General features: G+C 37.3%; 2 protein-coding genes and 1 pseudogene across 3 annotated transcripts; 2 read left to right on the forward strand and 1 right to left on the reverse strand.

The window, feature by feature from the left end:
* The first annotated feature begins 402 nt into the window (after positions 1-402).
* LOC143579703 (serine/threonine-protein kinase TIO-like) lies at positions 403-11,373 on the forward strand (annotated as a pseudogene). The gene is made up of 23 exons (XR_013143510.1): positions 403-414; positions 1,707-1,820; positions 1,898-1,990; positions 2,098-2,172; positions 2,398-2,490; positions 2,678-2,741; positions 2,826-2,910; positions 3,194-3,266; positions 3,342-3,410; positions 3,509-3,589; positions 3,687-3,783; positions 3,863-3,997; positions 4,612-4,732; positions 5,131-5,301; positions 5,432-5,530; positions 5,667-6,195; positions 6,885-8,012; positions 8,106-8,339; positions 8,417-8,560; positions 10,462-10,542; positions 10,629-10,817; positions 10,902-11,157; positions 11,236-11,373. The product of XR_013143510.1 is annotated as a serine/threonine-protein kinase TIO-like (transcript).
* Positions 11,374-17,168: 5,795 nt separating this feature from the next.
* LOC143579704 (magnesium dechelatase SGRL, chloroplastic-like) lies at positions 17,169-20,059 on the forward strand. The gene is made up of 5 exons (XM_077062935.1): positions 17,169-17,527; positions 18,313-18,492; positions 19,157-19,315; positions 19,409-19,555; positions 19,665-20,059. The coding sequence occupies exons 1-5, from the start codon at positions 17,375-17,377 to the stop codon at positions 19,782-19,784; spliced, it is 759 nt and encodes a 252-aa protein (XP_076919050.1). The 5' UTR covers positions 17,169-17,374; the 3' UTR covers positions 19,785-20,059.
* Positions 20,060-26,108: 6,049 nt separating this feature from the next.
* On the reverse strand, positions 26,109-27,998 carry LOC143579697 (uncharacterized). The gene is made up of 3 exons (XM_077062930.1): positions 27,995-27,998; positions 27,363-27,916; positions 26,109-27,284 (listed from the first exon to the last, which is right to left on the reverse strand). Exons 1-3 carry the CDS (start codon positions 27,996-27,998, stop codon positions 26,679-26,681), a joined length of 1,164 nt encoding a protein of 387 aa, XP_076919045.1. The 3' UTR covers positions 26,109-26,678.
* Positions 27,999-72,089: the final 44,091 nt, after the last annotated feature.

Below are 72,089 nucleotides of genomic sequence, written 5' to 3' on the forward strand. Positions count from 1 at the left end.
TCTTCCAACAACCAGCTACAGTAACACCGATAAAAAAAACCAAAACAATTATTATTATATTTTTAGCTACAGTAACACCGATAAAAAAAACCAAAACAATTATTATTATATTTTTAGCTACCGTAACACCGATAAAAAAACCAAAACAATTATTATTATATTTTTAACATTACTTATCTTCCGGCTAATTACGACTTTTCTCTCTTTCAAGCTCCGGTTAAGCTTTTCGAGACATTAGAGGCGAATAGAAGTAGTTTTTTTTGTTGGGGTGGGGGGGGGGGGTTGAGTATAGGAATAACATTTCGTTGGAAAAAAAAATTAAAAGCCAAAGTTGATGGTGTGTATTGGTTGTGTTCTCTTAGAGGCTTCCATTTTCTTTTTTTTCTTTTTTTTTTTGTCAAAATGGCGGTGGAGGTATAGTGTGGAAAATGATAGTTTATGGATAAAAATATTAGAGCTTTGCATGCTGCTTTGAGAACATGGCTGGTTCTTCCCCAAAACAAAAAAAAACTGAATGGATTTAAGGAAAAATAATTAATATTGATAAAAGTGTCGTTGAATCTTTGGTATTGTTAGCATCAAAGGAAATGTGGGAAACGGTAAAAAATCATATTCTGGTTAGATAGATGGCTTAAAGGATCCTTTAAAAGATATTTTCTCTAATCTTTTATTGTTAGAAAAGGTTAAGTCATGCTTCCAATGGATCATTGCCTGGTTTCGACTTTTGAACGAGATTATCTTGTTAAAGTGGCACCAGAAAACTCAACCACTTTATGGTGTAGTGGTGTGTGAGTTGATGGAATTACTCGAAAGACATTATTATCTCACATTCAGTGGGGACGAAGACATATGGATACGGGCCATAAATGTTTTGGGTTGTTTTTCAACAACAATGAAGAAGTTGTTATATAGGGCAATTCTCCCCAAAGTGAGTGTATTTTAGATATGAATAGTTGGGACCCCAAAAACGTTAATGTTGTGGCTTGACGACTTTACTTAATCGCCTTCCAACGAGTTCTAATTTGATCTTTTGGGCCCAAATGCTGCGCATTTGTTGTAATGCGTTGATAAGTCGACTGAATTTTTGTATACCGATTGTTATGTTGATTCAGTGGTGTGGAATAACATTTGTACGTGGTACAATATTCCCTTGATGGATGTTTCCTCATTTCAAGATATTTTCAACTTCTTCAAACAGGTTCTGAAAATGGAGTATAAGAGATAAATGATGCGATCGATAGTTATGGTGGCTTGCTGGTGTATTTGGAGTGCTCAAAACAAGTTGATATTTGAAAACGAGCCCATTAGGATAAATTAGATTCTGTGCGATATTCAGATGTTAAAGTTATTTGTGAATAATGGACAAGTCAAAGTGCATGAATTTAGATTGGTCTAGATAAGAATGTTTGAAGTTGTAATTGTGTTTGGTTATTTTATTACCATCACCTATTAGTTTCTCTTGAAAAAGTTGCAGTTAAAAAAATGGATTTAAAATAACAAAAACCGAACCTGTCACTTTCCTCGGTTTAAACCGCAATAATAATAATAATAATAAAAATGAACGTTATTATAACTTGACTTTGAATATCTCAATTATTTTCAACAAAATCTAAAAAGCCCAACGAGCGGGAAAACGTACCATTTCAAATCCACTCGATTACGATACCTTCTAGCCGTTTGATCGTCGTCATCTACACTGACTGTAGATTCATTCCAGTTGTCATTCACTTTCAACATCCTCGTCGTACGTTTCTTCTACATCTCCATTACCTTCTGCTAAAAGTGAAAAGGATATTCACAATCTGAGACAAGAAATTGAGGTATTAATGTTACGTTATATATATATTTATTAATTTATTTATTGAGATGTAACTCATTCGACGGCTACTTTTTGCAGATCTTGAGGAAGCTTAAACATGAAAATATCATTCAGATGTTAGATTCATTTGAGAGTCCACAGGAGTTCTGTGTTGTTACTGAGTTTGCTCAAGTAACTACCTTTGTCCTTTTTCTCACAACTCTTCTTTGGATCGTTTATTATGCAGTGTTGTAAGATTTAACTTTCTGTTGATATTGATTGAATGCATTATGATACAGGGTGAGTTGTTTGAAATTCTTGAAGATGATAAGTGCCTCCCTGAAGATGAGGTGCAAAAGATTGCTAAGCAGTTGGTACTTTACTAACCTACCTATTATTTTTTCACAATGTCACTCCCTTTGCACTGTAACTGTACACTCCCTTTACAGAATGGACTTTTAAGTGTTTGAATTAATTTTTTTTGCTAAACATACATCAATACATACAGTCATATGTTGCTATATTTCTTTATAAAATTATGTATGGTATTAACATCTTTTAATTTTAACATGTTTATGCTTTCTGAAAATAATACTCAGGTGAGAGCTTTGCACTACTTGCATTCCAACCGTATAATTCATCGGGACATGAAGCCACAAAACATTTTGATTTGTGCAGGGGGTATTGTTAAGGTTGGTTCTAAACTCGGAAATGACTTTGTTTAATAACGCACACTATATGTGCCATTTTAATTAGTTATATATGTACCCATATGTTTCTGTTTGCTTGTCAGTAGAAGTCAGCTTCTTTATCCAACGTTTACATATTTTTCTAAAGTAATTAAACATAACCATTTCTTTTTTTTTTCTTATGAAACAGCTATGCGATTTTGGGTTTGCACGTGCTATGTCAAATAATACAGTTGTTCTACGTTCTATAAAAGGTACAATTAGCTTTATTACTTTATTTTTATAATCATATTTAGTTTATTAATTAAATAATTATTCATGCATTCTTTTCCTTTCAGGTACACCATTGTACATGGCCCCAGAACTTGTACGTGAACAACCGTACAACCACACGGTTGATCTGTGGTCCCTTGGTGTGATCCTGTAAGTTATCTTTCTTTAAAACTACGTGAGTTTCTTCTGAAAGGAAATCTTAGCTTTATGCTGTTTTTCTTTGCTCATCTTTATTTTTCTTTTTGAAAACTATGCTGGGATATACCCACATCAAAGCTTTAACTTGTAACAATAACAAAGTTTGACTTGCGTTTTTTATTGGATAAAGCTTAAATGTGTGGTTAGTAGACTAAATGCATTGATTTTTGGTGTGTAAGACGTATTTTGATCTGGATAAAATTCTTTAGTTTGAATTCGTTTGATATATTTTCAGATATGAATTATTTGTTGGCCAACCTCCTTTTTACACTAATTCGGTATATGCACTTATCCGACATATCATCAAGGTATTACCCTTTAAACCTAATTTAACCTTTAAGCAAAGTTCTATGATATTCAAGTCATTCTTAAGCTACTTCCAGGATCCAGTGAAGTACCCAGAAACCATGAGTGCAAACTTCAAAAGCTTTCTTAGAGGGTTGCTTAATAAGGTACAAGTATAAGTCTCCGTGGTTACTTGAATTATGTAATTTGTATGCATGTTTGTTTAATTATGATCAACCTGCAACATTTATAATCATGAGAGCAGGATCCTCATAGCAGGCTGACATGGCCCAAGCTTCTTCATCATCCATTCGTTGCAGAAAATCTTGAAGATGTTGAGGCTAGGGTACTTAACTACTTATCTTATTTTATTCATTTTTAAGTTGGGTTTTTGGGTCTAATCACATAATAATGACATCTTGAGTATGTTAATTGATTACAAGGAGCTTCGTGCCAACATTGCTGCTTCTAGAGAAAGCGATGCTTCGAAAGGAGAACAACATGTACAGACAACTGGTCTGATCTCTGCAAGTCCTGAATGTTTACCTTAACTGAAAAATAAATAATTTACCTAACTGACCTTGGATAAGTGTAACTAAGTTAAGAGACATTACTGCAGGTAAAAGCCGCCCTCTTACTGCTATGGATGAAAATACTATTGATTTGGGCCGACACGGTCAACACTCAACTATTGACTGTTCGTCACCACAACCAGAGTCTCAGAGGGTAACAGAAAATGACAATGCACGATCAGGTAAACAACTCAACTCTAGATTGTTTTTATGAATTGTAAGTTCAAAACATAAACTTCACTTTTTCTATATGTTACTTTTATTTGCCTGTTTGGGCTTCACCATGATACGCCGAATACGGATAGAGACAGTAGAGAGAGAAACTAAAAATTCAAGTCAACAACTAAGCAATATCATTATTGATTGTTAATAACGTTTAAGTACAGACCGTACCTAACAATCAACTAACTCATTTACATCTTAGTACAAGCTGACCCTCAACTATTGGCACATATTACATCACTTCTTGATGATATTTGAAAGTTAAGTGAAGTTCATGCTCCAGGATTGCATAATTTCAAATATGATTTATTGCTCACAACTTTTACTTGTGATTGGTGTTTCTGTTGTTCTTTTAGAGCACACTTATTGTGATGTTTAACAAATAATTGGATTAATTTTTCGATTTGGTTTCAAGGAAACCACAGAAGGGACATGACACTGGACACATTTGCGTTTTACTTAGTTATTCTTATATTCTAGTAACAAAGAACATATTAGTTCAAAACAGTTATTTTCGATATGTTCATATAAATATTGAGGTAAAGATGCATGATTGGTTCTGTTTTTTTATCAGGCTGCCAGCTACTGGACAAATTGGAAAATAATTCTCGCAATGCTGAGGGTGCCAAGTTAATTGGCCAAGATAACGAAGCACTATCAGTTATCTTGTTGCCTCTTAAAAATAGGCAGTGCAGGTAAAAAAGATTTAACTTACCATGAAACCACAGAAGGGACATGACACTGGACACATTTGCGTTTTACTTAGTTATTCTTATATTCTAGTAACAAAGAACATATTAGTTCAAAACAGTTATTTTCGATATGTTCATATAAATATTGAGGTAAAGATGCATGATTGGTTCTGTTTTTTTATCAGGCTGCCAGCTACTGGACAAATTGGAAAATAATTCTCGCAATGCTGAGGGTGCCAAGTTAATTGGCCAAGATAACGAAGCACTATCAGTTATCTTGTTGCCTCTTAAAAATAGGCAGTGCAGGTAAAAAAGATTTAACTTACCATGATACCATTACACTTTTGTTTTCTTCACTCTAGCTGTTATCTTACGATGTTTTATGACCAAAAATTGTCCAGGGATCAAGATATTCTTTCTGCAAACCAGTCCCTGAAAATTCTTTTAAACCTAGTTGTGGCTGGTGCCATCAATTCTTCAGGGGTTCTTGATGAGATATTTTGGGAACTTATAGGTTTTACTGCTAATATACTTCGCCTAAAAAGTCAGATTATAATGACTTACTGGTAAAGGTATGCTTGCTATTTGTTAAGACTTACCAATTTGGTAATAATAAGCAACTATTCATGTCTTCATATGTTGAATTTTCAAAATGTCTTCACTTTGTTAATAAGATGTTTGTCATTTATATCTTATGTGCAGTGTTTCTCAGTTATAAAGAAGTTATTAGATAACTGTGGAGGTGGATTGGGAGATTCATACATCAAGCATTGGGTTGCTTTGGTGGAGCTTCATAAAGAGGTCATACTCTCAACTGGGGACTGTATATATATATGTGTGTATATGTATATTCTGTGTGTGTGTATTATATATATATATATATATATTCTTTGTATAATTTCTTAGATTTATTTAAATTTCTCAGCTGTATATGTAGGTTTCTAGTTCTACAGAAGATGCATCCGGAAGACTTCTAAGTGAATCCATTGCCTGCATTACTGTTATAGTATCTCGAGCAGCACAAGGCCTGAAAGCATCTTTGGGATCCAACCGCGTTGACATGGCAATCAATGGTCTTAAAGAGATATTAGATCATGCAAAATCATCAGGAGTATCAGACACTTTGCTTTCACACTTGGTGGCTTGTGGCACAAGCCTAATGTCTGGCTCATCAAATTTGTTACGCCTCGCTTGTGAAGCAAGTAGGGCTATTTGGTCATTGATAGATGCATTTGAGATTCTATCTACAAAGGAAAATGCACGTCTTTCCATTAAGCTCAATGCATTCCCCTTCGTTGGATCGGCTTAATATTAACGGAGATGATTCTGAACCGCTGATTGGTATAGAATCTGAAAAAATAGTTGACGGGGTTACTCGAGGATTTCTCAGATCCAAAGCTTTACAAGTTGCGTTTTATTACTGTCTCCGCCAACGCTTAGAGGCTGCATGGTCTTCTGCTATTCAGGTGATTACTTTCTTATTTTATTTACATAGTATACACACACACACCGAGGCATGCAAACAAACTGAATAAACATGAACGGGGCTTGTTTGTATTCGATTGTTTAACTTTAACCAAACAAACGGATGGAAAATTAAATGAACACATTTTCTTGTTCATGTTCGTTTTTTGTTCGTTCGTTAACATTCTAAATGAATGGTTCATGAACACAACTGAACATAATTAAATGAACAAAAAGTTGTTCATTTAATTTACATAGTATACACACACACACCGAGGCATGCAAACAAACTGAATAAACATGAACGGGGCTTGTTTGTATTCGATTGTTTAACTTTAACCAAACAAACGGATGGAAAATTAAATGAACACATTTTCTTGTTCATGTTCGTTTTTTGTTCGTTCGTTAACATTCTAAATGAATGGTTCATGAACACAACTGAACATAATTAAATGAACAAAAAGTTGTCTTCAATTCTTCATGTTCATCTGTTTATTAAATGAACGAACATAAACGAACTTCCTGCCAAACGGTTCATGAACAGTTCACTGAACGCCCGGTTCGTTTACAGGCCTACAAACAAGCACAAACCCTTTTGACCCATTAGAGACACAACTTTACTCAATCTCCCATTACCTGAAGAGTTTCGTAATTTTGTAATTGTTTTTATTATTTTATTTTTAAATTTCAGATCATCTTAAGGTGTTGTCTGCACAACAGCTCAGTTAGTGGTGTATTATGTGGTCTTCCTAGTTCTTTACCCGTTACAACAGTTGTTAGTGGAGGCGGAGATAATACAATCATTTCAGAGATATTTTCAATATTATCTCTTTGTGCTTCCATTGACAGACCTTCACAAACAGGCGAAACAAACAATCTAAAAACCAAAATATCCAATCCATTTGCTTTAGTTTGCCATTTGTGCCTTCTACTTACTGCAGTTGCACAATCTCTAAAGTCAACCGGAAGAAACTCTGCACTTTTCATGCTGACATCATCAACAAAAAAACAACACTCTCGCCTCTCTGACCTTGCACATCATTATTCTTTATGTGACAGAATACAAAACTCCCTTCAACCTCATTCCATGTCTGCCATGCTGGCGCTCGCTTCAATTTTGTCACTTGAAAGCAACTCTTCTGTTGAAACATCAATATCTGAAATTGCAGTGCCTTTGATACCACGAAGCGCCACACTTTGTGGTTATTTAAGGGTTTTAACAGATAGTAATAATGGAAACAAGCTTTCGTATTGGCATGGGTTTCGAGACGGCTGTGTCGGTTTGCTGGATTCCAGATTAATGTTTGGTGGGGCTTTAGCAATCCAACAGTTATGTGCTAGTGGTATTCCACAAACTCTTATTGATTTGCTGGGAAACAATCATTCAGATCAAAATCAAATTGGACTCTCACCTGTTGGGGTCGTATGGACTGTTTCTTCACTTTGCCAGTGTCTTCCAGGTGGCAGTTCTACTTTTCGTCAGGTGCTGCTTAAACAGGAGCATGTGAAACTTGTGTCTGATTTGATATCAGATGTGCATCTTAAGCTTATTAGATGTTGGGGTGGACCTGGTGGGGGTAAAAATGGAATTAGAGATACAGTTAATTCTGTTATTAATCTTCTTGCATTTCCGTTTGTGGCCGTACAAAATGCAACAAATTCTCCATCTGCTGCTCCTGGTATTGCGACTGCTGCTTCGGTTAACAGTGGTTTTCTATTAAACATGGGGTCTCCTGGTGCTAAAGCTTGTGCTGATGACAAAGAGCTGGTTAAATCAATAGAAGCAAGCATGAAGAAGTATATTCAAGTTCTTTTAGAGGTCAATATTATCTTAATATCTCTGGAACTTATTTCAATTAAATAGTGGTTTTCAAATTTCAACCTATTTTGCTTTTGTGTTTTGACTCTGCAGGTAGGGATTCCAGGTCATATAATTCAGTGCTTGAAACATGTGGAGTTAAAGGATACTGCAAGACCTGTTGCATTTGTAGCAAAAATGACGGGTCACGGGCCACTGGTTGTGCAACTTCTTCGCAATGGTTTGTTGAGTCCGAATATGATGAGGCGGTTACTTGATAATTCTTCACCGAGAGAAGTTAATCTGGATGTTTTAATGATAGTTTCGGATGTAGCTCGTATGCATAAGGTTAGAGTTGTTTACTAGTTATGTGAACATTTTGGTAAATGATTTTTAATACTTTTTATAAAAATGTTTTTGTGTAGGATTTCTATGAGCACATAAAGGGAGCAGACATCTTAGAACAATTGAAAGGGTTTCTTACTCATGAAGATCCCAATATACTGGCCAAGGCTTGCAGTGCCCTAGGAAACATGTGCCGGCATAACTCCTACTTTTATGGCTTGCTGGTATGTATCAACCACCATTTGCTTACATAAATATATCTACTACAATTACATGCCGGCTCTAAACAAGCCAAGCCGAGCCAGGGTGAGTTCGGGCCCGGCTCGTTTACAAGCCGAGCCGGCTCAGCTCTTTTGTTTTATCGAGCTGAAATGTTGAGCTCGGCTTGTTGAGCTGGGTCGTTTGTTTTTAAATTTTGTAAAAACTTTTTATATTTTACACACACTTATATATATATATATATATATATAGAGGAAGGTTAAAATAAAACGACAAACTTTTGTGAGAAGTGTAGGAAAAGATCTTGACCATTAGATTGAATATAACACATTAGGGTATTTTAGTTCATATTTGTTTTGTTATTGTTATTTTTGGAATGAGTTTTAAAATAAATTACACAATTAAGATTTATTTTCTCCACCATCATCCTTATATATTTCCTTTTCCAGCCATCGTCCCCCAAAACACCTCTTATCCATGTTCACAACTACACACCTTAAATCTTTCATCATCATTCATAAATAGTCACCATGGATTTGGTTAAAGGCAAGGGAAAAAAGAGAAAATAAAATGCGAAAACATCATATTGATCTGGATGTTAAAGTTGTGCCGTATCAGATGGTAAACCAGATTTTACGATTAGAAAATAAGAATAATATTGAAGGGGTTAGATCTAATAGTAATAAGAGGAAAAGGTAGATGCGATTGAATAAATTGAGTTTTATGTGTTTTAGTTCTTCATATTCAACCAACTCTGTTTTGGTGGATGATTTTGTACATGAAAGTTTTTGGTGTTGTGAATTTTGGTTATCTGTAAGTGTGTTTTTGTTCATTAATATTGGTTAATTGCAACTTATTTGAATTAAATACAGAGTGTTTTTGTTCAATAAAGTTGGTTATGATGTTCAAACTAGTGTGTTTTAGTTCTTGGTGTTCTAAATTTGGATATAGATTGATAATGTTTCCATATATAACACATCGGACGATTATATGCCCCTAGAGTGTTATAAAACAATGAATCTTAACCATTAGATCACTCAATCCAACGCACCATATCACTTCCTACACTTCTTAGACACACTTCACTTCTTATTTTAACCTCACCCTATATATATATATATATATATATATATATATATATATATATATATATATATATATATATATATATATATATGATTTTTAAAAGATTTCCCTAGATTCCTTATATAAGAGGGTTCAAAAGAAAACCATTATGAGAAAACCCATAAAACTACCATCAACAACCATTCATTTTTTTTCCCAATAGTTTTAATTATAATATCGGTATTGTAAAAAATATGTAGCTCATGAAATTTCATATATGTGTCTCATACGAGTGCCGGGGCACGGCACTGTGACAAATGTATATCCCGAACTATATATAGCCTTTTGGTTTTTTTTTTGGTAAAGATTAATGAGATCTAAAATAATTTTTTTTTTGTATGTGGTTTCTCGAAGTTTTCTGGTATTTTTTATGTTTTCTCATGACTCCCCGCCCCCACTCTCCATTTATAAGCTAAAAATAATTTGTAACATACACATAGTGCAGTATTTTTACATAATTCATAATTTATATGTATTAAAATTTGTGCTTGACTTTTAAATGAGCCAGATGAGAATTTTCAATTTAAAAAAAGTTTTCAATATAGTTTATATTTTCATTAAATTTGTCATGTCTTTATATATATATATGTGTGCGTGCGTGCATGCACGTTGATTTGGTGTTTATTTTAAACAAGCCAACTACTGAGCGAGCCAAGCCAACCTAGGCTTGGGCTTGTTTACAAACGAGTCGATTTTGAGTTATATGGCTCTAATTACAAGACGGGTCTAGAATTAGCGACCGCCGACCAGAATCGTCACTTTTCTTCCTTGTCTTCTATAGGCAAAGCATAATATTGTCAGTCTGTTGGTTGATCGCTGCTCTGATGGGGACAAGTGCACCCGTAAATTTGCTTGTTTTGCGGTGAGACACCATCTTATCTTTTTAACTACAATATGCATATTTATGCTGAATCATCATCACCTGCCTGACTTCTGTTCATTAAACAGATCGGTAACGCTGCATATCACAACGACTTCTTTTATGAAGAGCTGAGAGGATGCATCCCGCAACTAGCAAACTTGCTACTTTCCGAAGAAGAAGACAAAACAAAAGCAAATGCATCGGGTGCTCTTAGCAATCTTGTTAGAAATTCCAACAAACTTTGTCAAGATATGGTTTCTAAAGGGGCAATGCAGGTATGTACTTACGAGTTTTAAAAAGTTTAATATTAGTATTACAAATTTACAATTTGGTCATTGACTATTTTCATGGGTTTGCAGGCTTTGTTGAAGTTAGTGGAAGATTGTTCTCTTATTATCCCCAACCCAAGCCGGAAAGATGCTATTACCGAGTCACCTTTGAAAATAGCTCTTTTTGCGTTGTATAAGATGTGCACGCACTCACCTTGTAGACAGTTTCTGCGCTCATCTGATCGGTACCCGGTGCTTGGAAAACTTCGGGAATCGGGAGACGAAACTATTGCTGAATATGCTTCTGCCATTCTAAAAGAAACCGCTCAACCGTGAATCCATGATGGTATTTTGTTTGTTTTTTTACATCTTTGCTTGTTTGTTTGTTTTAATGCTTTTGTTGATTAACCTTTTTGTGGCACAGGGAGCATGGCATACTCAATTGAACCAGTCACTGTATGTTAAATGTTACTAGTTTTTTGAATTATATTTCAACACTGTTGAATGGGATCAAGAAGATTAAGGAGGGGAAGGGTGTTAGGATGTAAATAAGCATTTTTGTACAATATGCATACAATGTACCATTGTGTATTTCCTTGTTTGAATTTTATTGGTTAAAAGCCGTTTTTTGTGTTTTATAAAAGCACACCCTCGTGTAGAGATGTTCAACGAAACCGGTTCTTGGAACCGAACCGGTGGACCCGAACCGGTTCCTACCCGTTTTTTGTAGGAACCGGACCCTATCTGATTCAACCCGATGATCCGTGACCGGTTCTTTCATTTCTGAGTGGGGGCGGGTAGGAACCGGAACCGAACCGGAACCTAACCATCCGGAACCGGTTTCTAACCGGTTCTAGCCGTTGGATATAGCCGTTGGAAATCGTTTTTTTGGCCGTTTTTTGACCGTTGGGGTCAAAAATAGCCGTTTTTTGGCTCCCCCAAGCACCCCACTGTATTTGGTGTCATGGGTTCATCACAACACTTAAAACGCAAACCCGAACGCAAAAAAATACAAAAAAACGCTATTACAACGTTTTGAGTTCTCTAATCTCTTGTTTTCTCTTCTTCTATATTCATATTTGTTGTTATGGCTGCCTCACAATCATCGGTTGGTCAAGGTTCCAACGCCGAACCAAGTTTCGTTCGTATTGTACCTCATAATCGTAATCAAGAGATTTGGTGCAATTGAGATTTGGTTGAATTGAGTGACCATTCATTGAAGGCTCGGTGCAAGTTTTGTGGGATTTATTTAAACCCACTTTCGAATTCAAATTTGAAGAAACACATCGAAAAACCGTATTGCAAGGCGTTGAAAAAGAACGTTGATTCGCAACAAACGCAAATGGATAGTGAAGGCGGAATATTTACATACCAAATTGATCGAGTTCAAGATCGTATGGCGAAGTTTGTGATTCAAGAAGCTTTGCCGTTTAGCCACTTCGACAGCCCTCGCTTAACCGCCATGATTCGAGATACGCTTCAACCACAATACACTCACGTAAGTCGTCATACTCTTAAACGTTATTGTTTAAAATTGTGGAAGAAGGCCAAAGAGGTACTAATTGCATATTTTGAAAATATAAATACGGGAATAAACTTAACTAGTGATGTTTGGTCGGCTCCACATGGTCTACCCGAATCTTATCTTTGTGTCACCGCTCATTGGGTAGACCCGTCATCGAGGGAAATGATGAAACGCACCATTGCTTTCGAACTCTTTGAGTATCCACATACGGGAGATAATTTGTTTGAAATTTTAAATTATGTTATAAAAACTTATAAACTAGAAAATAAAATATTTTCAATGGCATTTGATAACGTGTCGAATAATACATCGGCGGTTGATAAATTAAAATTAAAATATACGCCGATTTGCAATGGTGTATTTTTTCACTCAAGGTGTGTTGCACATATCATTAATTTAATCGTGCAAGACGGACTTGCTTCGGATGAGGTTACATCGGTTATAAACGATTTTAGACTAATGATACATGAAGTTTTTAAGAAAAGTAAAAAAGACAAATGGAATATAGAAAATTTTGTAAAGATACGGGAAGAAAAGCTTTGGGAGCTAATTGGGATGTACCTCATCGATGGAATTCCACTTGCATAATGTTTCAAAGTGCTTTGAAACAAAGAGAAACTTTACAAATGTTTCATTCTAGTCTTGCCGAGAATGATTTGGCAATCCACTTTTCAAATGAGAAATGGGAAATTATCAATGACTTATCGACTTTTCTTGAAGTTTTTAAAACATCAACTACGAAACTATCGGGAACGTATTACCCGACAAGTCCCTTGGTTCTTTCGGAGTTATTTTTAATCGTTAACAATCTTAAAGAATTTGAAAATAAAAGTCCAATGTTTTCAAACATCATATTATCAATGAAGTTTAAATTAAAAAAATAATTTCTTGAATTGCCACCGGTTTTTACTTGCGCCGCCGCTTTAAACCCAATGTTAAATGTTACGGGGGTTGAATGTGTGATAGACGAATTTTTTCAGCCTTAGATATGCATGAAGTTGACCCAAACTTTTCAACAGAGGCAAAAAATGATTTTAACTTGAATTTTAAATTTATGTATGACTTTTATTTAAATAAATATGGGTCAAACATACACATGCCTATGCCGGGGGGGTCTTCATCAAGTTCAACTGCTACTAGAGTACGAGATCCCATGATTAGCCTTATGAACACCGTTCGCAACGTAACGGCTAAAAAACAGAGGGGTAACACCCCTTCAAGCGAACTAGGAAGGTATAGAGCAAATGATTACTCTACCGGTTTATCTGAAGAGGAATATGGCACTTTTGATGTTTTGGCTTGGTGGAAGGTAAAGGAAACCGAGTTTCCGATTCTTGCCACCATGGCCCGTGATTTAATAACCGTCCAAGCTTCTACGGTAGCTTCGGAATCCGCTTTTTCTCTTAGTGGCAGGGTAATATCGGTGAGAAGAACAAGACTAAATTCGGAGTCGGTGGAGATGTGCATTTGCTTAAAGGATCTTTTGGACTCAATCGATCGTATTCAACACGTAACCACTCTCGAAGATAAAACACCACTTGATGTTCGAGTGCACGACGAACAAGAAGGCATTTCTACAAGTAATTCCGAGGAAGAAGTCGCCGCTCAATAATTACGACGAACAAGAAGGCTTTTCTAGAAATAATATGTCACAACTTTATATTTATAAGTTTAATGTTTTGTTAGTTTGTTTTTAAAGATTTTAAAACATGTAACCTTTTTTTTTTTAAATTCTTAAAGTAAATAAAATAAATTTTATGTTAATTGTTTTGTTTATTTTTCATGCTATACAAATACGAATCGTAGTTTAGAATCCAAATCGCAAACGAAAAAAGAAAAAAACAAATGCACTTGTATTGCAAATCCAATGAACAAGTTTACATTGTACAATGGTTACATATTTAACTGATGATGTTCCAACTGATGAAACTCTGCAACTGATGTGTCACTGATTCATATTTTGCATCAGTGACAACAAACTCTGCAACTGATGAATTTTCCCACTGATGAGTATTCCTCATCAGTGGCAACCTTCAGTAGTTGTCATCAGTGGCAACCTTCAGTAGTTGTCTTCAGTGGCAACCTTCAGTAGTTGTCTTCAGTGGAAAACATCTTCAGTAGTTGTCTTTGCTTCATCAGTTAATTGTTTATTTTTATGTTAATTGTTTTTTTTATTTTTCATGATATACAAATACGAATCGTAGTTTAGAATCCAAATCGCAAACGAAAAACGAAAAAAAAAATACACTGTAACCGGTTGGAACCGGTTACGGTACAGGAACCGGGTTAGGAACCGGTAAGAACCAGTTAGATAGGTTAGGGGTCCGAGGGTGGGAGAACCGGTTCGGTTCCCTAACCGGTTCGAGTCTGGAACCGGTTTAAAAGGGGGTTTTGAATATAGGAACCGGTTAGGAACCGGTTCCGGTTCCTAGTCCCAAACCGTTTTGAACATGCCTACCCTCGTGCATCTGGGCGGTCAAGTTATTACGTTTACAGTAACTGAGGTGAGGGGTGTACATCAGTACATGGGGTGGTAAATAAGATTAGTAACATGTTTCTAAGTTAGTGTAGTGGATTTGCAAAAGATTAACATTTACAATAGTTGACGTAAAAAAGTTTGATAAAACATGATATACAGAATCTTTGATACACAACTGCATGTTTTGTTACATTGTTCATAAGCAAATTATTTTATTCTCAACTTTATTCCTTGCAAAATTTAAGTTTTAAGCTACTAGTTATCTAGCTCGTGCTTAGTGGGTAAATAAATTTTAATAAGTTAGTTCAGAAAGTTCTACAAAAACAAGAATGTAATTCATGTGAAAAACGAAGTTCATTTCATCGTGTTAAAACACACCAAGATTTTCTTTTAAAATTAGCAAATCATCACAATGTTAAAAGTTGAAACGAATCAACTATTCAAGAAAGAGTGTGCTAATTTACATTCAGAACAATTAATAGTTATTAGTTACATCAGCTATAAGTTTTTGGTGAAAAAAATCCTCGGCATAAACACGTTCAACATTGACTCAGTTACTACTGAAGATTGACGTGCTAGAAGTAACTCGGTTATCGCTAATGCACACACACTATGACAATCTAGCTTATCAGCCAATTGATGATCCAAGAATTAAAATTGAAGAGATGAGGGCATTGCTTGAAAGTTGAAACTAAAGACCTAGGCAGACCATATTAAGACTAAGGGGATAATGTATGATGTAATATATATGTTGAATTGATTTCTTTTGAGAACCACTTTGAGTTTTAAGAACTCGAAAGAACTCAACATAATAATTTTTTTTCCGATTTTTTTACACATGTGTAATACGTAAGTGTAAGTGATGTACAAAAAATTACGGTATTTTTTTACGCACCGATTCGACTTTTTATACATGTGTAACTAACGTTTAAACTTGTGTAATTATCAAAAATACTTATTCTCTCTCCTGCTTCATATTTTAATTAAATTTAATTTCAGCCACATATTTCATATCATTTAATTAAATGTGTAGTTCAAAATTGAGTTCTTAAAGTTCTTAAAACTAACCATGGTTCTCAAATTAACCCTCCCCTATATATGTTTACATGTGAAAGTAGGGCTGTGCAACGGTTCAGAACCGCGAGAACCGAACCTGAACCAAAATTGAGTGAAAGAGAGAACCGGAACCGGAACCTAATATAGTAAAACGGTTCGGTTATAGAACCGCTAAAGCCGGTTCTCGCTAATCAGTTCTAGCTAGAACCGGTTCGATCGTTTATTTATCAAATGAGTTATGCAAACTTTACAAATTGCAAAACAAGTTTATACAATTGTATGTCTTATTTTATGGTAAAACTAATTTAAATTACAACATGAACATTCTTTATAATTTTTATTAAAACGTAAGTGTTGAAGTTAAATAAATCATTGGCAACGATAGATTAATAGAAGACCATATCATTTTATATTAAATTACCTTGATAACTTAAATCAAAGTTGATCATGGTTGCTAGGTCTTGAACGTAAAGAAATAAGATTTTAATTAAAAAATGATTGAATGGATGCCGGTTAATAAGTTAATTTATAAATAATGGGGATTGGTAAATTTATATAAAACGTTTTGAATATTCCGGTTCTTCGGTTCCAAGTCTAAAACCGCCGGTTTTACCCGGAACCGAACCGGGAACCGTTTAATGCAAATTCTAAGAACCGAGAACCAAACCGGTACACACATTAGCGGTTCTGAGGCACCGGTTCGGTTCCGGTTCCTCGGTTCTGGCGGTTCCGAACCGTATTCTGCTCACCCCTATATGAAAGGGTTAATTACATATGTGACAAGAAGTCAAGGGGTGAAATGGGTCAGATGAGAAAGTTGGTGTCCAATATATAACCAAAATAAAATAAAGATTGTTTATGATTTGTTTTCTTATTAGGAGTATAATTAGCTTAGTAAACGAAAACAAGTTATTGCTTTAGTATAAATAGAGGATTAAGGTTTATCTATTATCTGTGATATTTGTTCAAAATAGTAGTTGAAACGTCACTAGTGACTGCTTACAAATTTACTCGATTCAATGTTTTCAACAGTGTTCGTAATTTAAAACTTCAAACGTTAATTAGTTAACAGTTAAACAAAATATTAATCAACCCATAAACTGTTTACCCAAATGAGCGAGCCCCTTTGGATTGGGGGATGATTACAAAGTGTAACATCGTCTAAATGCTTAATTCCGATACCACATATTATTAAAACATAAAAAGGTATGTGTGTCCACGTCATGATATTATCTATCAAATAGGAGAATGAGTGGTTACTCGAACACTAGCATGGATTCTCAGTAGACCCCACCATCTGCATACCAACCTCCATGGAATTCAATTCAGAAACCCAAAATCAGAGTCTTTTTTTCAAACACAATTTTCATCACCACATAATATTATTATTGATTGAAACTAGCTCTCAGATTACCTACCAACCAACCAAGTGAAGTGGTGATGAGTTTGTTGAACAACAAAAGATTAAACAAGCATTGTTAACAAAGCAATGTTTTTGGAAGAATGGCCATCACAAATATCTCGTTGACATCATCATCATCAACTTACAGACATCCCTCAACATCTCTCACTTGCAGTCTAAATCCTTCTTCAAGAAGGTCTTCAGTTTTTCTTCCTGACACCACTGGACCTTCTTATAATCCCCTCGTCTATCAGGTGAATTATTATTATTATTATTATAATGTGACATGATTTTAGATAAAGATGAATAATGTGGTAAATGTTGCCACTTTTGTGTTGGCTCAATTGGTTTTTTTTTCCATCTCGGGAGTTAGGGGTTGTTAATTAGTTTCTTAATGACTAAGTTAGCGTTATTAGGATTTAGCAAGAGAAATACCACATATGTGTAATTAAGGTTTTTGAGTTATTAGGTCCTAAAGTTTCGTTTTTAGCAGGATTGGCTTTGCTATTCAAAAGGGGGTTGCGGCGCAGCTTGTTGCCCGTTTGGCTGCCACTTTATTGTAATCATTTTATAGTAAATTATAAATATTAATATTTTATTACTTGATAATTAGAGAAGTACAAGTGCAATACAGGTAATCACGTAAGATGTTACTTTTTTGGAATAAAAAAACTATAACAATACTATACACAAATTATAGAGAATAAAATGCTCATTATATGGTGTATTTATTTATTTTTAATAAATATTAATGTATGAAAAAGTTACGACCATTTAAAAATCGTGAGCTAAGTTGGTTTAAGAATGGAGTTAAAAGGAATGTATGGGTAAAATTGAGAGGGCAAAAGTGTAAGTACTTTTTATGTAACTAAAAGTTGGGTTAAGATAAATTGTTCCATTAAACTATTAACCACATGATTAACATTAAAAAACATGTCTCTTTAAGTATATGGGTTCCAATTTTCGGGTTTTGTGTGTTTTCGTTTCTTGTTTATCAATTCGTTCTTAAATTTGGACCTAACTTTGCTGCAATCAATAGGCTGTGAAGCTTCTAGGGCCTCCTGCAACATTTGATGCATCAAAACTTGAAGTAATATTTAAAGGAGATGATGAAAAGGATCAGTATAAAAGAATTGTTCCAAGGACTTACAATCTTTCTCATTGTGACTTCACTGCTAACCTCACATTAACCATCTCAAATGTTATTGATCATGACCAGGTGACTGTTGCTTCCACACGCATATATGGCTGTAAACGAACTGAACAAGGCCTTGTTCATGCTTGTTCGTTAAGCTTTTATCCGACAAGTGAATGGTTCACACGAGCAACTAAACGAAAACAATTGTTGTTCGTGTTCGTTCATGAAGGATATGAACGTGAACGGGTTAACGAACACAAACAATGCTTTATTTGATTTGGCTAACCGAGAATGGTCAGTCACCATTTGGTCCGCCTACCTAGTTTGTGTTGGTATTTTTTTAAACATTCATATTCATCTATTAATATACATATAAATTAATCACATAATACTTGTATACATTTTTGTTTTATAGTTGATAACTTTGCTTAAATCTATATGATAAGATTAGAAAAGTCGTTAACAAATATTTAAAACGTTTAGTGGACAAACTTTAACGAACGCAAACGAATGTTCACGAACACAATTGAACAAATATAGCATTTGTTTGCGCTCGTTCATTTAGTTAATCGAACCTAATTCCTTGTTAATTCAATCATTCGTTTATTAAACTAACCAACATAACCGAAATTCAACTTCCCGCCGAACACGGTTCGTTTACAGCCCTACACACACACACACACACAATAATACTCTTATAAAGCTGTATACTGAACAATCATACGTATGTGGTTTGATTGAAAAGCTGAAAGGGTGGTATAATAAGGATGATGTAGTGGCTCAATGGGCTGAAGTGAAGGGTCACATGTGTCTTGATGTTCATTGTTATGTTAGTGGACCCAATTCATTGCTAGATATTGCTGCAGAGTTCAGATACTATATCTTCTCAAAGGAGCTGCCTTTGGTAAATTAGCTAATTCATTTCAATAATTATGCAAACATTAGTATGTTAGGTTACTGAAGAAAAACAATAAGATTTTGGCCAAAAATGGTGCAGGTGCTTGAAGCTGTCCTGTATGGAGATCGAATTCTGTTTAGTGAACGGAAAGAGTTGATGGATGCGTTTGTTCGGGTGTTTTTTCACTCTAGTTCAAGAAAGTATAACCGTGTAGAGTGTTGGGGTCCGCTTAAAGATGCTGCTAAGGTATGATACACAATCTTGAACTTATGTATGAAAACAAGTTTCTTTTGTATGCAATTTGATGTTGAAATGCAAGCAAATGGTTTTAATATTTGTGAAATGAAATGTTTAGGGACGGTTCGGTGATCAGATACAAGGTTTATTGGGTGAAAATAGAGAACGGTCTGCGCCTCCAAAGAGCTGGGGAATACTGAAATCTGTATTTCAAGTTCTTTGTACATTCCTTCTGTAATTAACCACACAAAGGTCCAGGGGCAATGATATAGTAAAGTCAACCTGTGGGAGTGTTGAAAGTCAACCGTTGACTTGCTGTGCTCGTTGAGGTTATGATTGAATTCATTTTGCTGTCTCATTGATTCTTTTTTGTACCATGTACTGCAACTCATGAATCAGAAACCATGAGATCAATATTCTTGATAACTGATAAAGATTTGCCTTTTGTTAATGAAAATTTCATTTCAAAAACAAAGAATGAACTTGGTTTTCAGAGAGCAGGATAAGGTTTGGTGAAAATTTGCTATAAGGTACATTTTGTCAGATGAAGCTTGTTTTATATTCAATGAAGCATGCTTAAAGTTTAATAAAGATAATACAAAGAGAAGATCAACAATGCACAAGCAATACCTTTGTACAATATACTTCCCCAAGCAATGAATAACACATATGCAATTGGTAGTAATACAATGCTTGCGGGTAATCAGGTTGGGTCTCACCAAATAGTCTAATACCATACTCGTGCCTGCGACATATATACATGTTTAATCAAATTTATACCAAGTCTCATACCCAAATAACCATCTTAGATGTTTCCCATCAGGTTTGGGTGATTAAGATTTAAGAGGCTTTGTTTTTGTCACTGTGCCACCATACCCGTGACTGTTAACAACTGTTTTGTGGAATATATGCGTAAAGGGGGTGAATACCTTGTTCCATGTATAAATCTGAAGGATTAATCTTGAGTTATTAGTAAAGTTAAGGGTTTATTTTGTTAAGTTATAATTTAGTTATTTGAATTGTAGTAGGTTTAGGAAATGTCTTGGCTTGGAGAAAAAGTTAAGTGATTGTCTTGGAGAGCAATTTAAGTAGGTCTATATATAGGGTCTAGATTATTAGTTTTAAGAGAGAGTTAAGAGAGAGTCAAGGAGTCTTATCTCCATATACGTTTGATAAGTTCGTGAAGTTCGTTTGATTATATGAAAAGAGTCGAGGGTTATCACCTCAATATCTCTCGTTCGTTTGTTTGATAAGTTCGTTTAATTCGATTGTTTGATCCGTCTGGGCCAACAATTGGTATCAGAGCTACGGCTCGGATTCACGTAAAGTTCGTGTTATTAAACTTTGAAGGATTTGATTGGTTGAGAGGTTTTGCCAATAAGTTTGTTCGTAACATGGTAGCAAAAATTGTTCGATCGGGGAAACAAGTTACACCATCAATTATATTACAGATTGAAGGGGTAGGTTTCTTTTTTATTTTTCGTTGACCAAAAATTAAAGGAGTGATAATATATTTTTTGAGATATCGAAATTCACAAAGTGTCAGAAAGTATTATTTTTGGTTTTAGCCGCCAAAGATACACCACAATTGTTCTTTTGCAATTGTTGTTGTGTGGATTAATTAACACCATTGTTTGTCTTATATGATGCACAAAGTCAAATCATAGCCACAACATTTTTTTAGTGTTTATCGTTCACGAGGAAGACCGAAAGCAATTTTATTGTTTTGTTTTATTATATCATCGAATCATGGTTGGTGATAAAGAAGTAGAGAGCTCGGGAACAATGAAAGAACCGGTAGGTGGTTTTGTGCTACAAGCACCAAAGTTAACGTCGACCAACTATGCATCATGGTCGGTTACGGTGAAAATTATTTTGGGTGCAAATGGTTTGCATGATGCGATTGATAAAGAAAAGGCTGTAGGAATTGAAGAAAGAAAGAAGTTTATGGCCTTGGGTGTTATCTTTCAAACCCTACCTGAAGATGTGATGCTTCAGATGGCCAAGTATTCAAACTGAAAGATGTTTGGGAAGCGTTAAGAGTTCATTATCTTGGAGCAGAAAGAACTCAGAAAGCTCGTGTTCAAATGCTAAGAACCGAGTTAGATGGATTGAAGATGGGGGAGACAGAAAGTATTGATGATTATGCGGCGAAGTTGGGTGGAGTACAATCAAAGTACAAGAGCTTGGGAGCGGTACTTGAAGAAGATGTTTTGGTAAGAAAGTTCTTGAATTCTATGCCAGATAAATGTTTACCTGTTGTTTCTTTGATGGAGCTACTCGCAGACATTGAAACAATGGCGTTTGAAGATGTGGTTGGACGTTTGAAGGCATATGAAGAAAGAAACAAGTTCAAGAATGTGAATGGAAGTTCATCCCAAAGTCAGCTCTTGTTCACCCAAAACGAAAAGAAAGTTGAAAACTACCGAGGACGTGGTAGAGGCCGTGAAAGATACAACGGACGAGGAAGAGGGAATCCAAGATGGAATAGTGAACGTAAGAATGACAAACGGGGTGAATACTGGAAAAAGAACCCTGAAGAATGGGAAGATAGAAGAAAGTATGTAACGTGCTACAACTGTGATAAGATTGGGCACTACTCGAACGAATGTAAAGAACCAAGCAAAGGGAATGATGAACTGAATTTGACAAAGAAAGAAGATGATGTTGATCCTTCTTTGTTCATGGCGGTTTGTTCAATAAAGAAGGTAAGTTTGAATGAAGAAAGGGTTATTCTAGGTGTGTTTTAAAGTGATGAAAAGAATGAAGGTACGTGGTACTTAGACAATTGTGCAAGTCATCATATGTCAGGAAAGAAAGAGTTTTTTACTACCTTGGATGAAGGAGTTTCGGGTCAAGTGAAGTTTGGTGATGGATCCGAGATCAAAATCAAAGGTAAAGGTAATGTGACTGTCGTAAGTAAGACTGGTGAAAAGAAAACGTTTTGTGATGTTTTCTATATCCCTAAGTTGAAGACCAATCTTCTTAGCTTGGGAAAGTTGGATGAAGAAGGATGTAAGATTGAAATAGCCAATGGTACATTGAGGCTATATGATCAGAAAGAGAAATTGTTGATGAAGGTTCAGAGAAATCTTAATAAGACGTACAACATCAAGCTTCAGGTATGTTGTCATTTTAATAACTTTGAAGTTGAAAAGAAAGAAAGTTATGATGTGAAACCGATTATGAAGGCTAAACAAAAGGCTAAACACATATTTGAGTTATTATGAAATAATAATATTAGTTATTATGAGATGGGCTTGTGTTGGGTTAAATAAATGTGGGTAATTGATGTGATAAAAGTAGTCTAATACTTATTAACTAAATAACGCTAATCTAGACACTAAGTAATAATCTAGACTCTCTAAAACTCGACTAAACTACTAACCGGCAAGTGAACCGATCGACTCTAGTAAAGTTAAGTAAGTCCAGATATCGAACCCACGAGACTCTTTAAATTACGTTCATTAACTAATTAGACTCGACAAACTGACACGGCTATTTATTTATATATTAAGGGGGTTTATTATAATACTATTAATTAAAATAATATTAAAATCTAATTAATAAAAGACAAGACCCTTGACCCTTCTCAAGAAGACACGACCCTTAATAAAAGACAAGACCCTTAACTTCTCAAGTAAAGTTAAGTAAGTCCAGATATCAAACCCACGAGACTCTTTAAATTACGTTCATTAACTAATTAGACTCGACAAACTGACACGGCTATTTATATATATATTAAGGGGGTTTATTATAATACTATCAATTAAACTAATATTAAAATCTAATTAATAAAAGACAAGTAAAAACGAAAAGAATATTTTTATGAGTTTAAATCAGATTACAATGAAAAACCACCTAGGCTAGAATCCCCAAAGTTTCAGTTATCAATTAATCAGAAAATGCTTGTTATGGAACCGGGATCATAAAATAATCACTTAAAAGAAAACACGAACAGGACCCTTGACCCTTCTCAAGAAGACACCTATGGATTTCTATTAAGCTCTTAAAAACACCAATTTTAATATTAGACTTCCTTACAGTTATCTAATTTATTATGATAGAGTACCTTTATAGTGAAATCCTACCTTACAGCGCGGAAATCAAAGGTAATTTGACAAACATAATTGACTCGTTAGACAATATTAGTTAATCAAACCTAGACGGACTCCTTACGAAGAACTAAATCTAGCAATCTCAATCAACAAAGATCTAGCAGTAACCTATCACCTTACAGCTTTCTAGGTTAGCAACACACTTTTATTCGTTTGACTAATAATATTATTCCTATGATCTTATTCGAATTCAATTATAAACTAGTCAAAAACACACAGTAGATGACCTAACAAACTCCTATCATATGAAACAATCACCAAGGATTTTGTGGAATAATAAAACTAGAACAACCAAAACCAAATACACATACGCATCAATCAAATAAACCAAACAATTTACTGAATCATAAAACATAACGAAAAGCAAATTCCAAATAAAATAAAACTTCAAACAATGGTTCATAACAAGCCTAGACAGTCTAATAAGTTTAGCCTAGCATCTTAAAATCAAAGAAACAAAAATAATTAAGTTCAACAACCAAGCTCATAATTAAAATAATAAATGCAAACCGAATGATGATAATGCTTGTTTGAGTAGGTGTTACACCCAAACGATCTTGGCTTGAACCAACAACTTTCTTTTCTTGCAAAAACGGCAGACTCCTTTCGAATTCTTTTTCTTTCCTCCGTAGGGTTCCTCTCACATCCAACTCCCATAAAAATTATCCTCCCTTTATGCCCTTAATTTTCATGTGTTTTACTTCTTTGTTTGTGGGCCCCCACGAGATCCATACTTGGCCCATCACAATTTATTGTTATATCCGTAGCCGAATTCAATGCGCGATGTTCATGAGTTTTTGACTTGTTTAGTTGGCCACTAAATAATTCAAAAAATCTCACGTACTTGTTAGCTAAAGCAAACAAACATAGTTTGTTAGTATTAAATATTTAAATGAAGCAATTGTGTTTCTTTTTGAAATTATTGTTAACATAATTTATATACTGTTATCTAATTACGAAATGGATGATAACAATATTAGTAATATATAAATTCCATTCGAATATGCACTCGTTGCTCAAAATCAGAGTGAACATATTCCATTTTAGTTCGTTGTCTCGCGAAACATTTATAATTCAAATTTGAGCTAATAGGAGCAAGATTATATAAAAACCAACTCAAAAGTGTAGGGAATATTTATATAACCTATATATAATTAAGACCACATCAAATATCCCACACTTAAACATCGTCCCTGAAAAAGTCTAATGCAATGGAATCAGAATCGGAAAATATAGTCTTAAAAACATATAGATTAATTTAAAATTTTAGAAGAACGCAAAAACGTAGATCATCGATATTTTTGTCCACTTAAATCCATGCTTTGATCTTTACCGGGACAAATAAGATCCAACAATTATATTACTCAGTGGTTTACACAATTAAGACCCACTTACTTTCAGCTTTTACCGGACTAGACCACCCCAACTTGACTTAAACCTCAAAATTAGCAGATTTAAAACTTTTGTTGCTCTTTTTTTTTATGAATAGTTAAGACGATCAAGGGTATTGTTTATCCATCTAAGTTTAAGCATCGAAGTCTACCAAGCAGCCATTAGATATGATTTAGGTATAATTAATTAATAGCTAGTGTTCCCCACAACATGACATACCCTCGTTATCAAGCAATACACCGGACCATCACCATAGGTGAGTATGCAAAATTTCATCTGTAGGGCTTACATATGGTGTGTCACTTGTGGTCCGTTTCTTAATGGTAATGAGACGCGAGCAAAGGGACCCCACATGGCTAACAGCGTGGATGATCAAGTCTGTAATGCATTTGTACTTTTGTGATCATGTTTAAAGACTTATGTGGCAGAAATCTACAGGTTTGCTCTTTTTAAGCTTTATTTTAAATATTCACAACCCCACTTAGGAATTGTGAATACCCAGATGAATAGACTGCATACAGACCCATAGTATCCGGACCCGGGGCATCCCATCAATACAAGATTTAAGGTTATAAAACCATACGCCAATGATGTGTAAAACACTAAAACTAGCAGTTTAAGATTTATATCACAGGCTACACGGCATACTCTAACGTTAAACCTACCCAAGCATCATATGATAACGTATTCAAAATTTTAAACTTTTCAAACTTTATAATATTTTCACTTTTCATACCAAGAATTGAGGCTTGAGTATGGCCCGACCTTTCATTACTTATTTTACACGGACAAAACACTTTACCCACAAGAGATTTCCGACCCATTTTATCAAATTGCCCTTTCATTTTCAAGGCTGAGCCTACCGACACATCCCAAGTTAAGTGCGTTTTCTTTTATTTATCTCATATTATTAGTAGTTTGAAAAACCAATTTCCGATAAATATCATCATCTCCTACTTTTAACGCAAAAACTATATTCAAGGGACATTTAAAGCAGTTAAAATTAAACTACGACTCAAATATCCTATCACAAAACTTAAATTTTGCATTGTCCTCAATGCAAGGATAAAGACGAATTAAAATAAAAATAAAATTAAAATAAAGTCGGACTACAAAAAAAACTAAAAATCTAAAAATTAAAAACAAAAGCAAAATAAAAAGTTAACAAGCTAGATAATGGAAAAGACTTAGCTGGTAATATGCGCAAGAAATATGATGCCAAAGTCTTATTCCATGGATGCCCTCCAACTACGAACGTGCTCAGAAAATGGTAACTCCTTCTCTCACACATTAACGTAAGCGTCAAAACAAAACAAACATATCTAAAAATGTATGTTATCAAACTGATAGATATTATGCAATAAAAGTGTTTTACCAACCCACAAATATATAAAACATGAATAATCAGGAGCAAATAAATAAATATAAAGTATACGGCTCCACTGCAATTCCATCCCCACACTTGTCTTTTTCATTAAATTCTTCATTGGGGATCGTCTCTCTAGCTCACTCAATCTTCAAACTAGCAAAACTTAAAAACACAAAAACAAAGATGAACTACAAAAACTATGTTAGTGACTCGATTAACTATACAAACTCGTGAAACCTCCCCACCCTTGAACTTAATCAGGAGGTTTATCCTTAATCTGGACCCTATCTAACCCGTTTAGTTCCACCCGGAATTTATCATACAGTAATATATCAATGATGGAACCACAAAATATTAAATTAGAATTAAAAATCAGTAACGGGTCAGACCAACTATATTTAAACTTACCCGGCAAGAGCCGAATGCGTTGTAAGTATCGAGAAGACTGGTCTTGTTTGACATGCAAAGGTTTTTTCATTCCCTTAGACCATCTTCTAAAGTATACGCAACTTCGGTTTTCAGGTAACTTATCATCCTCGACCTTCTCCCGTGGTTTTAATTCCCGATAAGCATTCAAAACACAGTCCACGGGCCGGCAATAGTGTTCTTCCTCTAACACCACACTCTCATCTACACTGTCCTCTACAAGTAGGGCCTCGAAAAATGCAACATCCTCATTAACGTCCAATGTGTCTCCCCCGTCATAATCCGACAATCCATCCAACTCCAGATTCAGGAATTCATCTTCCTCGGTAAGCTCATTATCAACCTTAACCATATCCTTAACACCAAACATTAACTCAAGTGAATCCCCCAAGTCCACGTCATCCTCTATCTCTTCTTTCTTCACTAACGACCTCTGATAAGCAGCCCACCCTTCTTTATTTATTTCATCACCAGAGTCACTGTAACAACCTGCAAAATCAACAACGCATACATGTGTGGCCTGAGGTGGGACTTCATCAGCTACTCGTGTCTCTGTATCTAGAATGTTCTCCTCTGAATCATCTATATACTCCATGATTGGCTCTTTCCCTTCTTCTAGAAACATCGGGAACAACTCGCCCAACCGATTCGTGTATCCCAAATAGTTGCCTTCCGCATCATACTTATAACCAGGTGTCGGTTGCTGCTCTATTTGCATGTTCTCATCTCCAGTTTCTCGAATAAATTCGGTATCTGACTCGTACACGCATTGGGAGATCTGCTCTGACCGTTCTTCCACCTTTGTTAGTATTCCGGAGATTTCTTTAACTTCATCCTGGAGACCTGCAAAAATAGACTGTTGATTTCTTAGTATAGCATCATGTTCAGCTAATGATTGTTGGTATTGGGCATCCTTCTCTAATAGTCGAGTCAACAATTCCTCTATCTTATTCAAATACGCCTCAGCACCCCTGTTGGGGTTGCTCTCGGAATGTTGACCATAATCTTTCCCTTGCTTGTATTGATACCCCCGATCCGGTTCTTTAAAAAAATATGGCGGGGACCCTGTGAAAGATAAGACGGTTGCTGCACATAGGGGTTAGTACGATTATATGGACATGCACGAGTCATATGAAAACTAACGCATCTGTAACAAATAAAGCTAGAACCCTTGTATGGACAATCACATGGTAAAAGAGGATCACCACACGTATCACAATTAAGGTTACTATAGTATGGACATTTAATGGTAAAGTGAGGTCCATCACAAATTTCACACATAATCACAAAAATCTAAACAAGCAAAAGACACGGAAAATTAGACACCTACGACTCAAAGCAAAAAATAAACACGTAAAAATCTAATTAACTAAAACCCTAAAAACATTAAAAGTAAAAACACAATAGCACGTATATAGCAAGTAAGTCCAATCAGAGTTAATAACACAAACGCCAAGAGTCCCCGACAACGGCGCCAAAAACTTGATGTGCTAAAAGTACGCTAATATTTATTAACTAAATTACGCTAATCTAGACACTAAGTAATAATCTAGACTCTCTAAAACTCGACTAAACTACTAATCGGCAAGTGAACCGATCGACTCTAGTAAAGTTAAGTAAGTCCAGATATCGAACCCACAAGACTCTTTAAATTACGTTCATTAACTAATTAGACTCGACAAACTGACACGACTATTTATTTATATTAAGGGGGTTTATTATAATACTATTAATTAAACTAATATTAAAATCTAATTAATAAAAGACAACTAAAAACGAAAAGAATATTTTTATGTGTTTAAATTAGATGACAATGAAAAACCACCTAGTCTAGAATCCCCAAAGTTTCAGTTATCAATTAATCAGAAAATGCTTGTTATGGAACCGGGATCATAAAATAATCACTTAAAAGAAAACACGAACAGGACTCCTGACCCTTCTCAAGAAGACACCTATGGATTTTTATTAAGCTCTTAAAAACACCAATTTTAATATTAGACTTCCTTACGGTTATCTAATTTATTATGATAGAGTACCTTTATAGTGAAATCCTACCTTACAGCGCGGAAATCAAAGGTAATTTGACGAACATAATTGACTCGCTAGACAATATTAGTTAATCAAACCTAGACGGACTTCTTACAAAGAACTAAATCTAGCAATCTCAATCAACAAAGATCTAGTAGTAACCTATCACCTTACAGCTTTCTAGGTTAGCAACACACTTTTATTCGTTTGACTAATAATATTATTCGAATTCAATCATAAACTAGTCAAAAACACATAGTAGATGACCTAACAAAATCCTATCATATGAAACAATCACCAAGAATTTTGTGGAATAATAAAACTAGAACAACCAAAACCAAGTACACATACGCATCAATCAAATAAACTAAACAGTTTACTGAATCATAAAACCATAACGAAAAGCAAATTCCAAATAAAATAAAACTTCAAACAATGGTTCATCACAAGCCTAGACAGTCTATAAGTTTAGCCTAGCATCTTAAAATCAAAGAAACAAAAATAATTAAGTTCAACAACCAAGCTCATAATTAAAATAATAAATGCAAACCGAATGATGATAATGCTTGTTTGAGTAGGTGTTACACCCAAACGATCTCGGCTTGAACCAACAACTTTCTTCTCTTGCAAAAACGCCAGACTCCTTCTTTCAAATTCTGTTTCTTTCCTCCGTAGGGTTCCTCTCACAGCCAACTCCCATAAAAATTATCCTCTTTTTATGCCCTTAATTTTCATGTGTTTTACTTCTTTTGTTTGTGGGCCCCCACGAGATCCATACTTGGCCCATCACAATTTATTGTTATATCCGTAGCCGACTTCAATGCGTGATGTTCATGAGTTTTTGACTTGTTTAGTTGACCACTAAATAATTCAAAAAATCTCACGTACTTGTTAGCTAAAGCAAACAAACATAGTTTGTTAGTATTAAATATTTAAATGAAGCAATTGTGTTTCTTTTTGAAATTATTGTTAACATAATTTATATACTGTTATCTAATTATGAAATGGATGATAACAATATTAGTAATATATAAAATCCATTCGAATATGCACTCGTTGCTCAAAATCAGAGTGAACACATTCCATTTTAGTTCGTTGTCTCACGAAACATTTATAATTCAAATTTGAGCTAATAGGAGCAAGATTATATAAAAACCAACTCAAAAGTGTAGGGAATATTTATATAACTTATATATAATTTAGAACCATTAGAAATGGACTTGGATTAATAAAGAAGGAAGAAAGACCATGTACGTAAGCCCATGACCCATCATAGATAAACAATAATTATTACCTAATCCATTCATTCCACGCATTCCATACACCATCCAAAACACACACTTGAGCTCTCTCTCTCTTTTTCTCTATTTCTCTAGCCGAAAAACAAGAAGAAACCAAGATATGTACGTATAAATATACCTCTTTTCGGCATCAAATAATCTCTAAAAACTGCAATTGCTATCTAATAACATAGCATAAAAGACTACTTATCATAATAAAACATAATTTCAGGTGAAACCAAGCCCCAAACAAAGAAACAAGCGAAAAGAAGAAGAAAACACAAGAAAACACAAGAAAACGAAGAAACACGCCCCCATGCCTCAAGAAACACGTCCCATGCTTCTAACATAATAAAAGATAAAATCTGGAAGAAAAAGCATGGGGCCGTGGACGAGGATACAGAAAAGACAAAAAGAATTGAGCACATGTCACTAAAAAAGCACGGGGCCGTGGACGAGGATTCAGAAAAGACAAAAAGAATTGAGCACATGTCACTAAAAAAGCACGGGGCCGTGCTTATCACGCACGGGGCCGTGGACGAGAATATAGAAAAGACAAAAAGAATTAAGCACATGTCACTAAAAAACACGGGGTCGTGCCTACCAACCACGGGGCCGTTGCCACCTCACACAAAAGACAAAACAAATCTGGCACATGTCATAAAGATAAACGGGGCCGTGATCATCATGTACGGGGCCGTGCCTCACCATCCAGATTGCCTATAAATAGTGGCTCATGTTGCATTAATCAAGTGTGCATTGAAAAGAATTCTCTCCGGTTTTCACTTATAAAAACACACACTAACACTCACTTTGAAGATCTAGTGAAGAGTTTGAAGGTTTGGAGGTTATCACCACTAATCATCATCATCAACCATCATTACCATCATTAAGAAGAAAGATTCATCTACATTTGTTTAGATTGTTCCAAGTTTAATCATGTATTTGTTATTATCAATCATCTTAATGTCATTAACTAAAGAAACTATATGTTAACGGAATGTGTAATTATAATCTACTTAAATCAACCAAGGGGAGGTTGTGTGATGAACTACAACCACTCGGAGTTGTTAGAATTGGTATTCGAGAAATTGAAGTCAATCCTAATCTTTCTACTTTACGAAACTACTTGTCAACTTAAATTGACATCATTGAGATGGTATGACATTAGGAAAGGGTGGACTTTAAAATGCGCATATCATCTCCTTAGTGCCAAATATGCTCACTTAAGGTTTAAGGAGCTATCTATTATATATTGCTACGGCAAGTTTATCACATGTCTACATATTACTTATCAATGTTAAAATGGAGTGGATTCTTGATCTTAGATGGTAACCTTCGCATAATTGAACAACTCGTTTAGAATTTCTTATCTTGGTCACCTATATATTATATATAAATATTTACATTTTATAAAAAGTTCAAAAATTAACCCCAAAATGACTAAAACCTCCGATTGAAGTAAAACAACGATTTATTATTAAAAACCTTTGTGTCCACGGATCGATACTTGGTTCTTACCAATACTATTCTACCTATACGATAGGTACATTTGCCTATTTTGTGTGTGTTTAGTCTTTGTAGAAATCACTTTTATAAATTTAAAACATGATCTTGTGCAAAAGCAATTCATTCCATCCATCATATTTTATACAAGCCGCGCACACGCACACCACCAAGCATCGATCCAAGGTAATGATAGTATGATATTGTATGGATCCAAACCCGCTAGATCTAGTCGCGAAACGACGAGCCGATACCCTCAACCGTTAACGTCACGAGATCCGGATGGAATCGAGTATAAGCAGATCGAATGACGAGCTTAGAGGTCACCCTAGCTCGGATCTGGAACGATCGGGACGAAAAACGGTGTAAAATACGCTTTTCCGGCCACCGCAAGTTTTTCTGGCACGACGGCGCCGGAAAGCCGGCGTATGAGGTTGAAGGAATGTCAGAGAACGTTCTGACATTCTCTGACCTAACCCTAGGAAGAATAACGAATTCGCTATGCCAATTCGCTAAGAAAGAATGACGAATTAACCCCATTCGTTATGCCATTCGTTATGAAGAGTTGACAAATGAGCTCTCACTCGTTAGGTTGGTTCGCTATGCAAATTCGTTAAGGAGAAAGTAGCGAATGAGCTACATTCCGTAGCCCATTCGTTACGGGGAAATGACGAATGGACCCTCATTCGTTAGAAGGTCCATTCGCTATGAAGGTTCATTCGTTATAATAGTCCATTCGTTAAGACATAACGAAGGAGCCTCCTTCGTTAACGAACTGGATAACGAATTAGACTTTGAAAGAATGACAGAAAGGTCCCTGGACTTAGAATAAAAAGGTTTAATTGCAAAGAAGCCCTAGAACTTTATGAGTTAGCAAATAAAATAATAAATTAAGAATTCTAATGAAAATTGTGTTAAGACAGTTAATGGAAATAAAATTTTTCCTGATTCCTAAACCTTTCCATGTTCTTGAGTCCCCCAAGTTTGGTCAAGATTTTGTTTTCTACAAGAAAAAGTATGTTGAATTCTTGGAGAAAGGCATGGCAAGGGAAGTGGTAGATGATGTGAAGAATGAAAATATAATAGAAATGAAACTTGTGAAGAATTGTTCATTCATATCACATGAATCTGAAAGTTCATTTGATTCTAAGAAGTGGGTCTCATCATATGTTAGTGGTGTAAAAGGAAAAAACTAATGCAAGCACCGTCATAAGGAAACAAGGAAGAAAACTGAATGGTAATGAAAAGTAGCTAATGAAGAACGGGTATGACCCAAGGCCAAGGGGTTTTCTATAGAAGCCAAAATATGAAACAACAAGAAATACCCTGAAAAGGGAAACCAGATTAGAAGATTCCACCAACGTTGTGCCTTATTGTGGAAAGCCTGATGAGAGTGGTTATGAAACTGATGAGTCTTGTGCTGTAGTGTATGAAGATCCACAAATGAAACTGACATATGGTACATGGACAGCGGATTAATTATGAAGAAAAGTATGAAGGACCTATTGCATTTGGCAGTGATAAGTATGGAGGAAAAATTTTTGGTAGAGGAATCTTGTTAAATGGAACCTATTGAGCATTGTTTTATACTGAAGCCTGAGTTTGTGATTCATTCTTATATGATTATGATGATGGCTCTTAGAAATGGGAACCTATATGAGCTGAGCATGAAAGATGCAATATCAAGAGGAGGAACATGTTTTGTTTCAAAAGCTTCTTAAAATGAATCAAGGTTGTGGCATAGGAAATTATGTCATGTTAATCTAAAGAACATGAAAAATCTTGTTAAAGGTGAGAATGTAATTGCTTTGAATGTAAGGGAGTTCAAACTAGAAGACCAATATTCCTCATGTCAAAAGGGTAAATAGTCAAAAGGGTAAACAACATAAATCATCACATAAATCAAAACTGATAAACTCAATAGATCAAGTGCTTTATATTTTTGGAAACACATTGATATTTTTGGTCCTATGAGTGTTCCAAGTATTGGAAACAAGAGGTTTTGTTTGGTTATAACCGGTGATTATTTCAAAGGTTGCATTACAAGAGTGGAAAATCATTTTGACAAAAGGGTTAAGGTACTCAGGACATTTGCAACCAGTTTAATGCAAAGATTTCAAGAATGGGGTAATGACCAATTTTGTCTTGCAAAGGGAATATTTCAACAGTTAAGTGGTAGAACTCCTGAACAAAATGGGGTTGCAGAAAGAAGAAACGAGGTTGCAAAAAGAAGAAACAGAACAGTAATAGAAAGCACGATCAAAATTTTGTTTAACAGAAAGCCTGATGTTACTTGTTGATCACCAAGGATTACTTGAACAAGTTCAGGCGATTGTTTCTTTGTTGAATATTCATCGCAAAACAAATTCAAATCAAAACATTGATGAACCTGATTTGAATGTTTCAAACTTAAACCCTGATCTGACTACAAGTTCAATCATCCAAACCTCTTCAGTTCAAAGAAATCATCCTCAGGGAATATCATTGGTGACTTGCATGAAAGGGTTACCAGAAGTGCATCTGAAACTACAAACTGTTGGTGTTAAGAGATATGACAAGATTATTCAGTTTCAGCTTTAAAGAAGCTTAAAAGGTTTTCAAATGAAAATTTGACCCAACCTGGTGGGAAATGATATGCATATTGGCTAGTTACACTAAAACATGTGGATATAAAATGTAGTTTCTTGTAAACCTTGTATATAAGTAGTTCGATATAAAATAATTTTTAATTAAAATGTTGAATGTGTGTATAATAAATAGTCAAAAAGCTTTAGTATCTTGTGTGTAATTAAGCAAATAGTTTAGTTGTAAATCTGTACGAGAATAAATAGGACAATTTATAGTGATCCTTATTAAGTTTGCAAGATAGAAAATGTGATTAACCAAACCAATACATTGTTGGCTTCCCTTATTGTGGCGCGGATATCATGTGTTAAGTTAAGACATCTTGTGGCGGAAATTTTGGTTTTCCTTATCGTATGGTCTTGCAATCGTATAAAACAAGTTTCAGTTTGTTTCTGCCCCGAAGTTAAAAAAGCAGAAAAAAGGAGTAAAAAGGGGCCTTCCAACCATTGTGAACTCACCTAAGTGACATTGATGTTGGTTTATGAATTGAGTTCTTCCAACCATTTATACAATTATATATTTATTTTAACAAACATATATTATGTCGTTACGTTTAAAGAACACATTTTTCCTCCGACAATATAGTGTAATTTCATTGAGATCCAACATAGGGAAAGATTCATGTAATTTTTAGTTTGTTTAATGTTGGGCCTAGATTAGATGGTTTGTACTTAGCTGGTATTATTATTGGTTTGCGTATGTAAACCGAGATCCTTGTGGATCTCGGTGGGCTTTGGGCTATAGTTGGGCTTGCATGGTTGGTACCCTATAGATAGAACATTTTTTATAGGGTTCTAGGTTGTTCATTCACTCATTTTGTTTTAGCCGTTCACCTCATCATAGTGAACGTGTTTTGTATTGTGCTTAAGCACCCGACGTATAATACTATGTGTGTTTTGAAACAATCTCGTGTGTTCTTCGTGTTTGTGTTCTTTTTTCTTGAATCGTCTACTGTTGGATTTCCGCACCAACAGTTAGATCCTTTGATATCATAATTGAAAGATCCGTCTTGGACCTTAAAATTGGTATCAGAGCCTTAGACCTATTCAGGCTCGTTATTATGATATCAAGGATTCAAGAATTCTGTTTCTTGGTGGCTGGACTATTATTTCCGGTGAACTGTTGATCGGAGGTGAAGAATCTGTTTCTTTGGTAAAAGATTGGTTTTTGGTTTGGAAACAAATCAATCCCAATTTTCTCGAAAGTTAGTTACGATTCAGATTTATTTTAGGTGCAAAAACTGTGTTCTCGGCTTGGATTTAAGAGTTCTCGGCTAAAACTAGTTCTCGGCTGCAACTAGTTCTCGGTTAAACAAGACCGGCAGTTCTCGGTCAACATAGTGTTCTCAGTCAAAGAATCTGTAGGTTCCCAACCGGATCTACACGAGATATCTCGTTCTACGTAGGTGCGGAATCCCTACGTAAGACGTTACGAGCGTAGAAGACGATACGATTAAACACACGTTACAATAAACACAAACACGTAATATTGCAACCGGAAAACACGTGATATCTATCACTAATACTGGACTCGTTACACGTAAACTGAATACACTGATTGAATCCTCTCTCTTATTCTCTCTCTTGAAACTGCCGTAACCTAGCTGATTATAAAGGCGACAACTTCGCCTGGCATGTTCAGGCGAAGTTGTCACTAACTTCGCTTGTCTAACAAGTTCGCCTATATCAGCGAACTTGTTAGCAACTTCGCTTACATACAAACTCAAATCCAAACGACTCGATTACAGACACTAGACACTGAACTACTGACATCATGTACCAACAGACTCCCCCTTGGCAGTAGCTTCATGTCTTTATCTTCAAGCACGTGTCTTGTAATCTTCAACAATCCTGTATCTTCATCTTTCCATACTCCCCCTGAGATGCAGAATCACTCCCTACCTTTTGATTTCAACTCACCACCCTTATTGATACTAGGTTGATTCTGAGGTTAAAATTGCCGAGGGTTTCAAGAATAAAAAGATTTGACCAATTTGCAATTAAGTTTTAAAAACAACCTTTAAAGTGTTAAATGATATGATCAAGACCAAGTAACCAGGTATAAAAGCATACAACTACATAAGCAGAAAAAAGTTTAAAAATAAAGTACACGGGATCAAATTTCAGTCTCGATAGGGACTACCATGTGTTAGAAAAGATCCGAATAGGAATCATACTAACTACGTGACTGTCACACAGATCCGTGTTCAGCTTTATTATGACATAAAGAAACAGGTTGCAAGCAGGTAAATGACTTAGAATGGTTTTCATCGTTTCTGTGATACGGGTTAGGTTCAATTAAGCTCAAAATTTAAATGGGCAACAACTCAGAGATTATGATGCCTCCTATCTATTCTCAAAGCGTATTTGGCTTTCCCCAAGTCACCCCGAGTTGACCTCGACCAGTAGTGTCTGATTAAATAGTAGGAACTCTTCGATCTTTGGACTCTGCTTCCCGTTCTCTATCTTGCATCTTGATTGAGAAGTCTTATCATTAGGAACTCAAGAATGTCTCAATAACTTATTTTTTTTTAATTATTTACACAAACTTCAGATAAACTACTGCAAGTCCCGAATCTGGATCACTGCGGTTTCTTGACACGATATCTTCACGGGAATCAGAACACTCACGGGCTCGTGTATGACTGGGTAATCGCTTTTCTGCCTATCATTCGGAAAGATATATATGGAGACATGCACAACTGTTAAGAAGTTTCCACGTAAAATCAAGTAGATTTAGTTAGTATCACTTCTACTTTTACGCACCATAAAAAGCTACCATGACATACAATGACTGTTCTAAAGTCTTTTAGGCCAAATAACTTCACTAGTTAAGCACACAGAATCAGTATATCTATCACTTTCCAAGGTTGGATCAATTTTCTGTTAAACATAGTAAAGGAACTTCTTACGAAGTAGTAGATTGAAAAATAATTTCATCTCCCGCAAAAAAATTTTTAACTTCAATCGCCCCGATCAAATTGATGTTTTCAGGTAAACGGCTATCCCGAAGATCCAATGGATCAGCTGGACCGACCACATACAAGTATGTGTCCTTCTAACTAAGTATGATCGACTAATTTTCAGCGAAAGAATAAAAACACATCATAAACCGCCCCGGTCACTTTCATTCATCTGGTTAATGGCTATCCTTATATTCAACAAGTAGAAATGAGGACCAAACATATCCGAAGATATGTCCTTCAAACTGAGGTAACCGACATAATTCTAAGCGATAGTGACGTTTTTTTTTTTAAACAAATTACAAAACATGGTTACTCGGGATTGATCATCCCATTCAGCTCAACAAGGTTTTGAAAACAATTTTTGTCAAACCCTTTAGTAAACAAGTCGGCAAATTTAATCAGAGAATCAACCCTTGAGTTATGCGTGAAGCTCTCTTCTTTGATAGTTGGCGTCTGAGTGTCCATCCTTTCTCTCATATCAACGTCTGAAGTACTCTTTTCACTTTTACTTTCAACACTTACTCTTTCTTTTTGTATAACTTTCCAATCACGTAACAATTTCTTGTTACCAATCATGTGCCGGGAACAGCCGCTATCCACAACCCATTGATTGTTTGCAGCCCTGTTCAACTGTTCCTGCACAATTAAAGCAGATGATTAAAATCTGGGGACCCAAGACCTATTGGTCTTGGGTCGATACATCCCGTACCTTGGCTGTCCAAAGTTAGTTTCAGAATAATTCCTGTAAGTCCTAAAAGGATACCTTCTTGGAGTTAGATTATGAGGCCATCCAAACCTTTGAGGATTAAATGAATTATTACTTATGGTTTGGTTGTTAGCAGTGAAAAACTGAGATCTTTTTCTTTGAAAACCTGATTTAGTTTTACAACTATTGTTGTTACTGTTAGTTCTGTTTTCAGTTTTTGAAGGCCTCACACCTCTGAATCTCCGCTTCAGAGGGCAATCAGCAATTAGGTGTCCTAATTGATTACATCTGAAACAACTCCTGTGTTCAACTTTCTTTTCAACAGTTGTTTTAGATGATGAGGCTGCATTACTGCCCGTTTGTCTCACATATGGTGGGACATACGGGTTTGGTGGAGATTTCTTTCCAGTTGTTTTATTTTTCTCTCCACTTTTTGGTAACACTGCCTTTTCTTTTGTCTCACTCGACTCTGATGACTTGTCCGAGTTTGATGAGACAGGACTAGGAGCAGAAATTTTAACACTCGAAACAGGCTTACTTGTTTCGCCTTTACTAACTTCTGGTTCTTTACTAGTTACCTTAACCGGAACTGTCTGACTATAATCAACATCAACAGATTTCTGATTACTAGGATCATAAGTGTAATTATGATTGTAAGGTGGTGGAACTTCATGATAACCAATTCCTCCCCTTTTAACTGGGGAACCTTGATCACTAACGAGGTGATCAAGTATAGCGGTGGAATTTCTGAATTTCTCATGTTTCCTGTTTAGTTCCACCATTTTCACCTGGTGATCAGCTATCTGTTTATCCCTTTCAGCTATTAGTTTGGTTTTCTCTTCTAACACTTCATAGCTAAGATCAATTACTTTAATTTTTTCAGCTAGATTTGCTTTAAGACTTCTAATATCTTTTTCACTAGCTTTTATTTTTACTTTATAACTATTTTCTCTAGCTTTAGTGAAATGATGTTCTTCTTTTAAGGTTTTAAATTGAGCATCCAAACCAACATATTGATCAGTTATAGTTGTCAATTGTTCAGACAGATTTTCACACTTAGTGCAAGGGAGTTTAGTACTTACCTCGGTGAGCTGATCTTTCACATCTGCCATACAAGCTTCATTTTGAGCCTCTGCCATGTAAGCTTCACTTTCGCCAGTCACTTCCTCAGTATCTGCAGTTTCGATGTTCGCCATATTGGCCTGTTCGAACACTTCTTCAACATGCAGATTCCAGTTATATTCCCCATTCTCTCTGGAAATCATGGCTCTATTATCATTACCACCCCCATTCTGGTGTGTCGACCTGTTCTGACTACGTTCAACTCTCTCATTCGTGCACTCCTTCGCAAAGTGGCCATTCTGTTGACAGTTGTAATAGCGCACCTTTGACTTGTCAAAACCCGGTCTCTCACCAACAAACTTCCTTCCTGTCTTCTTCATAAACCTCTTAACCCTTCTCACAATCATCGCCATCTGCCACTGCAGATCCATCTCTTCCAAATCATCAGCATCGATCTGATCATAGTCTTCCTCCAATATTGCTGGATCAACAATCTTACCCTGAATGTAATTTTCATACGAAGCAATAAAGGATGCATAGAGAGCAAACTGCTGTTCAGCAGATTTAACACTCATGGGCATCCTTGAGTAGCTGTTATTCGAAACACTTGGGGTAAAACTACTCTTGGTTGCTTGAGGGTTAGAAGCATTTTATCCTCCAGCTACAAAGCACACATCACCATTCATGTTGAGAGATACATGACCTTCATGTGTTGAGTTAGCGCCCGACTCTCCCTTTGAGTAGTAAGCAGACGAATCAGACTTCGAACTTGAACTTGTATTAACCTTTGTACCATACATTCCTGGATCTTGAACCTAATCAGTAGGTGTCTCTTTTCGAACCATGTTTAGTTCAAAAGTTCGTAGCTTGTTAACTGCTGTTTCCAGGTCATAGTCAGCAAAGTCTTTGTCTTCTCTCATCAACACAGTGTACATCTCCCATTTCGGTGGGAGAGCATCAAGAAGCTTTTCAACAATTTCATCTTCTTTGTAAGCAATTGAATAATTGTTGAGTTCGGTCATCAGATGATAATATCTAGTGATGATATCATCAAGTGATTCATTCTTCAAATACTTGAAGACCGAGAACTGGGTTTTAAGTAGTTTAATCTTAGATGCACGGATTCCCACATTACCCTCAAACCGGTTTTTAAGCCCTTCCCAAAGCTCTATAGCAGTTTTATACTTTCTGAAGGTGTGTAGAATCTCTTGTGGAAGAGCCATTGTAATCGCTGCATGAGCCTTGCTTTCAGCCTCATACATTTTCTTTTCTTCTTCTTCTTCCATCTCTTTGTATTTCTTGATCTGATCACGACCCTCATACTCAGCAGTAGGTGGAATGTAACCATCTTGTATGCACACCCACATCTTAGCATCTTGGTACTTGACATATTGTTCAAACCGATCTTTCCACGCTACATAATCGGTTTTCTTAAGCATCTTTGGTGCCTTTGTAGCCGAACCCGCTTCCACTTCCATCTTAACTAGTTCCGTAATGTTGATTGAAGACATCTTTCACGAAACACACAGAAACCCGAAAAATAAAAATTTTATTTTTAACAGTACTGTAGGCGAAGTTGTGGATAACTTCGCTTAAGTCTGAACTTCGCTGATTCTGAACTTCGCTTCCTTTTAAAATTCGCCTGATTCGGCGAAGTTGTAGATAACTTCGCTTAAGGTAAGCGAACTTGTGAAGTAGGCGAAGTTGTGGGTAACATCGCTGATATAGGCGAACTTGAGAAGGTAGGTGAAGTTGTGGATAACTTCGCTTAACCTTATATCTTCGCCGAAACCCTATGAACAGTGACGGCAACTTCGCCTGATGAACACGATGAATATGCAGGTTTGATTTCTGGATTTTACGAGGTTTGTGAAGGTGTAATGGGTTGTTTATGATTGTAGGAGGTGAGTAGGACACAAAAACTCAGAAAACTCGTCCCGCGAATAGTCGAACGGAACGATTTCTACACCCGCGTGATAATCCCGAACCACACAATCGAGCAAAAGCTCTGATACCAATTGTAGGTTCCCAACCGGATCCAAACGAGATATCTCGTTCTACGTAGGTGCGGAATCCCTACGTAAGACGTTACGAGCGTAGAAGACGATACGATTAAACACACGTTACAATAAACACAAACACGTTATATTGCAACCGGAAAACACGTGATATCTATCACTAATACTGGACTCGTTACACGTAAACTGAATACACTGATTGAATCCTCTCTCTTATTCTCTCTCTTGAAACTGCCGTAACCTAGCTGATTATAAAGGCGACAACTTCGCCTGGCATGTTCAGGCGAAGTTGTCACTAACTTCGCTTGTCTAACAAGTTCGCCTATATCAGCAAACTTGTTAGCAACTTCGCTTACATATAAACTCAAATCCAAACGACTCGATTACAGACACTAGACACTGAACTACTGACATCATGTACCAACAGAATCTTGTTCTCGGCGGAAATTGTGGTTCTCTATCAATTGTTTGGTTCTCGGTCAACAGAGCAGTAATCACCTTGGGCCTGATTAATTTGATTTGGGCATGGTACTTGGACTATTAAACTTTTGGACTAAAATTACTCGTGGACTAATTTAAAATGGATCAGTTAACTAACATCAATGGTTCAACCAACACTTCACTCCATCAAGAACTCGACTCTATAATGGGGACCACCACTCGTATACCCCGTCTCTTGTCTCATGAAGGGTTTAGTGAATGGAAATTTCACTTTAAGAAATACGTTAAGATGAAGGATCACAAAGTTTGGAGAAGTATTGTTAGGGGGCCTCAAAGAATTAGTTATCAACGTGATAACTCAACCGAGATTATTGTGAAGCCTGTTGCTTTGTATGACGATGATGATTTTGCTAAAGTTGAGGAAGATGAAAAGGCTCTTTCAACTATAACCATGGCACTCTCACCTCAGATTTCCCTTGGCTTTAGAGAACTACAATCTGCTAAAGAGTTATGGGAAGCGTTGATTGAGGTGTATGAGGGAAACGAAGACACGAAAAGGAGTCGACAAGACTTGATGCGACAAAAGTTCAACATGTTTAACCATGTTCTAGGGGAAACGTTGGAAACTCAACTCCAAAGGTTCATAGCACTGGTGACTGAAATGAGATCAACAAGTATTTATCTAGCTACCTCTGAGATAAACAACAAGCTGGTGAACTCATTGCCAAAGAGTTGGGATATGAATGTTGCTGTCATCAAAAAGACTAAAGATCTCAATAGAATGCTTATCTCTGAGATGATGGCTACTATCAAGGCATGTGATATGGATGACAAGAAACGTGCAATAAATCATGCGAACTCTTATAGTGCAGCTGGATACAATGTTGCTTCCAACAATGCTCTTATTTCTCAAGACAGTTTCTCTATGTTTAAGGCTACTCAGCAACTTCCACCCCAAGGAAACTTTTAGATGTTCAAACCTACTCAAGGACAATCATCCTCCACTCCTCCTCAACATGCTCTAGTTTTCTTCACCAAGTCTGCTCAATCGTCATCTTCTGGCGCTGATCATGGTCAGAACTCCAGTCATATTCCCTCCATTCCGAAAGAGACTCAGGAGAACCTAGCTCTAATGGCGGGATTCATGACCTTCTATAATGCATTTCTAGCTGGAGACTTGGTCCAACCTGTAGTTGCTGCTGAACTCGATCAGATATATCCTGGTGATGTTGTAGAAATGGATATCTCTTGGCAAATCGCCATGGCGGTATTTCTGCCAAGAAATTTACTAAGAGGACTAGTAGAAACAATTGGAATATGCCTAATAATCAGAAGGTGGGTTTTAACAAGGACACTCTGAGATGCTACAACTGTCACGAGCCGGGTCATTTTGCTCGTGAATGTACTAACCCATCGAAAGAAGGAAACACGGAAAGGGCGCTGGTTCCAGTGGGTAATGCTAGAGGTGAAGTTGGAGGTAGTTCGGGAAATGTTGAAAGGGGATTGGTTGCTCAACAATTATCTTGGGAGGATCAGATGGCTGCTCTCAACATTGAAAATCAGACTGCAAATTTTGCAAATGTTGACGATATTTAAGAGGAAAATGCTGCTGAGGAGCAAATCAAGGAACTTCAATTCGCATATATGGCCTTCACTTCTCCCGACTCATCTGAGGTAAGTTTTCAACCATGTTCTCAAGATTGTGTTGATAAGATAGAATTATATAGGTTCCATAATGATAACTTAATTAGAGACATGGAAAGAGTGAAATCTGAAAATTTTAAACTTAAGAAAAACGAAAAGGGATTTCTAGATAAAATAGAAGCTACTCAAAAGGATTTATCTAAGCTTAAGTCTAAATTCAGTATAAAATGCTGTCACTACCTTGACGCTAAACAAGAAATAGTTAAATTAACTGCTAAACTGGAAGCCTCTAAGTTGGAAATTTTGAATCTGACTAGTAAATTTGAGAGGGTTGAACTAGATTCTAAAAAGTTTGAAGGTTCCAGTAAAGTAGTTAACTTAATGATTGAAAATCAATTGTGGTGGAAAGAAAATGGAGGCGAGGGCATAGGATATAGTCAAATTCCCCCACCCTACAACCACAATTACGTTAGTACTCCTGTTACCAAAGAACAGGAAGAAAAGGTAAAGGACATGAATTATGGAAAACAAGATAAATATGATGGAGATGATTCTATGAATGAAAGTGCGTCCACTTTAGGAGTGAACGATTCTAACGTGTTTGCTTCATGTGCAGAAAAAGTAATTGTGAAGGAATGGACTGATGAAGACGACGACCCTTGTTTTGAATTTAATAATGACATTGTTTCTGATGTTTCTTTAAAACTACCTGTTTTGAATTCTGTTATTCCGACTGTTTGTGTGGGCTCTGTTTTAAAGAGCAAGGATTTTTGTGTGGTTGATTCTGTTAAAACTTTGAATTATGATAATGTGGTTTCCAATAAGATTAAAAATTCAAAAAATTCCAACAAATACTTACCACCTAAATTTGTTAAAGAGGGATGCTCTAATGACAAACAAGGTGATAAGCTCAATAATGTGAAAAATGGTTCTCAGAACGTTAAGCAAACTGGTCCACACAACCAGTCCAGACAAGAAGTTGCCCAAAATGATTTCTACATAAAACGTCAAACTTGTTTTAATTGTGGCACTCCTGGTCATATTGCCATCAATTGTCCACATCGTCCATATGTTCCTTTTTATGGATTTTATTAGAGGAATATGCCCTATGTGCATCATAATTCGTACAGGCAAAGATTCAATCATAGTCAGGCTAATTCCTTTGACGATGATTGGAACCGAAACAAATCTGGCGGGTTTATTTCTCATCAGACCAAGCCCAACATGTTTCGCAATGGGGTTAGAAAAGGGGATTCGATTTCAAAAACTAACACATATTATAAACCGAAACAGGTAGATAAGACAAAATCGTGTCTTCCTAACCCAAAAACACCGGAAATAAAGTCAACCATTCGTACATGTAATGCCAAATCTTACAACGGTAGACATAAATGGTTCCCTAAATCTCCGGTAAAAGAGTCTGCGAGCTCTACGTTTGATGATAAAAAGGACATGTCATGGTAACCCTTGACAACTTTAGATGAATCAGGGTCACCCAGTGTAACTATGGGCTGGGTACCAAAAGCTAACTAATCCCGCGCTTTGTGCAGGGACAACTATGGAGGAATATCATCATACCTTGGTATGTTGATAGTGGCTGTTCCAGGCACATGACAGGAGGCATTTCCCAACTACACGACATTCAAACATTTAATGGTGGGTATGTGTGTTTTGCGGGAGGAGAATGGGGAAAGATTACACAAATGCGTACGAGTGAAAATGCAGATTTGATCAAGAAGTTTATAGTGCCTATATGGAGAACCAACTGAATTTGAAGCTGAAGGGAATATGTTGTGATAATGGTATGGAATTCAAGAATGCATCATTGAATTATTTCTGTTCAGAAGGGGGGGGGGGTGCTTCGTCAGTATAGTTCAGCACGGACACCACAACAGAATGGTGTGGCTGAAAAGAGAAATAGAACTCTTATTGAAGCGGCAAGGACTATGTTGTGTGATTCTAAGCTGCCATTTTTTTCTGGGCAGAAGCTATTAATACGGCCTGTTATGTTTAGAATCAGGTGATAATCAACAAATCAAAAATGAAAACTCCATATGAGATTGTATATGGCCATAAGCCTACTTTTGCGCATAAGCCTACTGATGCTCGTGTTGGTCCGGACTGGTTATTTGATTACATTGAACTTTTCAAACCATTCAACGTGCTTCCGGTCATCAACACAGAACCTTCAGGTAGTGCTACAGTGGATGCTGAGAAAGATGACTCACATGCAGTATCTCACATCTCTCCACTTCTGGATGATGATATCACATAACCACTCAATGACGACACACCCGCACCCGTCGCTCAGCCGAAAAATGTTCCAGAAACTGATTTCTCACAAACTTCGTCTGAAGATGCTGCGACAGTTGAGGGCGAGAATTCTATTCGTCAGATTTTCGAAAGCACACTATTTCCTGATGCCATTCTAAATGAATATGTCGCCAGCACCTCGTACTCACATAGTACGACGACTTTTGGATGGAAGAACCCTCTTGCTGATATTGATGTAAGTCTATCAAACTTGGACTCTACTGGTGATGTTTCCGATCAATTAGTTCCTTAGAGGATTCAGAAAAATCATCCCATTGAGAACGTCATAGGTCCTCTTGAAACGGGCATGTCCACCAGAAGTCAGAAAGGACACATAAACAGCTGTTTGTTTTCCTGTTTCATCTCTCAGATTGAGCCAAAGACAGTTGAAATGGCCCTCCAGGAACCGAGTTGGGCAGATGCTATGCATGAAGAATTGTATCAGTTTGATAAGTTGAAAGTTTGGAGATTGGTTGAGTTACCGGAAGGAAAGAAAGCACTTGATACGATATGGGTATTCCGAAACAAGCAAGATGACACCGGGGTTATTGTTCGAAACAAGGAACAGTTGGTAGTTCGTGGCTTTCGTCAAGTTGAAGGGTTGGATTACACTGAAGTTTATGCTCCAGTGGCAAGACTTGAGGCCATCAGAATTTTTCTGGCCTACACTTCCTTCATGGGGTTCATGGTGTATCAGATGGATGTTAAGACCGCGTTTCTGTATGACGAGGTCAAAGAAGAGATCTATGTGGAACAGCCACCGGGTTTTGTTGACTCCAAGAAACCAAATCACGTCTACAGGTTAGACAAGGCATTGTATGGGCTCCATCAGGCTCCTCGGGCATGGTATGCTACATTGACAGCACATCTTTTAGATCATGGCTACAAGCGAGGAACCATTGATTAAACCTTGTTCTGTAAAACTGGCAGAAAAGATTTGATTCTAGTCCAGATCTATGTAGATGACATTATTTTTGGATCCACCAGTGCTGAGTTGTGTACAGAGTTTGAATAAGTAATGAAGAAAAGATTTGAGATGAGTTCGTTGGGTGAGATGACAACATTTTTGGGGTTACAGGTTTGCTAAAGTTCGGCGGGAATTTTACTACATCAAGGGAAGTATGTTGAGGATATGCTCGCAAAGTTTGAGTTTCAAGATTCCAAGAGTGCTAACACTCCCATGGCGGAAATGCTTCTATTGTCATCAGATCCGGAAGGGAGTCCCGTAAATCAAAAGTACTATCGATCGATGATCGGGTCTCTAATGTATCTCACTGCCATTCGTACTGACATCATGTTTGCAGTCTACCAATGTGCTCGTTTCCATGCTAATCCTAAACTCTCTCATTTAGTTGCTGTTAAACATATTTTAGATATCCGAAGGGACAATCGAAGTTAGGTATTTGGTATCCCAAACAATCAGAATTTGTTCTTTATGCTTTTGCTGATAGCAATTATGGTGGAGATGACATTGACAGGAAATCCACATATGCCGGATGCCAGTTCTTAGGAGATCGTCTTATTTCATGCCAGTGTAAGAAACAACAAACGGTGTCCACCTCGACCGCTGAGGCGGAGTATGTTGCTTCATCAGCTTGCTGCTCTCAGGTTATCTAGATGCAAAACCAACTGCTGGATTACGGTTTGGAATTTCTTGATACTCCCATCTTTTGTGATAATGATGTTGCCATTGCAATTGTTAAGAATCCAGTTCAACATTCTAAAACCAACCACATCGATATTAAAAATCATTTTATTCATGACTGCTACGACCGAAAATTGATTCACCTTGAGCAAGTTCACACTGATAACAATGTGGCAGACTTATTTACAAAACCGGTCGGAACAACCAAATTTAATGTGCTTGTGAGTTTTCTTAAAATGATTCGTTTCGAGGATTGAGTCTTTTTTAGTGTAAACTTGTACATATTTTCTTAATTTGTACAATTTTTGGGGAAGAAAAATCAAAAAGCCAAAAATAGTGTGTTTGCGTGAAAAATCAAAAAGCCAAAAATAGTGTGTGTGCGTGAAAAATCAAAAAGCCAAAAATAGAGTGTGTTTGTTTTTCTATGACACGCTCTCGCTTAAAATTATGTCGGTTGCTCAGGTTTGAAGAACATATACTTGTATATGTTTGGTCCGGTGATCTACTTGTAGAGTCACAGGATAGCCAATTATCTAAAGACTGAAAGCATCTAGGGCGATTGTGATGTGTTTTTGTGTTTTGAATTCTTTCGCAAATTATGTCTGTAACTCTAAGTTGGAAGGACATGTATTTTCATATGTGTTTGGTCCTGTTAACCACTTGTGGACATACGGGTTAGCCATTTACCTGAAACCGAAGAGTGACCGGGGTGACTGAGTTTTAAACTGTCTTCTGGGAAATGATATTATTATTCAATTAACAACTTTTAGAAGCTTCAAGTACTTTCAAATGAATATTGATCCAACCTTTGGAAATTGAAAGATAAATTGTTTCTGTGTGCCTAACGGGTGAAGTTATTAAGCTTAAAAGGCTCTAGAACAGTCATTGATTTGTATGGTAGTTTTCCATGATGCGTAAAAGTTGAAGTGATATAAACTAAATTTGCTAAACTTACTGTGGAGAGTCATTTTGAAGAAATGTGCATGTCTCCATATACATCTCTCCTAATGATAGGCAGAAAAGCAACTACCCAGTCATACACGAGCCTGTTAGTGTCTTGATCATCAAAAATATTATGTTTCTAAGTTATTGCTTTGGTTAAAAAAAATTGGTTTGATTATTGTGTTACTAAAAATTCGCATTTCAAAAGCTTAAAGGGTCAAACTAGAACTACAAATATGGGGGCATAAAAGTAAGTCTTGTCATGTCTCGAATGAAAGGCCTGTAAGTCCGGATGACTTGTAAGTCCAATGACGCGTGTGAATATACATATATAAAAATTTAAGTAAAAGTTCCACACAAATCGGGTTTTAAAATAGGTTTTCACCTACAACTAAACCACACACGAAAGGCAAGTGTACCTATCGTTTGTAATAAAGTGTTGGTAAGAACCGAGTATCAATCCATGGACACGGCAACTTTCTAGTACTAAATATTTGTAAATGACCAACCGAACAAATAAATCTTGATTTGGATATTTAACTAATTAAACTAGCATACAATGAAAACAAAGCAAGTAAAAATACACGAAAGACAATCAATCCAACAAACTACCTATACAAGAATCCACTCTACTAACATGACAAAATAGCAATGATATGGCAAAACACCATGAATCTAAACATAAATACTAGATTTCAATAAAGCAACCTAATACTAGCAAATAATCATCATGATGGGTTTTCAATCAAGAGATAAACATAGACTAACTTGTTTGTCAAAACAACAAAGTCTCATAATCAAAGGAAAGCTAGCATGAACAACATTCTAACCACCTAAGATTACACTAAAGTAGCCAAATTCATGAAATTAATATAAACTTATGAAACTTTAACTAGCAAGTCATCACCAAGTCAAGAATCATAACAACACTCATCAATTTTCCAATATTAAGTGTAGGGTTTCATACTCATCAATAATTATATAACCAAGTTAATTTTTACCAGTCATTCCTAACTTAGTAATGTAAACAAAGATTTCATGAACATTCAAAGTTTACAAACAAACATCTAGAACATAGTTTTTCAACATGAATGCCTAAACATTTGCAAAACTAACAAGGTTATGTAACATAACAAGCATGAACACCATCAATATCAACTTATAAATTCAACCATATTTTTGAAAGAAAACCACTTTACCAAAATCATGCATAGATAATATATCTCATTAATAAGAGTTTCAACATTGTCTAGATAGCAAAAGTAATTAGCCCATAAGGCTTAATACAAATACAATCAAACTAGAAATAAGCTTACAAAACATGTTCAAGAACAAAGGAATGCAAACTAAGATCAAGCAAGGATTGAAGGATGGAATGATGAATCTTGTGTTGGTGAAAGCCTACAAGAATCCCCTAAAAATGCTGCACTTGGTTGAGAGAGAATCCCCAAGACTCCACACACCAAAATGAAGTGAAAATAAGTGTTTATAAGCTTCTGGTCAAAGTGCATGGTCATGCACAAAAAGTGCATGGTCGTGCACTATTTTGGGTAAGTCAAAGTTTCACTTTCGGCGGCTCAGAGTTGCAGGCTCAAAAAAAGTGCACGGTCATGCACAAAAAGTGCATGGTCGTGCATTATCGGCACTAGCTAGTGCACTTTCAAAGTAGATGTGTCTTGTTCTCGGCATCGGATAGTGCACGAGCTCGTGCACTCGGAAGTGCATGGTGGTGCACAAAAGTGCATGATGGTGCAGTTTCACTTTTGGCACGATATCAGATGTGCACTGGTTCCAATAAAGGTGCACCGCATGATGGTGCAGTTTCTCAGCATGGTCATGCACTTTCCTAGTATGGTCATGCACTTTGGCACAGTATCAGATGTGCACGGGTTCCAATAAATGTGCACGGTGGTGCAATCAAAGCGCATGATGGTGCAGCTTGGTCAGCATGGTCATACATTTCCTTAGCATGGTCATGCACCTGCAGCATGGTCTTGCACTTTCTTAGCATGGTTATGCACTTTGGGCAGATTCTTGATTTTTGTATGAAAAACACCATCTTTTCATCATTTCTTCGTCGGGCGGGCGCCTGGACCTGCAAATTCATAAATAACTCAATTAAGTACTATATACAACAAATTTGCATGGAGTTTTACCAAAATAAAAGGATAATTTGATGCTAAAATGTGTACACTTTGTGTTACATCATCCAACGTTCAACGTTAAAGCTCAAATTTTGTTTAATTATCCAATAAAACATTTTGATCAAGCACAAGGGGGTTGGATTCAAATTGGGGTGATTTGGGGAAAGCCAAATATGCTTTGAGAAGAGATAGGAGGCATCACAGGCCCATGAGTGATGTCCATCTAAGATTTATGCCGAACTAAATCTAATTCATATCACTGATGCAATGAAAATCATGCTAAGTTCGTTATACCTGCTATCAACCTGTCTCTTTATGTCATAATAACGCTGAACATGAATCCTTGTGAATGCATCTTAATCAATAAGATTCCATGTTTGGATATTTTCATAAAGGCGGCAAATTTTTTTAAAACTGAATTTTAATCCCAAATTTGCAAAAATTCAAAAGGATTAATTTTTCGTGTTATTTTTATTTATTATTATTCCTGTTTATCTTTGTTCTATTTTTCCTCGAAACTACTCTCTTCAAAACTCGTGAGTTAACTGGGTCGTTTTCAATGTGTTTAAACTGTTTTGGGCCTTATGCTGGATTGTCATTTATGTGATCACATGATTTTGGGCTGAAACACTGGTTTGGGCATGTTTGTGGGTTCTCGGCCCATATCAATTGAGTATAAGTAACCCTTAACCTCAATTATTGTTCTCATTACATTCAAAACTCAAAACCCTCTTTTCACTCAATCTATCCAGCCTAGAACTGTCTCTTGCATAAGCTAATCACATTAAGCTACTATTATTGTTCGTGTTTGTTGATTCACAGGTAAATGAACCAAGGCTCAAGCTAATTGTTTTTGTGAGAATCGTGTTCTCAAGGATTGACATATGAATAGACGGATACCACAGATGAACGAGGAGTCATGGGTTGTTAGGATCCATGATTGATGGTTTGATTGAAACGTATTAGGGTTATAAAACACGAACTTAAAGGTTTTGTTGCATGTTTAATGGAGATTTTGGTGTTTTTGGAAAAGATGGCACATATTTCAAAGAGGAATACGAAGGGTTCCCTGTCTCCAGCTGTTAGACCGAAAACCCATGGCAAATCAGGGTTCTCGGTTGACTTTGTTGACCGAGATCTCATGGGCTTTGACCGAGAACTCAAGTTCTCGGTCAATCTTGACAGAGAACACCATTCCTGACCGAAAACACCTGTTTGACCGAAATCTCATTTTTAGACAGAAAACTCATTGTGGACCGAAATCAATTATATTATTATTATTATTATTATTATTATTATTATTATTATTTTTCCTTATAGCCCACCTAATGTGATCTTGCCATCATTGACCCCTCATGTTTTAAAACCTGACTAACTTGCTTTAAAATATAACTATAGTCAAGTTTGTCTTTACTAACTTGATTCGTTTGGTGCAATAATGGCTCATCAGACTCCGTTAAAGTTTGTGGATACACATAATATTGCTGTACACTTATTTGATCCACTATTGGCTCACAAGGCGTCCAAATCTATGATTGTCGGTCTCAACACTTGCAGGATTTCTCACGCCTTACGAGAAAATCCTATCATATGCAGGAATATGATCACTGATTTTTGGAACAATGCTTCAATCAATACACGAGGGCCAGGTGGGGTTATGTCGACAGACTCCAAAGTGTAGAAGAAGCCGGTCGTCATCACAGAGGCCATTATACGGGAGGTGCTTCTGCTTGGGGATCAACCTGATTACCCGACGGAATATTCAACTGCTGTTGTCTCCAAGGTTCTTACCAGAATGGGATACGAGGGATCCTATCCTCCAGGGATAAAGAAGCTTTTTCATCCGTACTGGAGATTTCTGATACACACTTTCTTTACATGCGTGTCGGGACGGAAGGGAGGTTCCGATGAGATTAGCCACAAACAGATGTCTGCCATAGTTGCTCTAATCATGGATTGGAATTTCAACTATTCCAAGTTTGTTCTTGATTAGATGATGAGCAAATTGAAAGGAAAGAAGAAGGAGATATTTCTCATGTATCCACGCTTTCTACAGATGATCTTTGACTCACATTACACTGATCTTGTCAAATCTGTTTAGACATTAGATATGAAGTCAATGGGACCCAACTCTTTTGGGTTGATGAAGCAGTCCAGGAAAGGATCAAAGATGGTTTATCAGGGCCTTCATGCCTTGGAAAAATTTAGCCGGTTCGCAGAAACAGAGACTACACCGGTTGTTGCTCAAGTTGCTGAAGAGCATGTGACAATGATTCAAAACCGTGCTGCTGCTTTTGAGATTAGTTCAGATGAAGAAGAAGAGGAGACAGAATACCATGAAACACATATTGCTCCGACTGCTGAGCAACTAAAGGATTTTGAGAATTTCAAAGAATTACTACATACATCTGCATTGAAGCCTCCTCAAGCAGTTGCTGTAAATAAAGAGAATGAAGATATCCCTGAGGAATCAGCCGCCGATCTCATTTCACGTAAACGAAGGAAGAAAGATCCGAGATCTGGCGTGCTGGTCAATGAAAATGAAACAACCACACCGTCAACAACAACAATCCTACAACAAGATTCACATCATCCTGAGTCGACTGCTCCTGAGACTCATGTTGATCCCAATCCACCCTCCGCCGAGCCTCATACTCAAGATCAAATTTTTGATGACATTGCTCGTGATTTTGATTTTGAGGCAGATATTCCACACACTGATGAGGCTTATATAACATTCACTGATGCTCCTTCTGGATCTTCTGGCCCATCCAACCTGGGCCAGTCAAGCACTGACGTTTCCAACAAGGTTTCTCAAATTCTTGCTATGCAAGAAAGATATCTGCAAGACAAAGGCAAGGGAGTTGTACTTGAAGATGCTCCCGTTGATGTGCAAGCTCTTCAACGTCGAGTCTTTGAACTTGAACAAGACTCTGTCGTAAAAGATGTACGCATTCAAGAGCTGGAAGCCAGTAACTCCAATAAAGACTCCAAGATTAAAGAGCTTCAGTTCAACATGGGAGAATTAACTGCTGTTTATCTAGACCTACAACAAAAAATCGTTCAGAAGTTTGGAGATGAATTCAAGAGCAGTAATGATGTAACTTCAAAGATGCCTAATGTTGATCAAGGTGGTAGCTCTATTGTTCATCCAGTTTAAAACATAGATGAATCTGGGACACTAAAGCAGTACATGTCTGCACCTCCATTCACCAAAGAGAAGTCAGATAGAGTTCAGAGGAAAATTCTGGTGATGAAAAACTCCAATCAGAATGTTGAATCGTTCGATCACCCAGACAGGTTCGTTGTCACCTTTCCAAAGGGGTTTTCATATAAATATGAGGATCGTTCTGGAGTTGTGTCATGGGGTTTTGATGCTGAAAAGAACATGTGATGGGTAAAGCGGAAGTCCGGGGTCACTGAGTACTATAAGAAGATGAAATATTTTTGATCTTGGACTAAGGTGGATCTCAGTGACCTGATAAACTCTCGATTCCACAACCCAACTAATGATAAACGAGGTAGAGATTTCTGGAACTTTTTGGGAAATCAAGTTGATCAAGGCTTTCTGAAAATGCCGACTACTGAATCCTTTTTGAAGAAAGCAAAGGGGTTCGTGGATCTAAAGACAGGAAAGACAATGGTCAACGTTATGTGGCCTGCTACAAAGAAGACCACTCATATTTCTGTGCCTAAAGCTATTCCAGATGGTACTCTGGATAACATGAGATTCTGGATGTATGATAGTGAGACTGCCACCGTTGTCATACGTTTGCAGAAGGGCAAAGGGTAGTACAAATTTATTGATCTAAGAGATTTGCTAAAGCTTGGAGAGAAAGACATCAAGACACTCAGTACATTTCAGATAATTGCATACCCAATTTTTGAAACGGCTGTAAAGAATACACAAGCATGGCAGCCTCTATTATCAGATGCAAATTTTGGGCAGGTGCTTTGAAAGACGCTGACATCGATTATATGGAGCATGACTGAGAACCAAGCTACAAACTAAGGAGGGGATTGTTGGGCCTAGATTAGTTGGTATTATTATTGGGTTGCGTATGTAAACCGAGATCCTTGTGGATCTCTGTGGGCTTTGGGCTATAGTTGGGCTTGCATGGTTGGTACCCTATATATGGAACGTTTTGTATAGGGTTCTAGGTTGTTCATTCACTCATTTTTTTTGGCCGTTCACCTCATCATAGTGAACGTGTTTTGTATTGTGCTTAAGCACCTGGCGTATAATACTACGTGTGTTTTGAAACAATCTCATGTGCCTTTCGTGTTTGTGTTCTTTGTTCTTGAATTGTCTACTGTTGGATTTCCGCACCAACAGTTAGATATGTTGATATCATAATTGAAAGATCCGTCTTGGACCTTACATTTAATACAACAAATTATTGAAAAACAGGGAAGTAACACTACGGATCCAGGTCCAACTCAGTTCTGCCGCCTTAAAGCCGTTTTGGTGGTTGAATTGTTGTCCAAACCGAGTGAAACTAACGAGGTGTAGAGAGGTAGATATAGTGGGATGCTCAGTTTTTTGGAGTTCGTTTGATATCTCAAACATACATTACTGCAGATCTATCGTACTTCTTTTACATATGAGATCGTTGCATGTGTTTTATTATTAAAATATTTTTACTCAAGGAAATGTTATCTTTATTTTGGTCATTGATGATTACTCAAGGTAATGTTATCTTTATTTTGGTAAAGACAAATCAGTTTTGACAATACTTTAAAATGTTTAAGGTGTTAGCTCAATAAACATTGAGGATGATGCACAAAAAGAACAAGAATACCATTCTATTCTATATCTAAGCGGATTAAGTAACCATAAAAGGAAATACCCGAGTCAAACATTTTAGATCAAATGTAGAAAGTACATCAAACTTTGTTCTCTACAATGATATAATGAAAATGGAGAAGTGGATAAAGAAGAGTATTCAGTCCAGACAACTGTGTTCAAAAGCCCTAGTGGGAAGCCTTATGTATTTAATCATCACTGATACAAATCACGAAGCCGAATACTTGGACCCCAGCCAGGGGCTCTGCCCCTTGGACCTTGCTAGGGGCTGCCGCCCCTAGAACCCTACTGCTAAGGAGCCCTGTCCCCGGACCCCCGTTCGTCGAGGGTTATAATTAAACTAGAAACACGATATGGGCAGTGATAGTTAATTGATACGTGTAATTTTTATACAGTTAGCCGCGCACAACTAAAGAAAGGAATAACTATTAACGGTGAACGTAACAGGACGAGGGTGAGTTTCTAGCCCCATTTCCTTGTTATGTTTTCGGGGCTGTGTGCATACTCAATGTGATTAGTTAATACACTTACCTTGAGTGGTAAGTGTATGCATGGATGATGTATGTGATATATATTATATTATGAATGTGAATGAAAGCTTGACGGTACGTGAAAGATCTTCGGATATTGCACGTATCGCTAATGAAGGTAAGTGTCAGAATATATATATCTGTGTATGTATGAGTGATAAAGCTTAGTATGTATGAAATTGTTTGAATGTTAGTATGAAAGCATGGTAGAGCGAATATAGGGAACATACCCTAATAATATATGCGAATGTAAGGAACATACCCTAATAATATCTACGAATGAAGGGAACAGACCCTAATAATATCTGCGAATGTAGGGAACATACCCTAATAATATCTGCGAATGTAGGGAACATGCCCTAATAATATATACGAAGGTTATAGGACGAAATGTATGAAAGAAAGAATGAAAGTATGAAGGTATGAAAGTATGAAGAAAGATAAAATGCTAAATATGTTATATGTATCTTCAGATGCGTATATAAATAGGAATATGGATGTATTGTGTGTTACCTGTGTTAACTAGAACTCACTCAGCGTAGCTGACTTTTAGTATGCACGTAGGTTAATAGACTGAAGCAGCTAGCTTGAGGGAGACACATGACAGGATCTGAAGAAGTTGGCATCTGCAGAAGGATTTGTCATGATGTTAAACAAGATGTTTATGTTATGTTTTTTTTAAAGACTGTTAGTACACGGTTTTTGCGTCTCGAGTCTTTGTATTTATCGTTATTGTATTTATCGTTTAATTAATGTAATGATTATTAAAATATTATTGTAGTTCGTTAATATGGTCATCTAGTTTAAGGATGTTTAACGAACTAGACTTAAGTTATGTTCCCTCCTGATTCGTTAAGGATGTTTAACGAATCAGGGGGTGATTCGTTAAGATTATCATGTTTATTGTATGTAACGAAGTGGGTAGCTAGTTCGTTACGGAATGTGTAATGAATTAGACCCATCTTTTATATATAGTGTTTCATACACTGATTAATTTAAGTTTTTGAGTTAACCTTATCGAACCTCTGCCATTTCGTTTTCTCTTAAGCTTCATTAACATATTATACATACACATACATATACAATCAATACTAACTTGTCACACCCGGCCCTGAACGGCGGAAACAGCCGGGCGCGCGCGAGTGGGGATTGATACTTAAGCACGGGCCATTGCAAACATTCAAGATAAGATTTTCATTGCGCATGAAATGTTTAATACAAATACATTACATTGTTTAAAAATTACATAAAATCATCCAAGTATAAAAACTGTTGAAGATTTCCACGCCATATCCCCTTGCGCGGCGAGAACAACCACGCACATCGAAGGGATAGAACTAAAATCTTCCAAAAAGCTAGTTTTAGATGTTCAGCGTGAGGTGCTCTAAGTGTGACTCCATGCGCTACTTAGTTATCTCCTGAAAGACACGTAAAACATTTGAATCAGTATAAACTGAGTGAGTTCACAAGTTTTAGTAACTTGATAAATCGTATTGCATCATAATCTTGATAAAAATCATTCTGAAACATAATTCTGATAGCATCATTAAAACACATGCTTGGTAAAACATAGTTCTATCAACACATTCTGATAAAATCGTTCCGCGGTTTACGCGCGAACATTTCTGGGAACTGTGCTCGTCTGTGTAAGTGGCGCTGCCACTACGAGCGAAATAAGTAATACCGTCCCGCGGGTTGCGCGTGGACATTTCTGGAAAGCCGTGCTCGTCTGTGTAAGTGGCGCTGCCACTACGAGCGAATAATACTGTAATACCGTCCCGCGGGTTACGCGCGGACGTTGGGCCGGAAAACAAGGCGCTCGTCTGCGTAAGAGGAGCGACCTCTACGAGCGGGCTCAAACCCATAGTACTGCCCCATGACCATACTAGGCACTCGTCTGTGTAAGAGGTGCGACCCCTACGAGTGGGCGGATCAAACCAGCAGTCCCTACCCTTAGAGTTCCAATGGTAAAGTGATCACTTACTCGAGTTCTGGCGCACATACATCGTAAATCATAGATAACCGTTTGCATTGCTCATCAAGAAACATAATTTAAACACAATCGCTTGCATAGCTTGTAAGTATACCATGATGAAACATTATTTAAGTACGTGTCCCTCGCCCCGAAAATAGTTTAAAAATAGTGAAAACAGTGAGAATAGGGGCTGTGAGACTCACCTGTGGTTCTTGTTAAGGGATTAATCGAGATTCGGGTTTTCTTGGTGTTGGCCTTTGAATTGAAGGTCTAGAATACGATTAAATAACAAGAAGTATATAAGAAATAGGAGAATATAAGGTTTGGAAAGTCGATCTCAAGTTTATAATCTCGGCTTACCTAGTAACTGGAACGGAATTGAAAATAACGGATGCTTGGGAGATGTTTAGTGCAAGTTTGCAGTTCTTAAGAGAGAAGTTTGAAGTGTGTTTGGGTGATAATTTAGGTTACATATTTATAGGCAAACTCAAGGGAACACAATCCCTTGCTTTAGGGGATTGTAATCTTTTCATATCTAAGTGTAATGATGATAAAGTATGGAAATTATTATTATTTATTTAAAAGTGTAGTGGATAAAAGATTTTGATTTGATTTGGTCAGGACATGCAGGTCTGTGGTTGGTGGGAGTAGGGTGGCTGACAGTTGACTTTTCATGTTACAGTGTGCTTTTTCAGGTACTTTTGTCAGTGTACAGTAAAAAGTGGAAAATCTCTGAAACACGCTACTGTTTCCTTTTGGGCGGGAGTAATCTCCTTACGTCTGGAGAATAGACTAAGTGTTCTGTGCGTATCACTTTGTGCGCATAGCTTTCTGCGTGAAGGACATTTCTTTGCTGCGGGTAGGTGCGTAACCTTCTCGCAGTTAGGGACATTGAGTTTCATTTGTAGATTCTCCAGGTGGTCTTGGTATTTCAACATAGTGATCAGTTATGTTGAAGTCAATTCCATCTTGGAGCTTCAGACAAACTAGCTCTCAATGTTCCCGCCATGCGGGGAGGTTAGTTCCCTTCCGCACGCGCATAAACGATTTAGAATGCACCCGCCTTAGCATCATGCGGGATGGTCAACCCATTAGACAACATAACGTTAAGGTACATGAAAACATAAAGCCAAAACATTCGCGCATGGCGCATATAACATATGCCCACGCTGGTTCTTAACATGGTGCGCTCGCGCAGGGCGCACATAATATGCCCGCGCTGACTAACATGGCGCGCTCGCGCAGGGCGCACATAACAAATGCACGCGCTGATTCTAATATGGCGCGCTCGCGCAAGGCGCATATAACATAATTACCTAATATTTAAGTTGATTACTTGGTTTAAGGGATTGGGAATTTACCGGGTGTCACATTCTCTCCCTGTTAAGCGAATTTCGTCCCGAAATTTAGGAGACGTTGCTGGCAGAAGCCATGCTCTGAAAGAGGTGTGGGTATTTCATGCGCATCTGGTCTTCTCTTTCCCAAGTGAATTCAGGCCCACGCCTCGAGTTCCATTGAACCTTTACTAACTTGATTCTGCTTCTGCGTAACTTTTGTTCTTTCCAATCGGTTACTGCTATAGGTTCTTCTACGAAGTGCAGCTGTTTGTCGATGTGAATCTCTTCCAACGGCAAAATCAACGTTTCGTCAGATAAGCACTTTTTGAGGTTGGACACATGAAACGTATCATGAACTCCACTGAGTTCGGCGGGTAAACGGAGTTTATAAGCAACCGGACCGATCCTTTTCAGGATCTCAAATGGTCCAATGTAGCGCGGATTCAACTTTCCTCGCTTGCCGAAACGGGGGACTCCTTTCCATGGAGAGACTTTCAAAAGTACTCTATCCCCTACTTGAAACTCCAACGGTTTCCTTCGCACATCTGCGTAGCTCTTCTGTCTGTCGCGCGCTGTCTTAAGGCGATCCCGTATCTGAAAAATCTTGTCTGTTGTTTCTTGGATCAATTCTGGACCAGTCATTTGCTTGTCACCCACTTCAGCCCAGCACAGTGGGGATCTACACTTGCGCCCATACAAAGCTTCAAACGGCGCAGCCTTGAGGCTTGTGTGATAACTGTTGTAAGAAAATTCAACCAATGGGAGATGAGTATCCCAGCTACCTCCGAAATCGATTGCGCACGCGCGTAGCATATCTTCCAATGTCTGGATTGTTCGCTCGCTTTGTCCATCTGTTTGGGGATGATATGCCGTACTCATGTCAAGACGAGTACCTAAAGCCCCTTGTAACGATCTCCAAAATCTTGAGGTGAACCGACTATCTCTATCAGAAATGATGGACACCGGGACTCCATGTTTTGAAACTACTTCTCGAATATACAATCGGGCTAACTTTTCCATCTTATCGGTTTCCTTGATCGGCAGGAAGTGTGCTGATTTAGTTAGCCGATCTACAATAACCCAGATCGTGTCGTAACCCCCAGGTGTCCTTGGCAGTTTGGTGATGAAGTCCATAGAGATTTGTTCCCACTTCCACATGGGAATTTCTGGCTGTTGAAGCAACCCTGATGGTTTCTGGTATTCAGCCTTTACCTTCGAACACGTCAGGCACCTACTGACATACGTCGCGATGGCGCCTTTAAGATTGGGCCACCAATACAGCGTTTTAACATCTTGGTACATCTTGTCTGCGCCAGGATGTACGGAATACCGTGTCTTGTGAGCTTCGTTTAATACTTGCTCGCGCAATCCTCCCTTGAGAGGGACCCATATGCGGTTAGCGAAATATAGATTGCCGTTCTCTTTAAGTTCCAAACTCTTAATCATACCCCCAAGGCATTCGTTTTTAACAAACTCTGGTTTCAAGGCTTCTTGCTGAGCGTCTCGGATGCGGGTAGAGAGATCTGTGTGAATGGTCAACCTTAGAGCCTTGACTCGTAGCGTTTTTATTCGCTCCTTCCTACTTAGCGCGTCTGCTACCACATTCGCCTTTCCAGGGTGGTACTTAATTTCACAATCATAATCATTCAACAACTCCACCCATCTTCGTTGCCTCATGTTTAAATCCTTTTGATCAAATATATGTTGAAGGCTCTTGTGATCCGTAAAGATTATACACTTTGTACCATAGAGGTAATGGCGCCAAATCTTTAGCGCGAAGACAACCGCTCCAAGTTCCAGATCATGCGTTGTGTAATTCTTTTCATTGGTCTTGAGTTGGCGCGAGGCATACGCTATGACTTTGTCTCGCTGCATAAGGACACATCCGAGTCCCTGATGTGAAGCGTCGCAGTAAACGACGATGTCATCCGTCCCCTCGGGCAGAGACAGAATTGGCGCACTACATAACTTCTGTTTTAACATTTGAAATGCTGCTTCCTGATTTTCGCCCCAAACAAACTTCTTGTCTTTCTGAGTTAGCGCGGTCAGTGGTAGAGCTATCTTGGAGAAGTTCTCAATGAAGCGTCGATAGTAGCCAGCTAGTCCTAGGAATTGCCTCACCTCAGTTGGGGTTTTTGGCGCTTCCCAGTTTTCGATGGCCTTGACTTTGGAAGGATCAACGTGTATTCCTTTCTCGTTTACAACGTGACCGAGAAAGTGAACTTCTCTAAGCCAAAACTCACACTTGGAAAACTTCGCATACAACTTTTCTTTCCTCAACAATTCCAAAATCAATCTCAGGTGTTGCTCATGCTCGGCCTTGGTCCGAGAGTAAATCAGAATATCATCTATAAACACAATCACAAACTTGTCCAAGTATGGTTTGCACACGCGGTTCATCAGATCCATGAACACAGCCGGCGCATTAGTTAGCCCGAAAGGCATCACTAAGAACTCATAATGGCCGTATCTAGTTCGGAAAGCTGTTTTCGGCACATCTTCCTCATGGACCCTAAGTTGGTGGTATCCTGACCGTAGATCTATCTTCGAATAATAACTGGATCCCTGCAACTGGTCAAATAAGTCGTCAATCCTCGGTAAGGGGTACCGATTCTTGACTGTCAGCTTGTTCAGCTCCCTGTAGTCAATACACATCCGGAAGGAACCATCCTTCTTCTTAACAAACAGTACTGGAGCTCCCCAAGGTGAAAAGCTTGGGCGTATGAAACCCTTATCCAATAGTCCCTGTAACTGATTGGATAGCTCTTGCATCTCAGATGGAGCTAATCGATAAGGCGCTCGAGCTACTGGCGCAGCTCCTGGGACTAAATCAATACGAAATTCTACTTGTCGCGGCTGCGGCAATCCGGGCAAATCTTCAGGAAAAACTTCTGGAAATTCGCGCACTATTGGTAAGTCTTCAATTCTTCGCTCATCTCCTTTCTTCTCTACTACATGCGCCAGGAAGGCGTAGCACCCTTTCCTTAGGCACTTGCGCGCCTTTAGGCACGAAATCAGTTTTGTCGCAACTCCCCTTCTTTCCCCTTGAATTACCAAGGTTTCTTCGTTCAACAGTGGGATCCGATCCTGCTTCTCATGGCAAATAACTTCCGCGCGGTTCTCGACTAACCAATCCATACCTACCACAATGTCAAAACTTCCCAAGTCTATTGGTAACAAGTTAATATTGAACCCGTGACCTCCCATGATTATAACACATTGTTCAGTTCTTTCGTTCGCGCATAACTGCCTACCATTGGCTAGTTCTATAGTATAAGGCGTGTCTAGCCTACTGGTTGCTAAGCCTAGGGAGTTTTTAAACTCAGCAGATATAAAACTTAGGTCAGCGCCAGTATCAAATAAGACAGATGCAAAATGGCCGTTAAGCAAAAACGTACCGGTTACCACATTCGGCTCTTCTTTAGCTTCACCCGCGCCGATCACAAAAGCTCTCCCGCGAGCTTGGTTTCCCCTTTGCGGGCAATCCCGACTGAAATGCCCTGGCTTTCCGCATGCGTAGCAGTTGTCACTAGCTCCAGCTTCTTTAGCACGGCAATTCACCGTCTTGTGCCCTGGCCTGTTACATTTGGCGCACGTGACGCTCGCGCATTCACCCTCGTGGTGAAACTTGCATTTGCTGCACCACGGGCGAGGCCCGCTGTATCCTTTCCTTGATGGCTCCGCGGCTTGGATCGCGTAAACCTTTGCGCTCTCCTGCTTCTTGAATGGTGGCTGCTTGGAGTCGGACCCTCGGTGGTGAGAGTTCCATTTCCTCTTGGAGTCAGAGGTTCGCTGCTCGCTTCCGCGCGTAGTCAACATACCCGCACGGACCGTATCCCTTGTAAGGGTGATGGCCCGCGCTACCGCCTCATCAAAGGTTGGAGGCGCTGCGGCGTTGAGCGGAACCCTAACAACAGGAGGTAACCCAAAAATATACCTCTCGATCTTCTTTTCCTCCGTGTTTGCCATGTCTGGCACCAACTGGCAAAGCTCGTTGAACCGGTTGTTGTAGGCGTCGATATCCGTTCCTACCATGGTGTGGTTCCAGAATTCCTGCTGCAGACTCTGGATTTCTGCGCGAGAGCAGAACTTTCTCATCATCATTTCCTTCAGTTCTTCCCAGGTCTTGTGAAGAGCAACTTCTTGCCCCAAAGTCTTCACTTGAAGCTTCCACCAAGACGAAGCTGCTTCTTGGAACATGCATGTCGCGTAAAGGACCTTCTGGTTCTCACTACATCTGCTAATGGAGAGAACTGTCTCCATCTTGTCAATCCAGTTGTAGAGCCCAATGGCCCCTTCGGTACCCTTGAATGGCCAAGGCCTACAGGCCATGAATGTCTTATAGGAGCATCCTTTGTCCAAGGCTCCTGATTCGGGTTCTGGGGTCTCGTTCTGACGACCCTGACTTGATTCGGCCTTGCTGGCCTCATGTGTCGCGATCGCCTGCGCGATTATTTCCGCGAGTTCCTCGGGTGTCATGGTGATTCCCTTGGCTCTAGTTGGAGGCATTCTCGCTTTAAAAGAGAACGAAAATATATTAAACTTAGCGCATTTACTCTGAGCACATAATGTTCTTTATCTTTATTCACTAGACACTGTGTGACCCGTGTTCCTAAGTGTGTGTATAGTTTCTTTTGAAAATATTTTCTTTGAAAAATATTTCATGCGATTCCCCAACGGTTATAGTCTAGGTTAAAACTTCTTTTCCTAGTTCGCTATAACCAGCGCTCTGATACCAATCTGTCACACCCGGCCCTGAACGGCGGAAACAGCCGGGCGCGCGCGAGTGGGGATTGATACTTAAGCACGGGCCATTGCAAACATTCAAGATAAGATTTTCATTGCGCATGAAATGTTTAATACAAATACATTACATTGTTTAAAAATTACATAAAATCATCCAAGTATAAAAACTGTTGAAGATTTCCACGCCATATCCCCTTGCGCGGCGAGAACAACCACGCGCATCGAAGGGATAGAACTAAAATCTTCCAAAAAGCTAGTTTTAGATGTTCAGCGTGAGGTGCTCTAAGTGTGACTCCATGCGCTACTTAGTTATCTCCTGAAAGACACGTAAAACATTTGAATCAGTATAAACTGAGTGAGTTCACAAGTTTTAGTAACTTGATAAATCGTATTGCATCATAATCTTGATAAAAATCATTCTGAAACATAATTCTGATAGCATCATTAAAACACATGCTTGGTAAAACATAGTTCTATCAACACATTCTGATAAAATCGTTCCGCGGGTTACGCGCGAACATTTCTGGGAACTGTGCTCGTCTGTGTAAGTGGCGCTGCCACTACGAGCGAAATAAGTAATACCGTCCCGCGGGTTGCGCGTGGACATTTCTGGAAAGCCGTGCTCGTCTGTGTAAGTGGCGCTGCCACTACGAGCGAATAATACTGTAATACCGTCCCGCGGGTTACGCGCGGACGTTGGGCCGGAAAACAAGGCGCTCGTCTGCGTAAGAGGAGCGACCTCTACGAGCGGGCTCAAACCCATAGTACTGCCCCATGACCATACTAGGCACTCGTCTGTGTAAGAGGTGCGACCCCTACGAGTGGGCGGATCAAACCAGCAGTCCCTACCCTTAGAGTTCCAATGGTAAAGTGATCACTTACTCGAGTTCTGGCGCACATACATCGTAAATCATAGATAACCGTTTGCATTGCTCATCAAGAAACATAATTTAAACACAATCGCTTGCATAGCTTGTAAGTATACCATGATGAAACATTATTTAAGTACGTGTCCCTCGCCCCGAAAATAGTTTAAAAATAGTGAAAACAGTGAGAATAGGGGCTGTGAGACTCACCTGTGGTTCTTGTTAAGGGATTAATCGAGATTCGGGTTTTCTTGGTGTTGGCCTTTGAATTGAAGGTCTAGAATACGATTAAATAACAAGAAGTATATAAGAAATAGGAGAATATAAGGTTTGGAAAGTCGATCTCAAGTTTATAATCTCGGCTTACCTAGTAACTGGAACGGAATTGAAAATAACGGATGCTTGGGAGATGTTTAGTGCAAGTTTGCAGTTCTTAAGAGAGAAGTTTGAAGTGTGTTTGGGTGATAATTTAGGTTACATATTTATAGGCAAACTCAAGGGAACACAATCCCTTGCTTTAGGGGATTGTAATCTTTTCATATCTAAGTGTAATGATGATAAAGTATGGAAATTATTATTATTTATTTAAAAGTGTAGTGGATAAAAGATTTTGATTTGATTTGGTCAGGACATGCAGGTCTGTGGTTGGTGGGAGTAGGGTGGCTGACAGTTGACTTTTCATGTTACAGTGTGCTTTTTCAGGTACTTTTGTCAGTGTACAGTAAAAAGTGGAAAATCTCTGAAACACGCTACTGTTTCCTTTTGGGCGGGAGTAATCTCCTTACGTCTGGAGAATAGACTAAGTGTTCTGTGCGTATCACTTTGTGCGCATAGCTTTCTGCGTGAAGGACATTTCTTTGCTGCGGGTAGGTGCGTAACCTTCTCGCAGTTAGGGACATTGAGTTTCATTTGTAGATTCTCCAGGTGGTCTTGGTATTTCAACATAGTGATCAGTTATGTTGAAGTCAATTCCATCTTGGAGCTTCAGACAAACTAGCTCTCAATGTTCCCGCCATGCGGGGAGGTTAGTTCCCTTCCGCACGCGCATAAACGATTTAGGATGCACCCGCCTTAGCATCATGCGGGATGGTCAACCCATTAGACAACATAACGTTAAGGTACATGAAAACATAAAGCCAAAACATTCGCGCATGGCGCATATAACATATGCCCACGCTGGTTCTTAACATGGTGCGCTCGCGCAGGGCGCACATAATATGCCCGCGCTGACTAACATGGCGCGCTCGCGCATGGCGCACATAACAAATGCACGCGCTGATTCTAATATGGCGCGCTCGCGCAAGGCGCATATAACATAATTACCTAATATTTAGGTTGATTACTTGGTTTAAGGGATTGGGAATTTACCGGGTGTCACATAACTAATATAAATACATAATCGTATTGAGCATCATGAACTAGATCCGTTTTAGTTATTATTATATCAGATCTGAGATCTGTTTAATCGAAGTTTATCAAGTGGTATCAGAGCTTTCGGTGTTCGATTGCTCTTGATTCGAGTATTAATTCGTTATTAAAGGACTGGTAATTGTTATTTTAGTATAAGTGTGTATACGGTTTAAGTTTGGATAAAATTGAGTGTAATTTGGATTCGTTATGGACTGATCTGGATTAGATATGTGTTTGTTAAGGTATTGGTAAGGTGTGGTTAGTAGGAATTGGAAATTGGATTGGTTTTGGATTGAATTGGTTTGGATTTGTTTTCGCCGAAAACAGGGTGTTCGTTTTGGTCAAATTGGTTTTGATATACGTTGATTTGGGTTACGAGTTGGTTTGTGTTGGATTCGTGTTGTGTTTACGAGTTTATTGATAGGTGAATTAGATGATTTGGTAGTGTATTGATTGAGTATTACAAATTTGAGACCGGTTTGGGTGTTTATACGTTTCCAGAAATCTGGAAATGTATGTTTGAATATTTGAAGATTTGAAGATCTTCATCTGATTCAAGCTGATTTGTTAACTTCTCAAGTTGATTCATTATAGTTATTGACTAATTCGTTATTTAGTTCGCTACCTGTTCTAATTCGTGTCAATCGATTCGTGTGACATGTGTCTTAGTTCGTTAACTTTAATTCCAACAACTTTTGCCACGTCGCTACCGTTGTCAGAGTTTGTTACAACCTTTGTAACAACCTGATTCGCTATAGTTGATTCGTTATCAACTGTAGCTAATTCGTTAATAGTCTTTTAGTGATTCGTTACAGAAACTTAACAATTCGTGATCTTAATTCGCTAAGTTTATACTTAGTGATTCGTTAAAGAAAACCACCTGATTCGTTAATATATTGAGTCAAACTAATTCGTTACTTGACTTAATTCATAAACCAATTCGTTATAATTTACTTCGTGTGATTCCTAATTCGTTACCTGGACAACTTTCAATTCGTTAGTTGTGATTCGTTAACCCCTGCTTCCAGTTCGTTAATTTCACTGTTCACAATTCGTTGATATATTTTTAATCTTTAACCCTTGAAGTTTGAAAATATTGTCATTTGGCAACATGGCTGGTATGTATGCGTTAGCATCCCAAAATATGTTAATGCAACAAATGTTGCAACTGGACACCGAGATTGGTTCCCATTCAAAATGTTCACGTTTAATGAAATTCAGCGACTTTGCTAAGTGGGAACCTCGAATCCGTGCTCACTTAGGGTCAGTTCATCCCGATTGTTCGTATTGCTTGGATGAGGTTTATACCGTCCCGATGATTGGTTATGAGACCATTGGATTCACACCTAAAGCTATCTCGCAATATTCGGTTGAGGAGAAGAAAGCCTTAGAAATTGAAACGAAAGCTTATTCTACTCTCACTATGGCTTTACCCGAAAACATCTTTCACCAAGTTGGTAGCATAAAGATTTGTGCTTCTTTATTCCAACACATTCGTATGAGAAGTATGGGTAACACTGCTGATAGTAAGAAGGCTATGCTCAAGTTTCAATTTAGAAACTTTAACCTATTTAAGGGTGAGACTGTTGAAGAGATGACAACAAGATTTAATCATCTTATAGCTGAAATGGACAAGATGAAGTTGGAAACTTCTGAAATTGATAAAATTGACACCATTAAAATTGCTTTACCGAGTTCTTACTTCACTTTTTTGATGGTTCTGAAAGAGAATAATTACTTTAACAATGAAGATCTGACGGCATCGGAATTTATGCAAAAGATCGAGGCACGAGAATACGATCTTAAATGTCAAAAGTCTTCAAAGGATAGTCAAGATCCTGCCTTTTATGGTGGAAGTATGCCATTGAGTTCAACCATTTCTCCTATCACTGCATTTCTTACACAAGATGTAAGTGATAATGCAACAACTATTTATAGTGATCCATGTGCTTGTTTCTACACACCTGGAAATTCTGGGTCATCTGGTGTTTCTGGTTCATCTGGAGGATCTGGAAATTCATCACCTACAAACCAATTCTCATCTCAATCAAATGTGAACATGAGGGAGGCTGAACAAAACTTTGCTTTTCTGTATGCCTCTATGACTTCATACGAGAAGCTGGTTAGTAGCAAGATTGCAACGAGTGATTTGACTGATGAAGACTATGATCAAATTGATCCCGATGATCTGGAACTTATGGACTTGAAATGGAATATGGCAATAATCATAAGAAAGGTTAAAAAGTTTATGCAAAGAACTGGCAAAGATCTTCCATCTTTATACAAAAAGCTTGGATTTGACAAGTTGAAAGTTAAATGTTATGATTGTCAAGATTTCGGGCATTTTGCTAAAGAATGCGACAAGCCAAAGAAGGAATATACCGGTCCAAGAAAACAAGAACAAAATTCATCTGGGAAAAGTGGAAATGATATGGGAAAGTCTTCTGGAACTAAACCTTCCTCATCTGGGTCTCAAGCAATGTTGTCTAACATGAATGGAACTGATTGGTCACAACGATTGCTGTGCAGTGACAATCAAGCTAATTTGGCTATGTTTGGGTTAAATGTAAATTTCCAAGATGCAAGTGGGAGTGAGCTATCTTCTGATGCTGATTCTAAATCTGATTCTGATGATTCATGTGACAAGCTTCCTACTACTTTCGCTTGCATGGCTAAAATTAGCGAAGCAACCACATCTGCCTGCATGGCTCATCAAAATGAGGTTAGTGATTCTACTTCTAGGTTATCTGTTAACATGTCATGTACTAATTGTGAACTTAACAAGCCTAAGATAGAATCCCTGAAACTTCAAAATGATAATTTGTTGAAAGAAATTGCTTCCCTGAAGGATACCTATAGGCAATCTATGGATTCTTAGAAGAAATCCAAAGAAAAGATTGAATCTTTATCCATAAGCAATCATGATTAGAAGGCTGAGTTATCTGTCAAGATGACTATCAATGATCAAAAGTTTCAGGAAATATTTAAACATCGTTCCAAGATAACTGAACTTGAAAATGAGGTTCTTTAATTGAAAAACAAGTTGAGCAAGTTTAGAAATTCATCGTTTTTGTTAAATGAAATAATCGAAGTATTTGGTAAGCAAAAAGATTCTAAAAAGGGTATAGGTTTTGTTGAAATAACACCACCTTTTAAACATGATTACAAAGTTAATCCTTTTGCAAAAATTGATGGAGATGTGATTGTCAACGAATATGTTGTTTTAGAAAAACCTAGACAAGTGAAATCTGATAATGTTAAAGCTCAATTTTCAACTAAAAAATCTCATGTTGAAAGCAATAAAACTTTTGTTGAAAATGTTGATAAAGTCATCATTGAGGATGTGTATGAACCAGAAATCATTCACAAAAACAAGAATATTCCAAGTTCTAATCATATTCTTTGTGAACCTCATGAATTTGAAAAGGCTGTCTATGGTTCACACACGACTCAAGTGAAAAAAGATAATCATGTTAAGATCAAACCAGTGAAGGCTAAAAACTCAGAAAAGCCTAAAATTTCTGATGAGGATTTGATGCGTTTTATCAATCCTACTGCTTCAAAGCCGTCAACTGGTAGAGTGTTTAAATTAAAAGGAATTGACACAGTTTTCACTGAGAAAGACATTCCGATTAATATCATCAAACCAGAATTGATCGAGAGTGTTTTTCACAATGAAACCTCAAAGTTACAAGAACTTGAGTGTCAATATGCATGTGCCAAATCATCAAACTCATCAGATCTTTTGGTTAGAGCTAAGCAAGTGTTGAAAACGGGTAAGAAAATCAATTTTGTGAAGTCTACTAGTACTGACACTTTGCAAAGCTTTTCAAACTGCTCTAACCTTGATTTCTTTTTAAAGAAGAAATCGGTGTCGTCTGATGAATTGGCCACACATTTTCCCAAGATCATAAGTTATCAACATTCTATGGCATCTGTAATTCCAAAATCTCAACATAATCAGGTTGATATGCGAAGTTGCTTTCTTTGCGGTCAACAACGTCATGTAGTGAGAAATTGTGGTCAGAACAGAATTCAGAATCTTCATCCATTTGTCAAGAACCAATCAAAACCGGTTCCTGTGATAAAGGAGATTTTGAAACGACCTTTTTCTGGTGCTGATGATACTCATATTATGTGTAGCCACTCGGGTTTTTAAAATTTATATTTTATTAAATACCCGACTCGATTCAGTTTTCGGGTTATTTTCTTATTTCGTTGTCGAATTAGTTTGATTACTTTATTAATATTTAGTTATTTATAATTTATCTTTATTGTTCTTACACTTTTAACCCAAAGTATAGGTTTTAAATCCTTGCGTATCCAACTGCAAACTTCAAGGTCCAATCTGTAAATATATTATAACCCATATGATAATCTGGATATCCTAATACCCAAACCCGACCCATATTATTTTTCTTGGACCTGAATTCAAATTCCACTAACTTGGACCTAAAATCTCATTTAATTAATTGATTTGATTTTGGAAATCGTTTACATTTATCAATTTCGGCCTTAACCGACACCCTAAACGTGTTAACAATATCAATTTTGATCCGTCCTTCCGTTATTAACCAAACCGACAACCCTAATCCCTAATATATATAAACGATGTTATATTCCAATTAAATTCACGCCTACGATCCCCTAGCCGTCGCCAACCATACCCCCATCGTTAATTTGATTATAAGGATCTGCTACTGCTCGTTCATCAACCAATTGCGCCGGCTCTGTTGTGTCCTCGTTCACCATCAATCAAATCGCTAACGAGGTAATCTTTTACATCATTAAGATCACGTTTTCATGTTGATCAAGAGCCCCAATGTCAATTGAATTATTGTTAACGGATTGAACGATATTAGTTACTAGGGTTTATATAGTCTAATTGTTCATATTTTCTTGTGTATTTAATAAAGCAAAACCGGTTTCCCTTGCATATGGCTGGTTAGCCCAGCAGGTTAGACAATTGGGTTACCGGGGGGGGGGGGGGGGGGGAGGTCGCAGGTTCGACCCCCTGCACCCTCGGGTTTTTAGATATTTTTTTATTTAACTCTTTTAAATCATTTATTAAGTATAATATTAATAATAACAATTAAATAAAACTATTTTATTTAAAAACCGACTTTATAATACTTGTTTTTTTCTCATGTTTTGTTCGTGTATATACATATATACATATAAATATATAATAACTTAAAATTTAATATTTTGATGTATATAAAAATCAAGTAAACTATATATAAATATGTTTATGAAACTAAAAATAATATTTTCCAATATATGATTTATTAATTTAACTAGTTATTTTATATAATAAATCTTTATGTATAATAGTATATTATTATTCATGTATATTAAATTCATCGGCTAGAGCCCCCGCGAAAGAAATTTGCGTGGCTCTGATACCAATTTCAGAGGTACCAGCGGAAAAATATGAACGATTTAAGATTATTAGTTCAAGTAAGTTATTATCCATTAAAAATTTAAGATTATATCTAAGTTTAAGAAACTTATGAATTTTATAAACCACATATTATAACAAATATTTAATAAGTATGCAAAATTTAAACACATAGGGATTATTTTTAAGTGTAATTTAAAATTATTAAGGCAAGTATTTATATCTCTGTTTCAAATTAATTATGAGAATTTTCCTTATAAGACCCAAGAGATTCAAATATTTAAAAGTATTTTAAAATTAAAAAGAACAAGGGTCCAACATGCTTCCGTACCTTTTTCCCGTTTTGACCAAGATATCGCCGGGTTACACCAGGAGTCTTTTTACTAGGTTATTCCAGACCAAACCTAAGTAGCCTTAGGTAACTCCTCTCTGGCTCCTTCAGCAATATTCAGCTCAACCAGGTTTCGTTTCCTACTTCCGGTGTATGGTAAAAAGGAACAGTTCGTAGTTGGAGATTTCCTCTTTTTAAAAGAGAAATACTTCTAAATAGGAAGAACACTCAAAGGTATTATAAGGAAAGTGAAAGTTTTTATTTCATGATGGGTATTTTACAATGAAGATGTGAAAGAAAGTACATAAGTAAATACAAACACTCTTATTTTTAATACATGAAAGCTTAAACACTCTTTTTTGAAATTTTGTTCCAGGCCCGATGATCTTCTTCTTCCTTCTTTTTCTTCTTATATAGGCCCCTTATCCCTTTAGATAGACTTCACCACTTTGTCATCTATATCTTGTTTCCATGTGATATTCTTTTTCTTGAAATTCTCCATTATCAGATCATTGA

Source organism: Bidens hawaiensis, unplaced genomic scaffold, assembly GCF_021521415.1.
Source record: "Bidens hawaiensis isolate Kalapana, Puna unplaced genomic scaffold, B.hawaiensis_p1.1 tig00029913_1, whole genome shotgun sequence".
In the NCBI taxonomy this organism is placed as follows: Eukaryota; Viridiplantae; Streptophyta; class Magnoliopsida; order Asterales; family Asteraceae; genus Bidens; species Bidens hawaiensis.

Bases quoted from the DNA above. Each gene is read 5' to 3' on its own strand.
- LOC143579704 (XM_077062935.1), top strand. From the start codon at position 17,375: ATGGCCATCACAAATATCTCGTTGACATCATCATCATCAACTTACAGA. The intron at 19,316-19,408 runs GTAAATTAGCTA...AAAATGGTGCAG, and splicing joins TCTCAAAGGAGCTGCCTTTG to GTGCTTGAAGCTGTCCTGTA. The intron at 19,556-19,664 runs GTATGATACACA...TGAAATGTTTAG, and splicing joins CGCTTAAAGATGCTGCTAAG to GGACGGTTCGGTGATCAGAT.
- LOC143579697 (XM_077062930.1), bottom strand. The intron at 27,285-27,362 runs GTATGCGTTGTT...GCTGCTTATCAG, and splicing joins TCCCACCTCAGGCCACACAT to AGGTCGTTAGTGAAGAAAGA.